Genomic DNA, 56,090 nt, shown 5'->3' on the forward strand with positions numbered 1-56,090 from the left:
GGGGAGGTGTGTTGTGCTTTTAAAAAATATTCAAATTTAATAATTTATGTATTATCATTAAGACACACGTTCCTATTTTTCTTTAAAACAAGTTAGTGAAAATGCCAGTATCCCCTCCCCCCCCACACTGTGCTGTGACCTGTGGCTGTAGCTGTGAGGTCAAGTTGCCACTTGAGGCCCTGGGGGCCAGTCCAGGTCTTTAGGGGCTCACCTCTCTTCTGGCCTCACCCTCTGCCCCTACCCCCAACAAACGGCCCATATAGGACACAGCTGGACACTCCTGGCCCAGCCTCTAGCCTCTCACGATTCAGCGTCCCCTCAGTATGGTGAGAACCAAGGGGAGAACCTTCCACGGGCCCTGCACAAAACACAAGGGGAGGGTGTGCTGTGGGGAGGCTCAGCCCAGAGCTCCAGGTGAGAACTAAAGGCAGAGTGGCCCCCATTGTGCCCAAGGAGAGCCCTGAGGGCCTTCCTGCAGCTTCCAGCCCCCTCTTGGCCATAGCCTCCCCTGCACTTACCAGAAATGCTGCCTGCCAGAGCCTTGGTGGGAATGAGAGGTGCTCTTCTAGGCAGTTTGCACAAAGCCCCCCAAGGTGAGGCAGCCCCACACACAGTTCAGTTCCCTCAGCTGAGTACATGAAGGCAGCGGTGACTGGGGTCGCCACCAGTCCTTGGCTACAGAAGTGCCAGGAAGAGCCTGTGCTAGCCCCAGGCCCTGACTGCATTGGGATCATGCTCAGGCAGCCCCTTCTCTGAAGCTCCAGGCCCTGGGCACCCTTCACCCCCGTGTTGCCCCAGAACCCCACTCACCGGTTCTGCCCACGTGATCTGAACCGGGGCCTGCCCTGGAGGCCACTGCGGGGGAAGGGTGCACCCCTGGTGCCTGGGTGTACCCGCAGGCCCCCACGGTCCGTGGAGCTGATCCCTGGAAAGTTGGTCCTTTTGGGCAGCACCTGGAACCAAAAGGCTGTTCTGGCATCCTGCCCCATGCAATAGCACTCAGCCCTCAGGGCGAAACCTGGGGCAGCAGCTGCCATCAGGAAGCCCTCTTGAGTTTTTCTGTTCTGGCTCACAGGCAGAAGTGCATAGGCCCTGCAGCCCACCAGGGTCTGTGCTGTCTAGACCATGGGTCCCAACCTTCTCAAGATCCCCATTTAGGCCTTAACTGTCCTTCTACCTTCACCTAGATGCAGCCATGGCCATATGACATGCCTGGTCTGTGCCAACATTCACTTGAGAGGGATTCCCCCCATGCCATACCCAGACAAAACCCAGCTCCAGGTCCAGTGCTCCCTGCCACGGCCCTGCCTGGCCCAGCGAGGTGGGGACGCAGGGAGTGAAGGAGTTGGCTGGGGCAGCTCTGTGTCTTCGGGTTGGTGGCCTAATCTCTCTGCTCCTGTGTGCCTGGGCTCCCAGGGACTGAGCATTTGATGGAAGGCCCACTAGTGTAGCAACTCTGGACGCACCTTGATTACCCGGCCTCGGAAGACACTGTCATCCAGCTCCACAGCAGCCTGGGCAGAGCTCTTGGTGGCAAACTCTATGTAGGCGTAGCTGGGAGAGGGGGAGTACAAGGATGTGGGTGAGGGTGCAGCTCAGGGCCTGGGCCAGAATGCCCCACTCCAGCTCCACACTGACCCCTTGGGGTGTCCAGAGAACTTGTCGCACAGGATGGTGACTCGGTGGATCTCCCCACAGCAGTTGAAGTGGGCCTCCAGCTCCTCAGCTGTGCCCCCGTAGTCCACCTGGACAAGGCATGGCACTCAGGGTTTTCTTGGCGAGGGGAGAGTGGAAGAAACCCCAAGACTGGACTCCTGGCCAGGGATGGCCTCAAGGCCAAGGGCATAGTAGGGTGAGTAAGCCGAGGTCGGTGTGCACTCTTACCCCTCTCCCCCAGGGCTCATGTGGCCTGTCAAAGCGTGTGAGGTTTTTTAAGGGCAATTTGTTGCCAACTACTTGCCTGCTGGGAGAGGAGCTCATGTCAAATAGTTGGAAGGTCGGGTGGACTACAGGCCTGGGTTTCCTTGAGGGGACAGTCTGCCTGCCCCCCATCCCAGTGCCAGGGCCCTGCTTGCTCCTCCCTTAAGCATATCTGGCCCTGGAGGTGTCTGAGTTTGCAACCCAGATGCACCTCCCTTCCTTGGACCCTCATGTGAGCCAGGAGGGTGGTCAGTTCCATCCACAGAGAGGGATACCCCTGTGGCCACCAGGCTGGGCACCTGCCCTACTGGGCCCCACCTCACTGCCTCCACTCACGTTCCCCACGTAAATGGATCTGTGGTCAGCCTCCATTTTCTCTTCGGGGTTCCCAGGGAAGGGGCAGCCTGTGGAGGTGCAGCCTTAAGACCAGCAGGTCCCCCGTCTGCAGCCCATTCCTCCACCTCTCAGGTAGCTTGTACCCAGGAGGCCGCCCGGCCCAAGCCTCATGGAAACGCACGCTCTTCCCAGCCAGTCTTTTGCAGAGGAGGGGGGCTCAGAGCTGCCACCCAGGCTGTGTCCAGGGAGGGGTTGTCTGGGCCCCCCAGCTCCTACCTGGTATCTTGGGTCTCAGCATTTGCCCGGCCCTCGTGCCCTCCTCTTCTTGGGCCCTGACTGGCACTCCAGGTAGCTCTGGCTGCTCAGCCTGCTCCATGGCACACAGCTTCAGCCTGATGGCCTCCAGTTCCTGCCAAGGCGGCCCCTGAGCCTGGGCAGACACCTGTAGACTCTCCTCAGGGCAGGAGACCCCCTTCTCTAGATAGGGAGACACTATCCCACAGAGCAAGGGCCCTTCCCTGGGCCAGAGAAGCCACCTGACTCTCCCAACTGCAGGAGTGAGCCTCAGGGCCACTTCTTCCAGGAAGGTAGACTGCAGCCCTCTCCCCTCAGTCAGCTGAAGCTGCCAAATGCGGGGTCTCCGGAGACCACCAGGCTTCTGCTGGGCCCTCTGCGTACCCTACCTGTTCAGGCACTGGGAGTTCGGCCAGGTGTTGCCACTTCACCAGGGACAGCAGGAAGCCTGTGTCCTCATCCTGGTCATCCTCTGCTTCTTCCTCTCTCTTCTCCTTCCCAGCCCCTGGCCCTAGACAGGTCTTTTTGGTGGTCCTCCAGGCCCCCCAGCCCTGGGCCTCAGGGTCTGAGGAGACCGTCTGGAGCCAGGCCTCGGTGGGGGGTGGGAAGAGAGCCCGGCTCAGGAAGGGCCACATGGGCCTGGTGCTGCCCTTCTCTGCCTCACCTGGCCCCTCCCTGGCCCTCCTACGGTTTTAAGCCCCCTCCCCTGGCCAGCTGCTTCCACTAGAGCCTTAAAAAGGCCTTGATAAGGGCTAACCCCTACCCAGTGCAGCCCTGGCCTTCCTCGTGGGCTGTGGGGAGGCAACTCCCATTCTCGGTGGAGGGAGTCACTGGGTGGGGGGGGGAGGCTTCCTGGCATTGGCTCACGAGGGTCTTAGCCCACCCCGTGCCCCTCACCTCGCAACAGCAGGTGCATTTAATCCACAAAGGCCTGATGAGGTATCTGTGTATGCAGAGGCGGGAAGGCAGGCTTTTGGGCATGGGTTCCTGTGGCTGAACTCTGTAGATAGCACCGTGAGACCTGGGGCTTGAGGAAACCCCCCGCCCCCTGTTGCCTGAGTCCTATATCTCCCCTTGTTCCACCCTCCGTCGTCTTCTTCAGTCCCACTGTCCCCTGACTATTCTGCCAGGGTCTCTCTTGCCTTCACCATTGTCCTGAGTGGTGCAACAGGGACCTTCTGGCCTATCTGCCCACCCAGGCCCAAGGCCAGTCTTCTCTGTGACCCCACCTGCAAAGTGAGTACCCGAGGCCCTTACTAGACATTGGCACTTACTAAGTGCCAATCAGTTTGGGAATCTGGGCAGGGAGGAGGAGGAGGAGAGACCTTGTCATGGTCCAGGCTGGAACAGGTGGCCATCCCGCCCACCTTGGGCTAGTGGTGTGGGGAGAACAGAAATGGGGGATCTGGGGGCTGCCATAGCCCTGGGAGGCTGCTGGATCCCTGCATCAGCCCAGTGCCAGCCCTCACTTGATGTACTGAGGAGGAAAGGCCCTCTGGGCAGAATCATACCATCTGGGAGGGATGGGGCTAACCAGGGCTCTTCCTCTCCTTGCTCCCCTCAGCCCACATGTGCCCAGGAGCGCATACTGGGGCACTGTCTCCACTGCACTCTGGGCTGCTGCTTCCAGGAAGCTGCCCAGACTGCCTCTCCTCCCTGGAATGGCTGTTGCACTGGGGTGTCTCTGATTGTCTTGTATCACTGCCCTGGCAAACCAGAGTGCTTAGGGCAGTGTCCATGTCTGTACCAAGGATGGGCTGGTCCAGGGCTGGCTGGTCAAGGTAGGCCAGGCCCTGACCTGTCTGTGGCCTGCTGAGAGTCCTGCCTGGATCCTTCCCTCCACCCCCACATGGGTGTTGGACCCCAGAAAACTGCGGTGGCCAAGGGCCACTGGGCTCTAGCCCGGTCTTGGCCAGCCGCTCTGAGCTCAGACCCTTGCAATGGAAAAACCTCATCATGCCTGAGCTGTCCTGAGGTGGTGACACAGGCCCTGCTGGGGCTCCTGCCAGCCGCCTAGAATGAGGACAGGCTCACCCTACGCCAGCTTTTCCAGTGATGCTTTCCAAAATACAGTGTGTTCCAACCGGCCTTGCGTATTAATAATGGCCCCCTCCTGCGGCCACCAGTGCCCACTCCCAGCATCTGATGCTGAGCCTGTGGGTGAAAACACGCCCTGCCATGCCCCACCTGCAGAGGGACAGGGCATCCCCCAGCCCCATCCACCTAAGGCCTATGTGTTCCCCTCAGGTCCTTCATGTCCCACTCAGGTTCTGTGTGACCCCCTTCCACATGCCCCTCAGAGCTTCCTCACTGTGGGTTTGTCATGAGACTTGGCTACACCACTGACCCTGGACATGCTCTGGCAGTGAGACAGGCCTGGGCAGCCATCAGGGTCACTTCTTAGGCCTGAAGTTGTCTTTACCATCCTTGAGGCCCAGCCCTCAAAGGCCACCCAGCTGCCCAAACTGTAGGAGCCAGTGTGTGGCCCTACCCACGGCACTCCCCTGCCAAGTCTTCTGGCCAGCCCTCTGTGTCACCCCTAGCCCCATGTGACGTGTTTATCCCCCTTGAGGAGGCAGCTGTGAGGAGGGCCTGCCTTTGCTGCCCAGCATTGATCCAGGCCCACCGTGCACCTGCCCAATGGACATGTGACATGAGGCTTAGCAGGTTTCTTGGGACCCAAGGAGAGGCAGAGCCACAAGATAGCAAATGTCTGCTTTATTACACAGATGCGGAGGTAACTGACCATAGCCGTCTTTCAGCATCCTCAGGTCAAGCATACAGTACATCAGAGGTTGGGCAGCCGGTGGACCAACACACCACACCCACACAGAACGGGGACAGTGGAGAGTAGGCTCCTTACAAGGAAAGCCCCACGGCAGGAAAATGACCCAACAATCAGTTCAGCTCCTTTGGAGCAATTAACAAAAACGAAAAAGAGGAGGAAATGGAAGATAAACCCTTTCTCACGAGGCTGTGCATGGCTGTGCCAGGGCCCAGTTCCCCCTCGTCTGACCCCCTCGGCCATCACAGTCACAGCAGGAGAGCAGGTCCCTTGTCCAGGTGGGCAGAAAGGGATGTGGCTGCCTTCAGTGCTCATAGACAGGCGTGCCCCTGAGTGCTGAATCCCTGTCACACAGGGTCTTTGGGGCTGGGCATGGCTTAGCTGGACTGAGATAGGTGCAACAGAGGGTGACAGATGGGGGTTTCCTGGAACTCTGGGGAGCAGTGCAGGGCTGTGACCAGCATTAGACGCCCGGGCCTCATCTGTGAAGCTTTTGTAGGAGCAAATGTTTCCCAGGGGGTGCAGCCTCCTCCAACCCCCTCTCAGATCTGAAGGGCTCAGCTCTGTGCCATTTGGGACCCTGGGAACCAAGAGGGCAGTGGTATGCCCCAAGCACTCCCCAGGAGGAGCAGGGCCCTGGAGGGCTGGTGTCTTACCCTTCTTTCCTGGGGACACCTCCTCCAGGAATGACCCCTGGAGACAAGGAGGCTGAGCGGGGTGGCTGGCCCTGCATGCTGTGGCCATGAGCGCTTACCCTGGTAATCCTGGCCTCAGAACCCGAGCAGGTGTGTGGGCCACCACCCAGAACGCGGTCCTGGCCTCTGGCCCCACTCCCTCCTGCCAGGCCCAGACTGGCTGGAGCTGTTACTAGGCTGTTGGTCCAGTCTGCCCACAGTACCCTCAGTAGCAGGTTGTCCATTCCGGGAAGTGTTCAGAGCAGCCCTGCACCAGGGTGGGCACCGCAGGGGCTACTGTGCCCTTGCGGGCCCCTCCAGCACACAGTCACAGCTAGATGGGATCCAAAGTGTCCTTGCCATTGGTGCATGGAGGCAGCTGGCAACGCTGCCCTGGGTCCAGCAGATGGAAAGGTGGAGGGGGTGAAGGATGGCTGTGTGGGCAGATGGGAGGACACAGATGGGCATGTGTGGGGTGGCATGGCAGTTGGGAGAGAGGCATGAGTGGACAGGTAGGAGAGAGGCAGGTGGTGGCTGATGAATTGGTGAGTCAGTCAGTCACAGCAGGCACACGGCCAGTATGGGGCTGGGACAGATGGTGGGGCCTGCCAAACACTGGGCTTTAGTGTCTGCTGAAGGATCTGTTTGGAAAAACTGGCAAACGGAAGAATCTAGGGCCCATCCTGATCCCTGTACTCTGGGGCCTGAGTGCCCCCCACCCCACAACTCTCCTATCTACCCCCTGCCATTGTACCTCTTGGGGCCCCTGCCACTTGTGCCCACCTGGCCAGACCCTCCCGGCCCTGCTAGGCCTTGGAGACTAGAGGGCAGGAGGGCTGCTGTTTTGCCTGGGGCAGTCCTGGTGGGCAGTGGGGCCAGGGACTGGGGTGTGTCCAGCCTGTGTTGGCATATGGTAAGGAGGCTCTGGCCACTGCCTGCGTTCAGGTCAAAAGCCTGGCCTGGAGAGAGCCCCCAGGTGGGCGGTGGAAAGAATGTCTGTCAGGTGCTGTGGGAATGGAAGGATGGCCGCCTGAGTCCAGGGCAGGCAGGAAGGGCTAGGGTTGCACCAGGGAGCTCTTTCCACAGAGAGCGGCCCAGGCCCAGCATCTGTCCTGCAGTCTCACACTTGCCCGGGCTCCACCTGTCCACTTTGCCCCTCTTTTCTCTTAGCTTTGGCCTCAGAGTAGGAGATAAAGCTGTGGTTTTGGTTTGGAGCTTGGGGAGGAGGTGCCGTGGGCAGCGGGATCCTGCAGAACTTGTGAGGATGGCAGAGCAGGTGGGCCCCAAGCAGGAGGCTGAGACAGGGGTGACGCTCACCTCAAGTGTGGACCCCACTCAGACCCTGTCCAGGTCTCCTCTTTGCCCAGCATGAGAAAGGCAGATGCCCCAAATAGCAGGTCAATGCCACAGACACGTGTGTCCATGTCTACTAGTTAGGCAGGTCCTGATGCAGAAATGCTGCCGGTCCCCCTGCCCCACCCCCAAAGCTAAGCATTCTGTTTGGTTTTGCTGTGAGGTCTTTGGCCAAATGGGGCCTGAGCGTTGTGACTGAAAGGCTGACTCCCAAAGTGTGGAAGGGGCCCAGTGCCCCACTGCCTTCTCCAGACCCACCCTGGGTGAGAGGGGGCTGCCTTGCTTCCATGACCTGGCTCCTTCCTACCCGCCACGACACAGCACACTCCAGGACACCAGCTTCAGTTTCCCCACAGCAAATCTCCACTCCCTCTCATGCCAGCCTGATTCTGTGACGTCGTCAGCTGCCGGGCTCTGGGTCCTGTTGTTGGTCTTCATGGTGGTTGGGGGCAGGCGCCTTGGGCAGACGGCACTTAATAGTTGGCTTGGTGGTCATCTGCTTTTGTCACCTTGTGGTCCAGCTCCAGAAGCTTGTCTGGCCAGATACTGCCAGCTCGCAAACAGGCCACTGTCCTCGCCCCCCAGAGGGAACAGGTGAGAGCTGAGGGAGAAGGGAAGGCCTTTCCCCTGCAAAGCAAGTGTAAGTCTCCCCGATCTGCCCCTCAAACAAGTATCTCAACCCTGGCATCAAGGATTTGAGTTACCAGGGAGGCTGCCTGGGGATCCCCTCACTCAGGGCCAGGTGCTCTCCAGAGACCACTGGTCACCAGCACAGCCTGGCTGGGCTACACAAACTCTGAGAGCCTGACTTCTCTGTGGGGCCAGTCACTTGGGGTGGCCTGTGGTCACCATCCTGTGCCCAAGAAGGGCACAGGGGTCTTGTAGGAACAAGTCAGAGCACCTTGGAAGGGACAAGGTGAGAGGAGAACGCCGACCTCTGGGGCAGGCAGTCTGCGGGTCAGGTATGTCCACACCTCTGTGGTCCAGGCTCAGCGCTGCAGAAATAGGCGGCCTCCCGTGCCTCTTGAGAGCCACAGTCCCAAAATGGTCCTTGCTTCTCTGGAACCCACAAAGGCAAACCTCAGGGAACTTGGCCACTGCATCCAGGGGCAGCTGGGGTGCCGGGATGGGAGCTCCTGCGAGGATCAGGGATCCACCTTGGCTTCGGTCAACAGACTTGGTTCCTGGTGAGGGGCGACCTGATTGGATCCTTCCTTGTGATGCTTAATGAAGTTTTACAACTGTGAAAAAAATAACCACCAAACCAACTACCGCTCCCCACAGGACCACAGTTCAAATCTCTTTGAAAATCTATCTCCTAAACTTTACATACTTCCGCGGCTTCTCTCTTTTTTAATTTGGCAAACATCTCCTTTATTATCATCACCGTGAAAATCATTATTTGGACCTCTGTGCAGACTATATACATTCACATTAACACGCACCACTGGCTCCCTGCCTCTGCAGGGCCTCCGGGCCAGTTCAGTAGCTGGTCAGTCATATTGCACACGTGCCCTTGAGCTTCCACATGCACAGAAGCACCAGCCTGCGGCTGCGTCTGTCTGCTCATCCATCTGTTCAGTACAAGTGTGAACTTCCTTATCCCTCTATTTCCTCCTCAAAGTGTTAAGGGAGTTGGGTGGAAGGATGGAGGGTAGGCAGGGCTGGGGCACGGTGGGGAGAACATGGGAGGGAAGGTGTTGCCAGAAACTCTGGGAGTGGAGGTGACTTCTGGGAGGGCACCTGACAAACGGCAAGGACTGTGCATGCCCACTGGCCTTCGCCATCTGGAGACGGCTATTTGTACTTTTGTTTTTCTCCAAAAGTTCGGAGTGGCTGCAGTGAGACATGGGAGTTGGGTGGTGAGGGTGAGGCCGGGCAGGAGCTGGAGAAAGAGGTAGAGGAGGAAAAGGAGAAGCTGAGTTTTCAGATGCAGTCACCAGCTCCTCCTGCCTTGGGAAGCACTGAAGAATCAGCCCGAAAGATTGTCACAGTTTTGTCTCGGAATTGTGCTCTCTCTGGGAGGAAAATGTTAGCACTTTTTTTTTTTTTCCACAAGTGGACAAATGACACATGAAAAATCACAGAGGGCATGAGGACATACGGGAGTGTCTTCCCTATACACATGTGGACACGCAGGCACACGGCGTGATGCGGCCAACTTGCCAAAAGGAAACAAAAGTTGCTTCTCGTTGGGTATAGACCTTCTGGACTCCAATATCCCGACACCCCACAGGCAAAATCAGAACAAAAATAAAAGGACATCCAGATAACCCAACAGCTGAGTACAACAGGGGAAGAAAGACTTTGGCAGTGACAAAAAAATTTGGATCTTGATTTCTTATGTCTGCTTTTTGGATCTTCCTTGGAACAGAGGTGTGTCCGGTATCCTTGGCTGGCTAGCTAGCAAGGTAGTTTACAGGTATGCTTCCTTTGCTTTTCTTAGGAAAACATTTTTGGATTTTTACTTAAAGCCAAAGAGTTTAACATTAAAGGAAAAAGAAAATCTGAAACCCAAAATGCTTCTCAAGTTGGAAACTGAAATCTCTTTCTGTCTTCGCTGCACCAGCCAAACACCCCTGGGGGGGGTCTGAGTGAAGCAGCGGTGTTCGGGTCTCCGGCGATAAAATAACAGTTTTCTTTTTCCCTTTTTAATTGGGAAGGGGGAAAACCCCCACAGTTGTCTTTGTCCATTTATCTGAGTAGTTCTTTTGCCAACAAAACAAAGCCCCCCAAAATTCTTTGTTGAAAATATAAGCCATCAGTTAAGATTTTTTTCCCTTAAAGAGAAAATCTGTGAAAGTCATAAAGGTAGAAAAATGAGAGAGAAGAGGAGAAAGAGAGAGGGGGGCAGAGCCAACGTGCCTGTGGCATCCACTCTGCTGTCTAAAGCTCAGTTGGAGGTTTCCGAGGGTGCTCTTGAAGAGGGAGGTTGTCAGGAGGTTGTCACGTGAATCGTCAGGTAGCTGAGAAATTGCATTGAATGCAGTTTTTGTTGGTTTTGTGTTTTCTTTTGGAGAGAGGCAGTAGCAGCAGCGACTCCAGTCAGCTGGCTCCCCAGGGCTGGCTGGGGTATAGCGTCCAGCAGGCTGGGGGCTGGGAGGGGTCAGCGGGGCACGGTGTCCAGTGGGCCGGGGGAGCCAGGGCGGGAGGGCCCTGCAGAGCCAGCCTCGCTGGGGCTGGTAGCACCCACAGGCAGGGAGGGGCCCAAGCTACTGGTGGCATCAGGCTGACTGGGCACAGGGTCGACCACCACAGCTGCAGGGCCCTGCAGGCTCTGGCCGCACACGTGGTGGTGCTTCTCCCAGTCCTTGTGCTGGCAAAAGGACCCACAGTAGCGCGCCGCGTTGCAGCCGCTGCAGGTCTCGCTGGCCTTGCGCCCACAGTTCCAGCAGCTCTGGAGGGGGCAGGTGGGGTGGTCAGAGGTAAGCCAGAGCTGGACAAATCCCCAAAATATACCCCAGACAAAACCACTCAGAGCCAGCCACGCTGTCCCCCGACGAGAGGAGAAAACCCCAAGTGCCATAGGTCCCTCACTACGGACACTACCACTCACTGGGCCATTTCTGAGGGACAGCCGTCATGCCCACTTCTCAGGGCTCCAGCCCACCCAGGTGAGTGTGTTCTGTGCTGGCTGGACCTCAGCCCCTTCTTTTCCTGGAAGCCTTCTCGAGCTCACCAGGGCTGCAAGTTCGGAAGGGGGCAGGCCTGGCAGAGCTGAGCCTGTTAAGAAGCCACCCTCCCCTCTGCCAGGCTTTGGCCCTAGCAGTAGAATAAGAGTTTGCCGAGGTCACCCACATGAGCAGAAGGTGGTCAGGGACACCCGTGCAGAGCCCAAGGCACCCAGATGGCTGGGGCCAAGTGTAATAGCCTATTCCCTCTGGGGCCCAGATGGGGCTCCAAGTCAGCAGCCTGGCTGTGGGATGGAGAAACCCAAACCTAGCCCAGGAGTAAGAGACCAACTCCCTGGTTTGACCCTGTAGCCTCCTGCTTGGCCAGGGCTTTGGCTGCTACAGCCAGTCTTGCCTCCGTGCTGGTCCCTCCTCAGGGCCTGCTCCCTGTCACCCGGGGTGACCCCAGGCTGTGCTGGACACTGGGCAGGAGTGACCAGGTAGCCCTACCTCACTGGAATCCTCCTGCTGGTTGATGACCGTCAGGGCATCCTCCGAGGCCTGCCGCCTGGCCTCGGCCAGGGCCCGCTCCATCTTGGCCCGCTCTGTAGAGATGAGCTCGTGGGCTTTGCGCTCCGCGTCCGACACAGCTCTCTGTAGCTCAGACACGGCCTGGCGCTTCACCTCATTTACTGCCTCCTCTGCAAGGGACATGGTGGGGCTGGTGGTCACACGGGATGGCCCAGACAGGTATAGGGGCCTCCTTGATCTCCATCTGGGGCAGAGGCTGCGTGCAGCTATGTGCACATCCAGGCACACACCAGGGCCTCAGCCTGTGCAGGCAGCTGCATGAGTGAACACGTGTCCTGGGCTCATGTGTGTGGATACAGACAGGAGAGGGAACCACATGCAGCAACATTCCCAGAGGGGTGCCCTATACCAAAGCAACGCTCAAACTCTAGCCCACACTGGTACCATGGAGGGCAAGTATTAGGGGAAGGAGGGAAGCAGGGAAGACCAGGCACCCTGTGTCCTGGGAACCTACATTCCTAACATGTTTGGGGGAGGCTACGGTCAGTCCTGGATCCAACTCTGAGAACCACAGCCCCCAGCTTTGCCTTTGCCCCTGGCCTCTCCCAGAAGTAGCCAGGAAGCCCCTGACTGGGCTCTGTGCTGTCACCCCAGGGCCCACCCTGTCATCTCCACTGCACTCTGCCTGTCCACCAAGCTCCTGACACTGTCCAGTGGCTCTGACCTGGGCCAAGGCGGAGTGGAAGTCCTGCCCCAGCCATAGGAGAGGCTTCATCCCCACTGGCCAACAGACTCTGAGGTCTCCTGGGCACCTGCACCCCCCCACCCAGCCCTGCCGAGAGCCAGGAGGCAGGACTGAGGTGAGGCCAAGGGCCCACCTGGCATCTAAATCTGACTGAACTGTGCCTTCTGACACTGTGAACACCTCAGCCCCACGGGCCCCTTCTGAGCTATCCCCCTGGAGCCTCAGGCCTGCCTTGGTTTGCCTATTTGTGTCCTTGCAGTATGGTATATGAACTGGCTCTGGTCAGCATGGGATTAGACAGGGTCCTGAACTCAAGGGGCTGAGATAGCCCCTGAGCCTTCCTATCCAGGTGTTTGGATGCTGGGAGTGTGGGGAGCTGCTGGCAGGGCTGGTTGAAGCCTCATGACCTGGCAGCAGCTGATATGCTGGCCCAATGTCACTGCCCTGACTCCTGGTAGAAGCCAGCAGAGGTCCATGTAGGTCCTGCCACAGGGCCAGATGGAGGGAAGGGGGTAGGCCAGGCCTGCAGTGAGGGCCTCCACCCTTCTATGCAGGCTAGGGGTCCAAGCCTGTCCCCACTCCCAGCCCTATCTGTTTACAGCCCCTGCAGTGAGGTCTCTTCTCTTCCTCAGTTGAATCCACCTGCAGATCAAAAGCTACTGGGTGGTGCCTCCTCTCTCTCCAGCCCACCCCATGCAGTGCTGTCTCCCTCACTTGCCACAGGTCCCACTTGGCTCAGCTCCTCCTGCCAAGCCTGGTCCCCCTGGTTCAAGCCAATGTCCCTTCAGCCTTCCCCCAGCACCAGAGCTCAACACTCTGCCCTGAAGGGCGCGTGGACTCCGGCCCACGTCCACACGCATTTGAGTGTCTGTGCCTTTCTGTGCACACCAGTGGGAACCCGCCGTACTCTGTAGAGCAGGCACACCACCTCACGCATTTCTTGTTAGATGCTGAGTCACAGTCATCCAGCCTGAATAGTAAATGCTGCCTTTACCCCTCTGGCAGCCCTCATTGGCAGGATGACTGATGCCCTGTTAGCTCTGCCACATGCTAAGAGCCCAGCCAAGCCCCCCACCAGGTGTGGTCCTGGATCCCCCAGCTCTACTTCCTGGGCCCATCCCCACTCACCAGCCTTCCTCCAGATATCCTCAGGCATGTAGCCAGGGAGGGTCCTTGGCATGAACTCCCTGGGGACATCTGAAATATAGGAGCTGGTGTCATGTGCAGGGCAGGGCCATCTGGCTGCTTTCTATGCTGGGGGCTCCTTGCACCCTGGCTGGGCCCTGAACATAGGGCATGAGTGTGCTTGCATGGATGAGGGGTCACCAGGTGCCCTAGTAGGGATCCTTCACCTGTCTCCAAGGCAGGGCTGGAGAGTACTCAGTGAGGTGACACACTGGGGCTGCAGACCTTGGACTCCACTGAGAGCAGAGCATATCCTGGGCCCCTTCTGTTTTCTCATCCTCAAGGGGGATGAACAGAGACCCTTGGTGGGGGGGGGCCCTTAGCTCTAAGCCTCTGGCCAACCAGCCCCCTGAGCTCCAGGCCAAGTGGTGTCTTTGTGAAAACTGGAAAAGGTGCCTCATTTTCAAGCTTTGATTTGGGTTTTATGGAGGTATCAGCCTCATCCCTGCCCAGGCCCTCGCCCCTCCTCGGTGCACACCTAGCTGAGACCCCTCAGGGCCGGTGGAGCTGCCAAGGGGCCGAACGGCAGCAGACCCAGGGCCCTTCTTCACGTCCTCGGTGTCGCTGCAGCGCCGGGCCCAGTGGTTGAGCTCCTCGCGGTCAGCCTCCTGGCACCGGCGCAGCACGGTGAGTGACCTGCGCGTCTTCTCTACCATGTCCATGATGCAGTTCAGGAGCTGTGGGCAGGCAAGTGGCCTTCAGCCCCATGGGGGCAAGTATGCTGCAGGCGGCCCTGTGCTGCCAGCTCAGCTGGAGCCCGACTCCCAGGGCCTCAACCAGCTCAGTATCCATGAGGTCAAGGGCTGTACACCATTCCCCTGCCCAGAAAGACAGCAGAGCAGGACCAGCCTGGGCCCCCAGCATTCGTGGGCATGAGAGTCCCATGGGAACCAAACTTGGGCATGGGCTGGAGATTGGGCTGTCCCAAGGACCCCATTTGCCGCCTTGCTATCCTCTCCAAAGGCAGCTGGAGGAGGAAGGATGCTGATGCTGATGTGGGAAGGGAGCCCAACCCTTGCTTAGTGCCCCTCCTGGGGAGCTGCAGGGCCAGCTTCTAGGGGCACATCAGGATGAGCCCACTCATCCCCAAACCAAGCACTCAGGTGTCCTGCTGCAAGGAGACCCCAGAACCGCTTTGCCTCAAACCTCTTGCAAGACTCAGCTATACTCTGGGAAGAGCTGTTGATAGCAGGTGCCCAGGTCAAGGGCTGCCCTGGTAAAGAGCCCCATGCAGCCCTCCTGCCCCCAGCAGCCCGAGGCCCCATGGTGGGGCAGAACCCCCGGGAGAAGCTGCAGCATCCTTGGCTCCTGCGGGGATACTCACGTTGTTGAGGTGGTTCCACTCTTCGGCCCACTCACGCTCTGTGAGCCTGTGGTCAATCACTTCCTCCTGCCGAGACCCAGGCACTGCTGCAGAAGGAGTAGTAAGTTTAGGCTTTGCTCACACCCCGGGAGGCTCCTCATTGTCTCCCCTCCCACCCCAGGCTCTGCCCTGGTCTCCCAGGCTCCTCTTACACTCAAGCCCCCATCTGCACTCTCAGGCCCCACCCACACCCCAGGCTCCTACACATCCCTCAAAGCCCAGATCACAGGGCCCCTCCTCCTCAGAAGCCCAGAGTCCTCAGAATTCCCGAGTCCTGTTTGTCCCTGGTTGTTCTGTAATTGTAGGTGCTTCCTTGTTTACTCTGGTTCTTCTTCTTCTTCTTCTTTTTTTTTTTTTGAGACAGAGCCTGAAGCTGTCCCCCTGGGTAGAGTGCCATGGCATTACAGCTCACAGCAACCTCCAACTCCTGGGCTCAAGCGAGTCTCTTGCCTCAGCCTCCCAAGTAGCTGGGACCACAGGCGCCCGCCACAACACCCGGCTATTTTTTGGTTGCAGCCGTCATTGTTGTTTGGCGGGTCCAGGCTGGGGATCTGAACCCGCCACCTTAGGTGTACGTGGCTGGCACCTTAGCCGGTTGAGCTATAGGCGCCGAGCCCGTTTACTCTTGTTCTCTCAGTAGGCTGTGTCCACTCCACAGGGGAGGGTGAGGTGTCCCTTTTGCCTCTGTGTCCTCAGGGTGAGCTCTGGACTGCCAAGAGGCGGTGCCCAGGCTCATCTGCTGCTGCTGGAGTGGCCAGTCCACAAGTAGCTTCTGGCCATGCCACCAGCTCCCAAGTGGGCTCAGACAGGGACAGAGTAGAGATAGACAAGCATTCCCCAGGGGACCCTGGGCCCTCATCTCACTGCTCTGTGCCTCAGTTTCCCTGCCCTGCTTACCTCTCAGGGGTGTGAAAAGACTTCCAGGGTCATAGGCACAAGAGGCATGTAGGGGAAGAGTCTGGGCTGATTTAGGGAACTTGGAGGAACCTGTGAGTGACAGGCTGGCACCGGCGCTTTACCTCCTCTGTGCCTTAGCCCCGAGGGAACTTCTCTTCCTGTTCCCACTTTACAGATTAGGAGCACGAGGCTGGTTAGGGTCAGTCACCATGCTGGGAGTGAAGGAGGCAGGTGTGGGCCCAGGTTGGCTTGAGATGGGGCTGTGTCCTCAGCCCAGGCCGGTTACACTGGCCCAACCACCCTAGACTTGGCCTCAGGACACCTCCAGGCTGAGTCCTTTCATAAGAAACTGCAGCCTGATCTCGTGGTGGGCTTGCTGAGAGTCCGGCCGGGGAGGGTGCCCTCCTAACACACAGCTGCTCTCTGCCGATCACGAGACTGGCAGCCGATGGACTCAGACTAGGCAGATGCCTCACTGGCCTGTTGGCTGCCGTGCACCGCACTCCACGTCTGCCCAGACAGTGCCTGACCATGCTGCAGGACAGCGCTTGGGCCTTGCCCTGGGTCTGAGGACTGCTCGATTTGAGAGTTCTCAGCTCAAAGTCTGTTGATTTTACTTTTCTAAGGTTTTCCCTTTAATAGGCTCAGGAATTGAAATGAGGGGGGGGCTGGTAATTGGAAACTGAGCTGTGGGACATGTCCAGCCACATGCCCACCGCCTGTGGTGTCCTGTCCTGTGGCTTTTTGAAACATCAACTGTTCCCAGCACCCACCCGGCCATGGTACCCTGTGCTGGTGACCTGGCACCAGCTTCCCGGGGCTGAGGTCTCTGTGTTTAGTCCTCTTCAGGCCCTAAGGCTCTCCTAGTCCCCAAATCCAAAATGGCTCCCTCAAATTGTAGAAGGGGAGGGTAGATGGCGGCCACAGCTCACTGCCCACTGCCCTGCCCTGCTGCCTACAGAACTGTGCCTGCACCAAGGCCTCAACCAAAATAGTAGCTGAGGTCTGCCAACAGCTGGCGTTTATTTTTGCATTAGCAGGAGCGGGTGGGAATTATCACCTGCCTGACCCCACTGCAGCTAGCCAGACACCATCACCAGCTGCCTGGGCCCTGGAAGCTTCCACAGGGTGGGGGTGGAGAGACAGGCTTGTTCAGGGCAAGGCCTCTGCTGACCCTGCCGTCTGGCCCCCATCAGTGGCCTCTGGGCTCTGCCTCCCAGTCCACATACATGGGGGGCTCTGGGGTGGAGGCTGGGCCTGACTACCTCCTGCTCCCCAGCACAGAGGAGGGTCAGAAGGTCAGGCAAATGTGGCTAAGGGGCTCTGGGCACATCACTTGTGCTCTCTGGGCCTCAGTGTCCGCATCTGAGATATAGGTGCACTGTCCTACTCTTACTGATCGCAGCGGGGCCTCATGGGGCACTAACTGCCCCAGTCTTCACACAAACCTAAGGAGAAGGAACCGTGCTCAGTGACATAGCAGAGGAGGAAACTGAGGCACAGAGGGCCATGTGACGACCTGAGGTGCAATACAGAGATTCACCAAGCTCAGATGGGAATCCAGCGGTCAGCTCCAGGCCCAGGGCCACCAATCTAGGTGGAAAGGTAGTGCCAGGACCCCAGAACAGGCTTCTTTGTAGCCACAGCATAGTCACCCTGGGGAAGGAGCCCCCTGGCCCCAAGGTGTACCAGGTGGGATGTCAGGCTGCCCTTAGAGGCTCTGGGACATGGCCTAGCCAGGCAGGGATCCCTCGCCCATCCCTTTAGCTTCCTTTGGGACAGATAAGATCAGATGGCAGTACCAGGACATCTCCCCAGTTCAGATGCACACAGCTACTGGTGGTGCACCCACCAAACACACTGGGGGACACACCCACTCCTGCTAACACATACGTGTCCAGGTGCCCGCCCCACGCTCTGCTCACCAAGGTGCCGATGGCGCTCCCGCAGCTCCCGGAGGTCAGGGGGGCGGTAGGGGTCACGGAAGTGGTGGGCCACAGCCATGTCCTCGAGACGGTAGTGCGGGGGTGGGGTGGGGTGGGGCACCCCATTGCTGGGGCTGAAGCGCGGGGCAGGGCTCAGAGTGCATGGCCGCTTGCTGAGGTGCTCGGGGAGCAGCAGGTCACGGTCCGACCCATTCTCTTTGGTCCTACCCCAAAGAGCAGGTGGAGGGGGCAGTGGGTATGTGACCACAAGCCAAGACAGAGGTCCAGGCATAGGTGAGGGAGACAGGCATGGGCAGAGAGAAGGAGAAGCATAAGGGGACAGACGCAGAGAGTCAGACCAGCTTCCTGGGTACCCACCCTGCTCCCCTTCCTGCTTCTGAGGCCCAATGGTTATGAGGCCTGACCCTCTGTGGCAGGACCAGGCAGAGGGAGATGTGCATCCACCCCTCGGACAGCAGCAGGACAAGTGTGTCTGTGGCCATGAGAGAGGGACCTGCCTGGAGACCTGGACTCCTGGGCACTTAGGGCCTATGTCTCACACAGAAGAGTTTCTGCCAGACAGACACCTCCTGGCTCTTCCCTGCCCTCTTGGGACTCCAGGGCAATGAGTCTGCAGCCCACAAGGAGGCTGCTTGTACATGGTCTGAGCAGCAGCCCTGCAGGCTGGCCTGATCCACAGCACCCCAGTGTGCCTGCCAATACGGGGGACGGTCTCCACTCGTTTCCTCAGGCCCTGGGAAGGCTGGTCTAGCTGAAGGGAGGCCCCAGAGCAGGGAGGGGACTGTCCAGGGTGCCTATGGATACCTGTCAGGCGTCCTCCTCTTGCCATTCTCATTCACTTCCAGCAGGAGGTCTGAAGAGTCAGTGGGGGAGGCAGCATTGGCGTCCAGCAGGAGCTGCTCATGTTGGGCCAGGTACTGGGCAGGGGTCTGCTTGGCCAGACGGGCACAGTGCAGGAGCTCCCGCTGCAGCAGGGGCAGGTTTGCCTGCGGGGAGGGCAAGGAGGCTGGGCAGTGTGCAGGGTCCACTGCCCCTCTCAGGCCCCCGAGTGATTATATGCCAGTGACACCACCTCCACCACCCCACTTGGGCCCTGAGTGACTCTGTGCTGGTGACACCACCTCCACCACCCTGCTTGGGCCCTGAGTGACTGCATGGCCAACACCATCTCCACCAGTGAGTGACTGTGCCGGTGACACCACCTCCACCACCCTGCTTGGGCCCTGAGTGACTGCATGGCCAATACCATCTCCACCAGTGAGTGACTGTGCCGGTGACACCATCTCCACTGCCCTGCTTGGGCCCTGAGTGACTACATGGCCAACACCATCTCCACCAGTGAGTGACTGTACCGGTGACACCATATCCATTGCCCCACTCGGGTCCCGAATTACTCTGCACGTCTGACACTATCTCCACCACCAAGTGACTCTGTGCTGGTGAAACTGCCTCCACACTGAGTAACTATGCTGATGACCATCTCTCTGGGCCTCCAGCCCTTTGACTCTGACCTTCCTCATAGCCGAGGGCATGTAGCAATCTGAGTTGCAGTGAACTCAAATTCTGGTCTCCCAGGCTGGAGCTTCTGCACGTCCCCAGGTCCCCCAGTGGTGCTATCTAGAGTAGGTGAGGGGAATGGTGGTGGGAAGGTGCCAACTAGTCTTCCCCCCACACCCAGCCAATGTAGGCACGATACTGTCCAGAGCACAGAGGAGGACACTGAGGCTCAGAGAGGGGTAGCAAGCAGCTGCAGACACACAGCCAACTGCACAAATGAGCTGGGTGTGGAACCTGAGTGTGGCCACTTGTAGGGCCCTCTGCTCTGGACACTGACGTGCACTGATGGGAACCCAGGGTTGGCTCTACCCTATCCACTTGCTGCTCAGTGAAGCTGGCGGTTAGCATGTAAATGTCAGTGCACTCTGTGGCCTGTGCCATGCTGAGCACATGGCAAGTTACCACCAGCAGTGACATTGTGACTTGGCCCTGTGTTTATGGGTCTGGGCACCACAGCATGGGGCTCAGTGACTGCATGTGCGGACACCACCCTGACACCTGTGCTTAGCCCCTGTGTCCACCTGCCTCCCACCTGGTTTGGAGCCTCCTGGCATGCACCGCTGAGCTCCTCACGCATCTTCCACAAAGTCTTCCCAGAGCCACTGAGGGGTGAGCAGGCTGGGCCCCAAGCACACACTGGACGCAGACCGGGGAGAGCCAGCATTTCCCAAGTATTTGTAAATAAATACAACCCCCAACATTCTCATGCATTTCAAAGCTGCCGTGGCAGTCTTCTCCCACCAATCCTCCCCAGCCGCCATGCACGCAACCACGTGGGCATATCAACAGCCTGTGTTCCCATCAAGTAGTGAGGTTGCAGCCTGTTTCCTATCTGGACAGCTGGACAGGGGCCAACCACCATCTGTCAAACATGTTAGGGGCGTGAGCTAGGAAGCAAGGTCCCAGGAGATTGGAGGAGCCAAACATTCTCCCCACTCCCCAGGGCCTCCCCTTGACCAGGCAGGCACTGATGGTCATTGTCAGGGCACTAAAAACATCTGGATTCCTGGTCAGTTCAGGCCAGCTGGGAGCTGGGGTTGTGGGGGGAGGGCTGACAAGTGGGGTGGCTTCTCCTAGCCTCTGGAAAGCCCCACCATTCTGCCATGCCTGGGGTAGGCTTTAGAGGCTGCAGGGATCAGACTAGGCAGCCCCAGCCATATGGCCTGGACGTACAGGGGCCCTGACTGCCGGGGGGTGGGGGTAGGGCTCACTCAGTCCAGAGAGTGGGAGGGGATGGGGCTACCCCACTTTGAGCAGCCCCCTCTGTCCTCAGGAGCCCAGGGTGCCCTAGGAGGTGTCGCCCCTAAAATGCTAGAGCCCAGCTCTATTGCCTGACCTGCCCTCTTCACAGATGAGACCTCAGGCTAAGGGAAAATTCATATTTGCAAAAACAAAGATGGCATTAGCTGAGCCATGGGGGTCTCTGGCCCTCCTGCCACTCTGCTAGGCACCTGGTCATGGGCTCTGTGGATGCTGCATGGCCGTGGCCAGCTCATTGGCCTTTCTGGTTCTGCTTTGTCTGCAGATCAGAGCTGTGGAAGCCCTGTGGGCTCAGGGAGTTCTGTGTGGGTTGACCCAGCCGGCGGGGGCCTCACCCTACTTGAGGGGGCCCCAAGTCAGGGCAGGGCTTGAGTCAAGCAGGTCCCCAGCTGCACTCTCAGCCATGGTTCATGCCTTTTCCAGGACAACATGGGTGAGAGCTGCTACAAAGATGCTCCCCAGTGGATATGGTGGGCAGTGAATGTTCAGGAAGGCACCATAGAAGGAATCCTGAGGCCACTCCCACCAGGTCCCTGTGTCCAGCCTCGTCAGACTAGCTGCTTCTGTGGCAGCTGTGGCCCTGTCTGGTAAGGGATGCTCTGTTCCCAGGACCGTGGGGCAGGGCTCTGACTCACACTTGGTCAACAAGCCCTGGAGGTAGGACTGGCTGCAGTGCTGTTCATTTTTACTTTTTACTTCTGAGTCCTCCTGGCTTTGCTCTGAAACTCCTGCCAGGAAGAGGCAGAGACCTCTTGTCCCTGTCCACCCTGCTAGCCCTGTAGCCGAGCTGGGCTCTAAGGCAACCCTCCTCAAGCTGATTTTTTAGCCCTGTGAGAGCTCTGTGCACAGAGGGGAGACTGAGGCAGAGAGGGCCCTCCACAAAGCAGTGCTGGGCAGTGGTTGTCCTGCCTGGTGCCCGTGGTGGGTGGTAACATGGTGGGATGTGGTTTGGAAGTCACTGGGGACCTGCTGGGCATCACAGCAGGGGGTAAAGGCCTGGTGGGGCAGGTATGGAGGGCATCCTGATGTCTCCTAGGTAAACAAGAGCCACTGATGCCACCAAGGCACCTCCTGCAAACATCCGATCTGACAGAAAGGCCGGTCCTCCAGCTCCAAAGGTGGGTGCTGGAAGTGGTGGAGTCAGCAGGGAGCTGAAAGAAGGAAGTGCAAGGGGCCAGGGAAGGCCAGGAGGGTGGCTGCCTGCCTCCTCACCAGCCCTGCCTCTTCTGTGGCAGCTCAGAAGTGGGGTGTGACGTGGGTGCCCTGGGTGGTGGGTGTCCGGCCAAGGTCGTGGGCTCCAGTGAGGGACAGATGCAGGTATGAGCCCAGCCCCATCTGACCCTCAGTGGGGCCCTCAGTCTCCCTACCTGCTAATCAGGAACAATGGTAGTGCCTTGGCTGCCCCCTTCACTGGAGTGCAAAGCAACTTTCTGAAGTGTTCCTGCTCTGAGGAACATTTAAAGCCCTGGCTGTCGATGACGCGTGACATACCCCACGTGTGCCCGTTCTTCTCCTGCCTCATGCAGACTTCCCGAGACCTGAGACTCATCCCCATTTTGCAGATGCAGAAAACAAAGCACAGAGGAACTCATGAGGCCCTGGCCAGTGGCTGCCCAGTGGCAGTGTTAGGCTCCCATCTGAAGAGTGTTTGGTTTGGTCTGTCCTCAAGGTCCCCTGAAGGCATGTGCAGGGAGCCTGGCCACCTGCCAGCTGGCCTTGGCTACAGGAGGTGGGTGGTGCCCAGCGTGGGCCCACGGGTGCAGACAGACCAGCTCATCCCAGTTACCCCATGAGCCCCGACCTTGGGAGGTACTCAGCAGAAAGAGGGTCATGTGGCCAAACACACATGCAAGCATCTCACCCTCATCCCTCAGAGATGTGCCACTGCCATGGGGGAATAGAGGACACAGTGACCACCATGCTGGCTTGACACCCCATGGGCTATGCTGTTCCATGTGCACCGGACTCACCAGCATCTTTTAAAGTGCAGATTCCACATTGGTGGGTTCATGCTGGACCGAGAGCCTGCACTGCCCTGGGTGCCACTGCTACTGCCCAACACCACTGTGGTTGGGGAAGCCTTGCCCAGGGCTGGTTGCCGGGCTGGACCTTGCCACTCTCCTCCTCTGACATGCTATATACCATCCATGAAGCCACCTAGCCGCCTGCCTGATGCTTGCATGCCTCTGCCTCACTGCAGCCTCTCCGCCTCCATTCCAGCTTCATTGGCTGCTCAGACACAGAGGCACTGCCTGCCACTGGGCCTTTGCACATGCTGCTCCTGCCACCTAGAGGGCGCTGTGCTGCTGTCCGGTTCCCTCCCTCTTCCTCTTCGGCCCTCACCAACATGCCCACTACTCAAGGGGCTTTCAGAATGTTTCTCCTGGCAGCAAGGCCCTCCTCTCCAGGTTGTGCTATGGTTGCTGACCGACTGCCTTCTCTCTGCCCCAGCCTGTTCCTGGTGGCATCTCTGAGCTTCAAGGAGTACCTGGCACGTGGTCGGGGCACGTGGCCAGTGATAACGGCTGCATCTGGTAGCTGACCGGTCTGTTCTGGCAGCCAGTGTGTGGCTTTCACCAGAAGGAACCAGCTGTGACTCTGACTGGTCAGTGCCGCTCCCTTGGGTCTGCCAAGAGCAATGCCTGGAGTCTGCTGCAGGTTCTGCTATTACCTTCAGGAAGGGGACGACGAACGGGCGCAGTGGGAAGTTGGTAGCCTCCTGCAGCTTGCAGTGAAACTCCTCGATTGTCAGCGTCGAGTTCTGCAGGAAGAAACCCCCCTTGTGTCAGCATGCCCTATGGAAGGGGCTCTGTGTTAGGCAGACCGGGGGCCTGAGAGCCCAGCATGGCACGGAGGGCAGCTTGAGAGTGAGTCCCCCCTAGTCACTGGGATCAGCCCTCTCAGCCCACGGCATTAACAGAAGGACCCCGCTGCCCCTGCAGACTTACCACCAGGCCCAGCACCAGCGTGCGCACGCGCTCCCCAATTTCGGGGGAGATGTCGCTGCCGAACTGCTGCAGCGTGGTGAGGAAACGCTTCAGCTTACAGAGCTGCCGCGCCCCACAGGCCGGGGGCAGGTGCTGCGTGGACAGGGAGGCCGTGGAAGAGGTGGCTGGGCCATTGCTGAAGCCGTTGGGTGTGGACGGGGCACTGCTGATGGCTGTTGGCGAGTGGCTGCTACCGTTCATCACTGTGGAAGGGAAGGTGGGGTGAGGGCAAGGACAGGACACATGGGGACGTGGCAGCCGTGACCAACATGTCAACAGCGATGGTGGCAGTGACAAGACACAACAATGTTGTTCAGGATGACTGCGCTATGATGTGACAGTGCCAAAATGACGTCAGTGATGACAGTGACGGAGACAGTGACCAGAACAGCCACAATGAACAGCAGTGATGAGACGGGGCAACGGCAATGACGAGGATGATGGTGGGGGGTGGCCCTGGGCCCTCACCCAGTGCCTGAACACGCCGACCATCTGTCCTTGCCACCATGCTATCAGGGGGCATAACCAGCCCTTTACAAATATGGACACTGCACCCAGGAGGGAAATCACACACTGGTAGTGGCTATGGAGTGACCTTTATTTTGGTGGCCTTCTGGCTTGGAACTACCTCTTGGGCCTTTCTCTGGGCCTGGAGGTCAGGCCATGACACCCAGCAGGGGCACCGGGGCCCCCATCACTAGTCCCCAGACCCTCAGCCCCACCAGGCTGCCTCGGACTTCTCTACTTGTTGGGGACTGCTGTCTCACTTTCCCTTTTCTGGGAGTGGGGTATCTTGGGAAGTAAATTGTTCATCTCCCTCAAAAGGCTGGTGACTCTCACCTCTGCCATGGCGGCCGCAAGCAAGCTGCTCACCTGGTGCCCCCAGCCTTGAGCAGTGGCCGAGGGGCTCAGAGTGGGGTAGTGGGGCTGGGACACCCAAGGACACACAGACAAGTGTGCACACAGGCCCCGGCTGGTGTGAGCTGAGGACGCACAGGTGACCCAAGGGACAGCTGATGATCGTGTCACAGGGTCCACCCTGTCAGTCACAGAGATGTGCCTGCCCAGCCCCACCCTCGGGGTCAGCATCTCAGGTCCCTGGCCCACAACTGAGGCTGCTGGAGAAAGTCTTGGGCAGGTCCTCAGCCCTCAGCCTTGGGTGACAAGAGGCCAAGTCTGTACCTATGGCTAAGGCAGCTGTCCCATGTCCTGGCTGCCTATACCCTAAGCCCCAGACTCAGGAACCTGAACTGCAGCTCCCTGTATCTGTAGATAGGTCAGAGGTCACAGGGATCCCAGGACCCTGATCCTAGGCGGCAAAGGCAGGTGACTGGATGTTTGTGGGAGGCCTGTGGCCACTCACACCTCAGTCCTGGCCAGCCGCTTATGCACCCCTCCCGTGTACAGACACGCTCCCTGCATGTTGCTCCTGGAACGAGATCGACACTTCCCTGACTCCCCGTTCCTCTCTCCACCCACGCACGCCTCTTTAGCTCACTCTGCCGTGGCCTGGGCTCTGTCCTGGGGGTCTGCAGGGGCCAGGCTCCCCATCCGTGCTGTTGCCCAGGGCACTCAGAGCCACCTGCTCCCTCTGAGGCTACACCTATCTCCTCACATGTGCAGTTGAGAGAGCCCATTGGGGCCTATGCTGGGGACACTCAGTGAGGTGGCTCCCTCTGCCTGCTCTGCGAGGGGTCTGGGTGCCCAGACCAGGCACTACCCACACATCCTGACTGGGTCCTGGGAGGTGCCTGCTGTTAACTGGCCCCCATAGCTGTGGCTCTCCCTGGGTCCAGTCACTCTTGTCCCTCTTGTAGGCCTGGGAGACCCTCCTTGTGGGTGGGCTCCTGAACTGGCCCCCACCCCCACTGGGCACCCTCCTGCTCCACCCCTGGAGCTACTGCCCCCAACTTCCTCTGGAGCTGTTACAACTCCAGAGATCCAGCACTCACTGGCTAATGCTCCTCCCCATCCAGGGACTGGGCTGGCATGCCCTGCACACAGGGCAGATTGAGCTGTCACCATGTCCCTCTGTGGGGTGGGTGGGGGTCTAGCAGGGTGGCCTGGCCAAGAGATGACCTCCTGTCCACATCAAGCACCCACTGGTGGGGTCTCGGGCCCCGGGTGAGGCGGGACCTGAGCTCAGGGTGTCCGCAGTGGCAAGAATGAAGCAAATATGCCACTTGGGGCCCCCTTGGAGCAGAGCCCTTGGGTAGCCTCCCCCTTGTACCCCAGCCATGGAGTCACCTGCTGCAGGGCGGAGGCTGGAAAGAGGGCAGCTGCATGGTCAGTGTGCACAGCAGCCCTCAGATGCACCAGACACAGCCCTGCCCATGAGGGTCCTGCCACTAAGCCCAGAGGTGCCCTGTGGATTGGGTTCGGGCCTGGCCTCAGTTTCCTTGTTTGCAGGTGGCCCTAACCCACCCTGAGTTCCACAGAGGGCTGCAGGGGCACAGATGGTGTAACTGGTCCTGTTTCTCTGTGCATGTCCCTGGCGTGTCTCCCTTAGCATCTGAGGGGCCCCCAGTGGACATGGTGACTCTGCTTGGCTGTGAGTGCCTCCCACAGAGCAGAACCCAGAACCCACCTGCTGAAGGTGGGGTACACACGAAATATGGGCATACGACCAGCCTCTGGCTCTCCAAGGGATAGACTAGGGACAGACCCCAGGGTTCCCGAGGCTCCTGACCCTTCTTGGCATGGCCGCCCTAGCCACAGATGCATGTGTGAGTGGAGATCTGTTAGCCACCCTGGTCTGGACCGTCCCAGAAGTTCCCTGGGGGCTTGGGACAAACACACTAGCACCGTCAGCCCAACATGGGTGCCATGCTCCTGAGCTCCCCTCAGGCTGAGGTGCAGGGTGGCCCCTGGTCTCTCACCCTCTAGGCTCTGCCCAGGGGACCCGCTATGGCTCTAATTTTCCCTCTTCCTGGCGAGCTCTGGCCAACCCCACAGTGGACACTGACACATATATCTGCTGGAGACTGAAGAGAACCACTTGTCACCCAGCCAGGCCAGGAGGTAGACTGTTGTCATGGGAGACCTCCCAATAGAGGGGGGCTCGCCCCTTGAGGCTAAGCTGGATGGTAACAAGGGGTTTGGATCTGCTAGCAAATTCTAAGACATGCCACTGTCCATGCTGCCTGGTCCCCCACTGCCAGCCCCTGGCTGGCCTGGGCCCGGCCTCCCTGAGGTTCGCTTACCAGCCTTGCCCCAGGCGCCTGGGTCCTCCCGGTGGCCTGTCAACCTCGCCTGCCTGTCTGTACTCCCTCCCGGGCTGCTGGGCAGCCTCAGCAGCTTGCTAAGGAGACGCCGAAAATAACCCCAGCACAAGTGCTTTCATTCCGTGACAGGTGTGTTACTAAGTTAGACTGCACACGTGTCCCAGGCTGAGGTTTGGGGGCACACGCTAGCACCCCTGCGGCTCCTGGCCTCAGGGCCTTGGCAGGGGTCGGGCAGGGATAGGGACCCCCTGCCAAGGGGGCTCCGGGTAGCTCCCTGGACCTGGGACCCAGACCCTTCCCATCCACAGGCCCCCCCAAGAACAGCCACATTCAGAACCATGCACCAGGCACCACAGCACAGCCTCGCACAGCTCATGTAATGGCAGCAGGAAGGGAGCTCCACACTGCACAGCAGGGCATAACTGTCCCATAGTCCACGGTCAGTGCCTAGGGGCTGTGCTGTGGCCACACCTGGGCTGTGCCACCAACTGGCTTGTCCTTGGTGGGCTGGAGCATGGCATGACTGCCCCAGAGCTTCCCTTCGCTGAACAGATGCTGCAGGCCAAGTGCTCTGATGGAAACATCCACTCGTGACTAGTGTCTGCTGGCGCCCCTGTGAGTACCAGGCCTCTTGGTGTTCCCTCTCGGCTGCCTGCCTCACCTCAGCACTAAGTGCTGTGAACACTCCCATTTTACAGGTGGGGAAACTGAGGCACAGGTGGTCAGACTGCCCAAGGTCTCCCCACCAGAGAGGGGAGAAGCTGGGACGCTGTGCCGGCTGGGGTCATCACACCTTCTCAAACTCACTTGCTCTGCTGTGCTGTGGGGAGAGAGCCGCCTGGAGAGGCTATGTACCCGCTGAGGTCCCACACATGGGTCTATGGGCTCAGGGCCCTGCTTTTGGGCTCTCCTGGACCTGCCCCTCTCGGCCCCCTTCTTGTGAAAGAGGTGGGACTTGCGGCAGACGGTGGTGAAGGCCTCCTTGGAGGCTGTGGCTCCTGTAATTTTACTTACAAAGACAGACCATTGACCACTTTAAGCAGCCATGAAGACGGCCGGGGGGCAGCAGCGTCGCAGGCCTGTCCTCTCCATCTGTGAGCAAAATGAGAACACGTCAGGAGGGCGCGGCTCTGTCCTGCAGGGCGTCAGCCGCCCTTCCCTTGGTGCCTTGGCAGTGGCGTTGGGGATGGGACTCGGTCACCACTTTGGACCATTCACTCCCCTGTCTGGGCCTCAGTTTCCTTTTCTGTAAAATATCAAGCTTGGACTGAGTGTTCTGGCAGGACAAGAATCTTAGCATCACTATCACCTCCATAAACAGGTTAGTTTTTTTCTTTCCTTTTCTTCTTAATGGAGACAGGATCTCTGTCACCCAGGCTGAAGTGCAGTGGTGCGATCACAGCTCACTGCAGCCTCGACATCCTGATCCTCATGCTTTGGCCTCCCAAGTAGCTGGGGCTATAGGCGTGTGCCACACACCTATCTAAATTTTTTGAATTTTTTGTAAAGATGAGGTCTTGCTCTTGCTCAGGCTGCTGCTCTCGAACTCCTGAACTCAATCAATCTACCTGCCTTGGCCTCCCACTGTGTTGAGATCACAGATGTGGCCACTGTGCCCAGCCAGCATGGGTTGGTATTTATTTATTAATTTATTTTTTGAGATAGTCTCAAGCTATTGTCCTGGGTAGTGTGCTGTGGCATCACAGCTCACAGCAATTTCAAACTCTTGGGCTTAAGCAATTCTCTTGCCTCAGCCTCCCAAGTAGCTAGGACTACAGGCACCCGCCACAATGCCCGGCTATTTTTTTTGTGTTGCTGTTGCAGTTGTCATTGTTGTTTTAGCTGGCCTGGGCCAGGTTTGAACCCACCAGCCTGGATGTATATGGCCGGTGCCTAACCCACTAAGCTACCGGCGCCCATTGGTTGGTTTTTAAAGGCCTCTTCTCAGGAGGTTCCTGGTGACCCACTTGGCACTATCTTTAAGGGACCTGGGGCCCAAACTGACTGTTTTAAAAGTGACTTGAGATTTAGGGCTTGGAGTTTCTAAAGTGAAGCCCAAGATGGAGTAGGCTTGGAGGAGAGAGAATCAAACAGGAAGAAAGATTTGATTTGTCTGAACTTAAGTTAGTGGCAGAAGCCACAGGGACACAGGTTGTAGCTCTGTAGGTACAGATAGTGAGGCCTCTGTCACAGGGGTAATCAAGGGTGGGATGGCGCCCTCTGAGGGTCCTCCTAGTTCTATCAGAGCCTGGTCTGGGTCCCTGCTCCTTCTGTTCCTTCCTAGAACTCTGCCTTCACCTCTCTGCCGAGCTACACCTGGTTTCAACTCCAAGCTGAATCTGTGCCCAGGCATCACCATGCACAGGAACCGCCACCCTCCAGTTGTGGTTCAAGGTCAGTCTCTTTGTCAGTTGGCTTGGAAGACAATCTCCAGGGAAACTCTGGAGGCTCTCAGCAGGAATCTGCCATGAGTGGCAGGGCCTTCTTGAGGGCAGCCACAGGCAGATGCAAGGCTGCGGTTAACCACCTGGCTTTCCGGGGATCACGTGGATTAGGGAACAAATCTGAGGCCACCTGGGGGGGGGTGACTGGAGTCTCAGGCAGATGCTCCTGCCAAATCGAAGGAACCACAGTGTCAGTTTAGAAAAGAAAAACCTTTGATTGTCTCTTTTATTTATTTATTTTTTGTAGAGACAGAGTTTCACTTAATCGCCCTCAGAGGAGTACTGTGGCATCACACAGCTCACAGCAACCTCCAACTCCTGGGCTTAGGCGATTCTCTTGCCTCAGCCTCCCAAGTAGCTGGGACTACAGGCGCCTTATACAACGCCCAGCTATTTTTTTGCTGTAGTTTGGCTGAGGCTGGGTTTGAACCCACCATGGGGCTGGCGCCTACCCACTGAGCCACAGGCGCTGCCTGATTGTCTCTTTTATAAGCTTTGTGAGCTCTAAATAGAGCTCTGTCCTCCAGCCCAGAAATTGACCCCCAAGGTAGAGTGAGGGCCAAGGGGGCAGGAAGGACCCTGAGCCACGCTGCACATCTGTACTCCAGACTCATGAAAACAAACCCAGACTCTTGGGAACAGGGGGTTGCTGAGGGAAAAAGCAGGGGATTGGAGAGACATTCCCACGAGGCAGAGGCCAGGCCTGGGACCACAGAGACTGGGAAATGCTCTATCTGTCCCTGAGGCTGGCTGTGCTTGGCAGCAGTTGTCCCCCAGCTGTCCTGGGAGCTGCAGCCCTAATGGCCAACACCCTTCTCCCTTAGGCTGAGATGTCCACTACATCCTTCTCTCTCCTATGCAGGCTGGACGTGGACAGACTCTGCCCAGTGGACAGAGACTGCCTGTGGTTTAGCCCAAGGACAGGATTATCCTGGAAAAGAGAGAAGGGTGACCCCAGCCCAGCCACATTGCCGGGTATGTGAGAAAAGCTTAGCTAACGTCTGTGCTAGAGGACCCCCAGCCAGTGTAGGCAGACACAGGACCAGCAAAACCACCAGTGCAGAGTCCTGGCTGTAGGAGGCAGGGCTGGGCCATTCTTGTCTCTCTACACAGTGGGGTCCTGGTTCAGACGGGCTCCTGCAAAGAGCTGGAAACTTTTGACCAAGTGGAAGGTGCAGGCAGGGTGCTAGGCCATTAGGCTCCCACATCCCTGCCTCCGGGCGGCGCACATGGGAGCAGTTTGTTGCACTCCATTTACCAACCAAGTCAGGACTGGCTCAATCCCCTCCCAACATGGAGGCTGGACCAATAGCCAATGCCCTTCTCCAGGAGGAAGGTGGGTCACACCCAAAGCTGTCAGCTGCCATGCCCTGGGGGCAGAACAAAGGTGGCAGCCAGGCCCAGCTCACCCTCCAGGCAGAGCTCAGGGTAGGGGGGCTGAGAAAGCAGCTCTGGGGCCACCAGGATAAAGAATTTCAGGCTTCTCACCCAGAAAGGGGCGTCAACACCTGGGTTTCTGGCTTCAGAATATGAGGGGCACGTGGATTATCTCCATTACCACCAAGAACACTGTCCCCCACACCAGCCCAAACCTAGAGGCTCCCTCTTCCCAACCACTCAGGACCCCAATATCACTAGGTCCCAAACTTCTTTCTTAAAACAAAAGGGGCTTTGATGGTGGCTGCACATGAGAACCAGTTGTAAGCCACTCTAGAGTCCCTGAGCCCACCCTGAGGTGCTGTATGCACTGAGCATGCTGACCACTACCTGTCCAGGCCCTGCCGCACGTCCCCCCTACCTCCAAGGCACAGCCACCTTGCCAGAGCCGACAGCTCAGTGTCCAGCTGGTCCTCACAGCCCTGCTTAGGTCTGGCTGCAACACTTGGGCATCTAAGGTTCTGGGAGGGACCTGCACTCAGGCGACCTGCCGTGTGACCTGGGGAAGTCCCCATCTCTGTCTGAGCCATGGCAAGAAGTAATGTGTCACACAGCCAATTTCCATCCCAGCCTCACACTGTGCTGGCCACGGGGTGGGAGCCTCTGCTGACCTTCTGCACTATTATGAGGCAGGTGCCAGCCCCTGAGAGGGACCCAGGCCTGGAGAGGTCAGAGATAGGCCAGAGCAGGGGGCTGGGACCTGCCTCCCACCATAGCTCAGGCTCTCAGCCATGCCAGGTCTTCCCTCCCAATGCCTCAATGGCAGCTGGCAGGAGTTCAGAGTGTCATAGAGTGGTGCTCACCTCTGCCCTGGGGTGGGGGTACTCACGTGTGTGTGGTGTGAAGGACGGGGGTCGTGTGGCCCCTTGGGATGTGGCAGGTGGTGGTGGCGGCATACTGGGGGGCGTGGCCCGTGGCTGTGTCTTCACTTCTACAGGGGAGTCGGGCATCGCTGCAGCCTTCTTCTTCCTGTCTGCTAGAGGGTACAGAGGGTGATGAGCCCAGGGAAGGCAGAGGATCCCAGCCCGGCCCCCCAGCAGCTGGTTTGGGGCCTGAGTGCTTCAGGCCCAGGTGGGCTGCACAGGTGTCTGCAAGGGGCAGGACCAGACCTGAGGACAGGCTTGGGTCAGCCTGTGTCAGGTGGGAGCTAGAACAGGACCAAGTCCCTCAGGTTGTGACCCCCACCAAGGGAGATCCCAGGCTTAAGCTCCCTGTGGTCCAGGAGACAGCCCCAGACAGTGGGGCCATGCTCACCTCTGCCAGCACCCTGGGGGTGCTCCCAGATAGGGCCACCCCCACCCAATTCCAATACGTTCTCAGGGCTGCTGGTTAGAGAGGCAACTCCACGACCCCAGGGAGGGCATCCACCCAGGTTGGGGGGCCCTGCATGCCACACACCACCCTTCCCCTCCCAGCCTGGGACTTGAGGGTTTTGGGACATTCCTGCTTTTGCCCCTTGGCCTATGTTCCATGGTCAGCACCACCTGGACACCAGAGTGGTCAGTGAGCCCAGGGTGGCTGACTTCACTGAGGTGTGAGGGGTTCTGCTGAGCGTAGGGGGCAGAGTAGGGGGAGACTCTGAGCCTCCCCACAGGGCGGCTGAAAGGCACATCAGGCTGCAGCACTGGAGGGCTCAAAGTATTGTCAGGGCATGCTCTGTGGGGTGGGCATAGCCAAGGGTCCTGGTCTTCTTGAGGGCAGGCCAGCAAGACCTAGGACCTAGATGCTCAGGAGGAGCAAGGTGGCACTACCCAGCCATCATGAGGAGAGGTCGGGGTCCAGCCTGCTTACGCCCTCTGCATCCTCCTCCTCCTCACAGATACAGGGAGGCCAGTCTGGACCAGTGTCTGGGCACTCAATTCCCGCTAGCTGTCACTATTGTGACCATTGTCAGCAGGCCCCGAGACCCTGTGTTGCCTGGGCTGCAGCCTCTCCAGGTGGTGATCAGTGAATAGCTTTTCCCTCACCACACACCAAGCGCCTGCAGACCTGCCGGAGCTCCTCCCCACCTGCCCACTGCATGGGCAGGAGAACCTTGGAGATGCTGCTGACGCCCCAACACTCCAGAACCACGCCACACAGGCGCTCTGACCACCCCTTGTGCCCAGGCCCCTGTGGGTGGGGTGAAGAAACCCCTCCCAGTCCAGTCAGTCAGCAGCAGCCACCCAGGCCGCAGCACCTGTCCCTCAGGGGCAGCCGCTGACAGCCCTTCTGCCAGGCACCCCGCCCTGCCCCTCCACGCGCCTGTCAGAGGCTGATGGCCCAGCACACGTGCGACCACAGCTGTGGGAGCCTGTCAACACCGTGCTAGTGGCCAGTCCGCTGTGACAACTGAAGGGGGCAGACGTGCCCAGCCATCCTCTGGGGCAGGCCCGTCCTGACCAGCCCTTGATTTGACCAGGCCACCCTTGGGCAAGCAATTGGATCAGGCACGTGTGGGAGGGGCAGGAGGGACGAGGACAAGGGCTTTGGAAGCCTGGCTGGCATTGGGGACACAGGCTTGGGGCCCTGGGGACACTGCCTGTTTGGACTTTCCCTTCCATGGAGGCCGCCTCCTCTAAGCCACGAAAATCAAGCAACAGAGGAGTGAAAGGGGAGCTCAGCGGGTGAGCAGGGTGTGGGTGAGGCAGGGGGCCAGTGCTAGACAGGCATGTCTCCTGTGGGCTTGTCCAGTAGTTGCCATGGTGGGGAGACTGCCTGGGAGGCCAGCCAAGGCCAAGGAGCCCTGTCCCATGGAATTGCCATGGCCATCAGTTGGCAAACGCCCAGTGGGCACCACCTGCATGATGGCAAAGTTCTGAACACTAAAGGGACACTAAAGTCAAAACTGGCAGCACTCTGCTGGTGCTGGGTGGCAGAGGGACTTAATGTTACTTCCTTGGGCAGAGAGAAAGCGAGGCAGGTCTGAGGCTGTCCACTTACTGAGGACAGCAAGAGAGCGCTCACTGCCCAGAGGCTGTGACTCCATCCTCACAGAAGCCATCCACCCATTTCCAGGGAGGGCAGACACAGAGAGGGAGGGAATCTGCCTCGGGTCACACGGCAAGCAGGTGGGCATGGAGACCCCCAGCGACTTGCCTGGTGGGCAGGTGGGAGGTCAGAGAAGATGAGGAGGGAGTCTGCACAGCTGGCTCAGTGAAGGGGGGGGGCCAGGACCCCCTGCCAAGACAGCAGAAAATGACCGGGGCCCTCAGAGAAGGGGCTACACAGGCCTTGGCTGCTTGGTCAGCAGGGCAGGGTCAGCAGGGAGCTGCCAAAGGTCCTCCTGCAACTGAGTGGGTCTCCAGAAGGGGTGGCCCTTCTGCAGCTCCCCCCACATACCCCACCAGAGCTCAACTCTCCCACTTGCTCTGCCCCTGTGCTGTCCCTGCCTTCCTGCCAACACCGCAAGGGCATCCAGCTCAGGCCAGAGCTCCCTCTCCTCCTTCCCCTTTGGGGGTCTCAACTCAAACCTCACTTCCCCCATGTGTGACGTTCTGAACATCATCACTCTGCGATTACTTTCCTTCTTGGCTGAGCTATTTGCAGGTCTTTGTACTGGACTGGGAGATCCAGAGGGTGGGACTCAGATCTGGGATGGGTTGGCCAACAGCAGCTGCCTCCTGTCACACCCTGCAGCTTCTCTGATCCTGCTCCTTCACCCAAGGCAGGTGCACAAACTGCCCACCTGGTGGGGTGGGGGTGGATCGAAAGAGAGGCAGAGCAGGGTGCTCAGGGGGAGCCGGGCACCTCCACAATCTCCCGATGATGGTAGTGGCTTATTGGTGGCACCTCATTACTCTGATTCAGCGGTGGCACCCTGGCGCCCTGACTCTGGCGCACAGGAGGTGAGGATGCTCTTCCCAACACCATGGGCTTTTCTTCCAGAGCTCAGAACACCATGAACAAGATGTGGCCCCAGCGTGTCCCTCAGCCCTGTGTCGGCAGCCTAGGACAGGCCACAGGTCTTGCAGCCCTGATGTGCCAGACTGCCCCAGTTTCTCTTTAGCCTGTGAGGTCCAGCTTTGCAAGTGCAGAGAAGCCAGGGCCCACCTTCACATGTGCAAAGTAAAGCATAGATTTGGAGAAGGGACACCCAGTATCCAATCACTTATGCAAGGAGGTCTTTGGGTATCTGCTGGCCCTGGCCACAGCCCTCAGAGGCCCCAAGCAGTGTCTCCCAGCTACTCCCTGGCTCAGACTGCAGTGACCATAGGAGGAATTGTCCTTCACACAAAGGGCTGGGTCAGCCCTCAAGTGCCCTTCCAACACCCTGACCAGATACTGCCCTTCTCCATCTTATGGGTGGAGAAACCAAGGCACCGGCTGCTTAGGCATGGCAGACACACATGGATCTGGGGAGCAAGGATCAGCTATCAGCTCCCTCCTTCTCTCTGGCCATGAGGGCACCTATGGCCATGAGCCCCAAGGGATAGGCACTTGGCTCTGGCCCTCCCTCCATCCCTGCGTCTCCAGCAGCACCGACTGGGCATTTCTACTGGCTGCTCCACCTGGGGCTCGGCAGGTGGCACCCTGATATCAGGCCTCAGGCACGGGTTTCTACTATCCTGATGCCGTCAGAGGCTGTGAGCACGGCTGCTCCAGCCCTACCCCACCTCACCCACTGCCCTTCCAGAAAGTTCCCAGACTGTGGTGGCTGCTCCCCAGGGCCCATGGGAGACCCTGTGTCTTTCCCAGACTGCGTATCCTTCCCAGCTGAATGTCACTAATCCGATGACAGAGGAAACAGCTTTCTAAGCCGGGCAGAGCTGGTGGGAAAGAACACAGAATGTGCCGGAACGAACCACTCCATCCATCACTGTCCCTGTCTGCCTGTGGTTCCCAGCCCACCCTGGCCGGCTGGGAACTGGCTGCATCCCAGTGCTCCCAGCCCAGGGGTTCTAGAAGCCTCCATGGGAGGAGGGCCTGTTGGTGGTGGTGTGGGGGGCATTTGCAAGTCCGTGTCACCTCTGAAGCTTGTTAAGATTCTCTACAGTCTGAATCCTGCTGTGACCTCAGATGACCCTCACAAAAGCCCCAGGACATGTGAAGATGGGCAGGGGACCCAGGGGACACAGTGGATGACCTGTGACATAGGACCTGCCTCAGCACTCCTACCACAGGGCCTCTGCACATGAATGTGGGGATAAAGCCCTACTGTGTGCCAGGCCCTAACCTGACCATTTTGCACAGATCACCTCATTTTGTACCCTCAGAGGTCTACAATATCAGCAGATGAGGAAACTGAGGCAGAGGGCACTTGGCCTCAAACCTGGCACTGGAGTCTATTCTATGGGTCCTGGGATTTGACCACTGGGGACAATGGTCAGGGCATGGCTACAGTGGGGTAGGCTACCCCATTACAGACACAGTCTCACCCTGATCCCCCTGGAGCTGACCCACAGGCTCCAAGTCTCTCCTTGTACCAGCCTGGCTGATCCCTCATGTCCCTACGATGACAGTGAACCTGGTCTCAGAAGCAGCCAGTCCCTGAGCAAAGGCCTCTCCCAGCTGGGAAGCAGGGCCCTGGGGATGATGGGCACAGGCCCTGGACACAATGACCTGGGTGGGCAGCCTCATTTCCCATCTGTAAGCTGAGGGCAAGGAGCATGAAAGGCACACAGGACAGCCACCCACAGCCCTGAGGAGGGCAGGGGCAAGAGCAGTGAGCATAGAAGGTACTCATGGCTGCACTGCATCTGCCCCGTGGGGACGGCACAGACACCTGCTGCCCTGACTGTGCCCACTGCAGCCTCATGTGCCCTCATTGCCCCTGAGAGGTGAGCTCATCTGAGGTCATTGGCCACAGTCACGTAGCAGGTGGGAAAGCATGGCCAGAACAGGGCCAGTGTTTGAATTCCAGCCTCTACCTTTGGCCAGCCAGTGATCCAGTACTAGGGGACTTAGGCCAAGGTGACCCCATCTGCTTGGCTTTTTGAGGAGCTGCAGGGTTAAGCTGGCCTCAGGGCATATTCCCTAAGACCTAGGAAGCACCCCAGCCTTCAGCCAGTGCCTGAGAGGTGGTGGGCCCTCCCTGAGTAGCTGGCCCTCCTCAGCCTCTACTGTACCTCAGAGCCTTTGCACGGCTGGCTCCCCTGTTAGCAATGCAATGGCAGCTCCCCCAGGTCAGCACCTTTGTCCCTCAAGACCTCCCTCCACAGCCCAGGCCATACCTCCTGCTCAGCTGTGTGCTATGTCCACTTACTCTCCTCTTGTTGACTTTTATCTTCCCTGACCAGCTCCTGGAGGGCAGGGCATTTGTGTGGCTCACAGCCTCCGACAGTGGCTGGTACACAGTAGGTGCTCAGGAGAGGCCTCCTGAGTTTGAATGGGAGTGCCCAGGAAGACATGTCCATCCACTGGCTGAGGTCCCGGACCACAGTGCTCTTTTGCCCCCAGGCATCCGGGGAAGGAGCCTGGAGGTATCTGGGGTGGAGCTGGGCTCTGCTGGGCACAGCCCACCCTGAGTTGGGCCAGTAGGGGCATCTCCATGCTGGCCCCAGGGAGATGTTATGTGACCCCACTTACAGATGAGAAGCTGGGGCCCTGAGAGATCCACCTAGCCACATGGTGAGTGAGATGGCTCTAGCCCTGCTGGCCTTAGCAGGGACCTCCAGGACCCTGAGCCTTCCCTGGCTTCCTAGCTCTGTCCTCATCAGGCCCACACTCCACTGTGTGGCCTTGGGGACTCCATGAGAGCCCCCCTCGTTTCCTCATACCCCCTCCTCAAGAATTCATCCACATAGCCCTCAGCACCCACCAATGCCAGTTCCTGCCCACCAACTACACCATGGCATGGCCCAAGGGACTGCCAGGCAGTGATGTAGCCTATGGAAAGGTGAAGACATTGGGCAGCTCATCAGAGGCGGCACGCTGATGCCCTGCCCCCACTCTGCCACTCCAGCCGGCCACTCCAGCGTCTCCCCGCCGGCATCTCCATCCCTTCACTAGTTCACTCACTCAGAGACCTCTTCCTGCACCAGCTCTCAACCCCATCAGACTTGAAACCCATCTCAGGTGGAAGAAACCCTGACAGCCCTGAGGGGCAGAGTAAGGTGAGGACACATGTGAGGGGTGTCTAGGCCTCCAGGTCTGGCCCCTTCAGATCCTGGCCCAAGAACTTGCTCTTGCCCTCACGGGCCTCTGGCTTTGGGGTAGCTCCTCTCCTGAACCCGGAGGCCCAGGGGTCTCAGGCAAGGTGAGCAATCTCCTTGGCCAAGAACCAGCCTCCTGGGGGGCCTGCCAGCTGCTCTAGGCCTGACAGTGGTGATATGAGCAAAAGCAGACAGGGGTAGCTCTAGGAAGCTGCCACTCTGAGGAGGCCGACAAGTGTCAGACAGAAGCTCCCTGGCTGAGGGGATGGCTGAGACAAACCCAGGACACGGGGTCCCCCACGGGCAGGTGACCAGAAGCTGAACCCCCACCTAAGACTGTCCCCCAGGCCAGTGGCTTTGGCACCTTTGACCCCTTGGGGTTGCGGGGCAGTGGGGACCTGGGGGGCATGCAGCCCTAATCAGTCCCAGGCTCCAGCTAAGCTGCTTCCCACATCTGGCTCCCATCAAGGCCTCCACTGCCCCATGAATAACTAACAGCACAAAAATACAACGATTAGTATTTTCTCCCATTGGCCCAGGCAGGTCTCCACCCCCGCGGGGACTTGGAGCCAAGTCCAGATTCCTCCTGCCAGCCCTCACCATCATCAGCAGCCTGGTCAGGGCAGCCGCCCCACTGGCCCGCTAACTCACTGCCCTGCCCTTCCCCCTGCCTGGCTTGGGGCCACCTGGGACAGGACTCAGATATCCCAGGATGTGGGGCCACAGGTAGTACAGGTACTGGCCCTGAGGTTGCCATGGCAACAGAGCTGGCAGGAGTTAAGGAATCTCATCCCGCTCTGCGATGACCACCAAGTGACCTCAGGTGCCTGGAGTGTCAGGTGGTCCAGGAGTAAAATGGGCACTTCTTGGGGTGGGGGTGACTCAGTGTACCACAAGCATTTTGCAAACTCAAATCCTGATGTGGTCCCCCTTCCGCCTCCAGGAGAGGCGAGGAGAGGAAAGGGAGACTCAACCTTGTCTCTTGGCTAGAACAAAATCGACTTTTCCTTTTTCTACTCTGGGCCTTGGTTTTCTCACCTGTAAAATGGGAATGAGTACAGAATCCACAACACAGTCTCAGAAGGATAAAGCGTACGAGCCCCAGACAGCATCTAGCATGGTACACACACTCCGGGAGTGTCACCCTCTGGGCACAGCAGGCGGGGGAGGCCCTGCTTCAAAGCCTGAGGGGGACGGTCTGTTTTCACACATGGTGCATCCTGTGACACTGGCTGCTTTTGGGGGGGGGGACAGCTGCTGAGACCATTCTCTCAACTTACTCCCCTGACAAAAGCCATGAGGTGTAAGAGATCCACTTTACAGATGGGAAACTGAGGCACAGAGCTGTGATGGCACCTGCCCCAGTTACCCGCAGGCCCATCTGTCCAGCCCCAAGACCAGCGTGCCAGGCAGGTAACAGGCAGAGCTTGTCCCTTGTGTCAATGTGCTCAGAGCACAGCCCAGAGGGCCACAGTGGGATCTGTCAGCAGTGAGCAGACCCCAGAGTGTCCCCTCAGAGCCGTGCAGGGTACGTAGAGCCTTCACTGCAGTGCTGTACGTCATTACTGGCTAACCCGAACCTCACATGGCCCAGAACCCGCACAGGTACAGGGACTAGGGGCTTCTTAGTTGCTTCATCATGAGGTCCAGACAGGAAACCACTGAAATGCTCACCAAGAGTCCAAGAAGTAAATGAGTTCTGTGTAGGGCACAACATGGCAGGATGAAGAACATGGGACCCAGTGCAGCCTGGACCTCACAGACACACCGGCGGGAGGGCCAGACCCCAACACACACTGTGAGATTCTACTGGCATGAAGTTCAGTCAGGCGGCACCGTTCTGTGACATCAGAAGTCAGGATGGTGGACAGGGAGTGAGCACAGGGGCACAAGGGTCTGGGGGACGGGTCAGGTGACATCGCTGACCGGGCCAGTGTCACAATCTGCAAGTGTCAGGCTGCACCCTCTGCTCTCCACTGCACTTCTTGCACATGTTCACGCGCAGATGTCATGTCACAGACCACCACCCACCACTATGGAAAAGTGACCCAGGAGTGAGAATCAAATGCGGTGGCAAAGCATGCAATTCTGTCTTGGAAATGTGTGTAGGAAGATGGCCGGAAACACAATGTGATGGTGGTCCCCGGGCAGCCAGCTGTCAGGGGTGTCGTGTTCTTGCTGCATTTTTAGAGAGGGGTTGGGTGAGTCAGGGGCCCAGGCTCTGGTTTGGCCACGGGGCCCACACCCAGCAGCCCTGCAATGCCCCCAGTGTGTCCTCCACAGCCTCTGGGGCCCAGCAGAGTGTGGCCAGGCTGGGGGAGGCTGGGAGCTCAGCGTGGCTGGAATTAAAACCTTGCACACTCTCCAAAGGGCCGCAAATGGGATCCAGATGTCTAGGCTTGCTTGCCCCATGGCTCACACACAAAGGAAGCGCATTCCTTCCCCAGCTGCTGGGGCTACACTGCCAACACCACCACCCCCTCCAGCCTTAAGGGTGGCAGCTGCCATCAGGGTCCCTGGCTGCCTCGCTGGGTGCCACGCTGGGAAGGGGCAGAGGGAGGAAGGGTGCACTGTGCCCCACATCAGACCCGGCACTCTGAGAGTTGGGTTGCAGCTGCACACATAAGCCCCCCCCCCAGGGGTCCCCTGTAGCCTGGCAAAGTAGGAACAGGCTGTGACAGTGCAGGTGGTGGTGTGGCCAGCTGGTGGGGGGGGCCCTGGGCAGTCTTGTGGCTGCTCACCTCTGTCAGATCCTCACCCTGCTCCGACAATGCCCTCCACCCATCTGTTCGGGGACGTCTGTGTACCAAGCAGCACAAGGACAGGCTCTGACTAGATCGCTGGTACCTAAGTCCATTCCTTGTGCTCACAGGCTGTGGGTACTTCTCACAGGCCTTGTGAACGGCTGACATGCAGCGTGGTGCGGGGGCCCTGGGGACTCCAGCTGCACCTGGGTGGCTCTGGGCAGCACCCTCACTTCTCTGTGTCTCAATTTCCTCCTCCATCTGTGGGGTCTTGGGGGCTGAAGGGCAGGCCAGGGATGACTCCTGCAGGGAGGGCACCCAGTGGAGCTGGGACAGAAGAGCTCAGGGGAGCAGGCAGCCAGCAGGGGACCAGCGAGCAGAGTGAATGGAAGTGAGTACATGCACACACGTGTGTACTGGGGCAGGTGTCTGCATGTGCATTTTCTCTAGTGAGGGGTGTTTGACCTCAGGAAGTCTGTACTTCCCCACTACTGAGCAGATGAGCTCACGTGCTCACACCTCACACACACACATCTCAGGTCTGCACACTCGTCTCTGGAAGGAGATACATCACTGCCTTGGGGAGAACAGAGCAGGTAGGGCAGGGCGGATGGTTTCCCCTTCCCTTGGCCAGAGCCACCCCTCCTGTACTTAAACCATGTCCTTGATTTAGTTTTAGAAATGCCTCTTGCGCATAGCACTGGCTTCTCCTACTCTGGGGGCCAAATGGCAGTGACAATGGACAGTTACAAGATGTCATGTCAGTTAACAGCTGCATCATTACAGAGTCTTAAACAAAAGGGAATAAACTGAGAAACTCACAAGCTACCTGCTGGCTGAAGGAGGGAGAACCTTCTGAGAAGGCAGACGGTGGCCGCTGGGGAGGGAACAGCACAGCTCCTCCTGCCTCCTTCCTGGGGTGGGGCAGCCAGGCCCAGCACTCCTGATGTGAATTAACCAATTCCCAAAGTGTTTTCCTTGTTTAAAAAACGTGCAAATTGGCTGCCTATCACCTTGCACTCTCCAGAGGAACGCTGCCAAAATTTAAAGCAATAATGTTGCTCATGTGACGCTAAGTAACAATTGAGGACTGGTGGTCCCGTTTATTGTGCAGGAGTGTTAAATTGACAATGTTTTTCCTGACGCACCGGCCGGCCCTCAGCATAAGAATGACCCAGGATGTGCCCACATACGTACGCAGGTGGAGCAGCACCCAGGACGTGAGTTTGGAGTCTGGCTCTGGGTGACGTCTGAGACCTGCGTCCTCGGAGGAGGTGGGGACACCACTGCACCTGGCTGTGGGGCATGGAGGGACCCCAGGTGATGACCAATGAACAAACCCACAAATACTAGCCGCTATGACAGGACCTCAGAAGTAACCTCTCCTGGAGAAAGCCAGGTGTGTTGGAGACTCCGCTGGCCTTGCTCCTGGGTCTCCCTCATCAGCTGCACCTCCCACCCTGTGAGCTGCACTGGCCAGGGTGCGTGGGAACTGACCTGTTAGCCCCAGGCAGCCCCACCTTGGGTTGCCTACAGGGAACCTGTTGTGGATCGGGGAGGTGGCCTAAGGTTCTCTCACTCTGCCCAGATGCAAACACAGCCCCAAACTCCTGTCCTCCCTCTCAGTTCTTTATCTTGAGGGTGCTGACCCGGGCCCGTCTGATTCTGCATACCAGGGGCAAAAGGAAGGAGAACGTCCAACTGCAGGTGGGCCCAGGTGCTCCCACCCTGGGCCAGCCTGGGGCTGCTCCTGAGGGGCTTCTCAACTCAGTCCCTGTCCCCAGTGCTGTGCAGGTCCTCCCCAGTCCATGTGGCTGGCGGTGCAGGGTGTGCACTGCACACTGCTGGCCCCCAGGGCCCTCATCCTTGATGAACCTGAACTGCAGGTCACAACAGCACAGCCTGGACGCCCCTGCAGGTGGTGCTGAAGCATCTAGAGCCACAGCAGCTGTGCGGGAGCCTGTTTCCATCAGGCTTCACAGGAGAGAAGTCGGGGAGAGCTGGTGGCCCAGGACCCAGCCTCACCATTACCCAGCAAAATCCCTCTCCTCAAGCCCTCTAAAGGACCTGGGAGATACAGGCTGCACTGTCCCTCAGCCCAGAGTAACCTGTTCACAATTCTTGTGTCTCCTTCTAGTCAACTGTGGGGTCACAGTCCTGCACACACTGATTCTCAGGAAAGGACAAAAATGGACACTTTCAAGCCAAGGGACTCTGCAGTTAGTTTTCCCCACTTCACATGGCAGACACCTTTGTCAGGGCAGGGGCCACACTCACATCTCAGACCCCACTGTCTCCAGGGCCCCAGTTTCTCCACCTGCACCACAAGGAGATACTGAGACTCCATGAGAATTAATTAGAAGGTACGCGTGAAGCCGGGGCAGCAGCCGGTGGCAGTGGACACCAAGTCAGCAGGGTGACCCGTGGTCCCCCGCACACTCTGTGGGTGTCGGCTCATCTATCTGCTTGCTCTCCAGGGCTGGGGCTGTGAGGACAAGGGCTGCTACCCCTGCCCATAAGGGACATGGTAAGAAGCTCCCTCCCAGAGCTGAGCCACACAACTTTCCAGTGATGGAATGTTTGAGGTCCGTGCTGTGCACACCGACCCAAGAGCCCCACGTAGCTACTGAGTGCCTGGAAGCTGCTCTACCAAGGAAGAACTGAATGTTAAATTTTATTTCTTTTTGATTCAATTTCAAGTGCCACGTGTGCTGTGTGGTGGGCAACCCCACAGTGCGATGCCATCTACCCAGGTGTCCTCAGCCCCTTCCCAGTCCTCTGTGGAGCCAGAAACGCCCCACCTGGCCCTGGGGGGTGACACTGAATGGGCAGTCCCAGAGTCAGCTGGGGTGTCACTGTGAAAAGCCCAGGGTGGCACCACACGCCATTCCTCTGAGTCTAAGGAGAGGCTCGGCAGGAGACAAACTCCAGACAGATGTTTCCTCCTGGCACCGGCCCCCTGCTCCTCCCCTCCCCGCCAGAGGCCTGCCCGGCTGGGCTCACAGGAGGCAGGAGGCCGTGTGCTGGGGAGACCCAGTGATCTCAACTCTTCTTTTTAGGAAGGAGAAAAATATAAAAAACAAACAAACAAACAAAAAAAACCTGTGTTTTACAAGCCCGCCTTTGCCATTGTTTATGTAAACAGGTAAATTGTTTCCTGCCTCAATTAAAAACATCTGCCACATAAATGAATACCAATTAACTCATCCTGTTTTTAATTACTCTGTTAATTACACGCAGGCAGCAGAGAGGATGGCACAGGAGTGGGGAAGACGCAGTGATCCCCCCTCAGGGGCCTGAGGCACATCCCAGTCTGACTGGTTGAGGGGATAGAAGCCCTAGACCCAGTGGGGGTCTCCTCCAGAGTCTCTGTGGGTGGGGCCCCACCCCAGCCCCTCCCACCTGCCCCCTCTGTCCTCAGGTCCAAGGCCCCTGGGGAGGAAGGAGGGGGCCCATTTTGGCCCATACTTTGCTGGGGGAGGGTGAGGCCAAAAGGGGTGGGGGCTCAGAGTCACCCTGAGCAGGACCCCTGGAGGTCTTCACAGTAGTTCATCTCCTGAGCCCTCCAGGACATGTCCATTTGAGGTGGCTTCCTGGGGAGCACCTGACACAGCCCACACCCACCCTCTGGTCTCTCTCCTTGGCCTCTGCAGCTACTCAACAGTCCACCAAAGGAACAGGAGAGGTGGGAGCCTCACCACAGTCTCTGAGGGCTTCTCTTCCCTACTGCACAGATGGCAAAGCGGAGTCTCCCCCTGCAGCACTGTCAGGGCCAGAGGAGGCTGTGGACCCAGGATGCTGATTCCGAGGCTGCTGACACCACTGAGCCAGGCCCCAGGGTGTTGCATCAAGCCAGGCTGTCCCGGGGAGCTGAGCCCCAGCCTGGCTCACTCATGGGGTGTTGGAGGGCTCTACCCCCAAGTCTATCCTTCTTGGGGAATATCAAGGTTCTTTTCTACCCAAAAGGGAATGACACATCTCCCTGGAAAGCCTCCCCTACCCCGATCTGTGCAGCTATCCAAACTGCCCCCTTTCTCCTCCAGAGCTTCTGTAGGAGCCAGGAGCATCAGAGTGGCCAGGCCTTTGCAGCCTGTCAAGCTGAGCAGTAAACAGGCCTCCCCTCCATGCCAAAGCCGACTGCAAAGTGGGGCTGGAGCTTCCTGAGAAAGGAGGGGAAAGTGTCTACCCCCGCCATATCCCAGAACACGGGCCACACTGCCTCCCAAATCAGTCTGACCTTCCTGCCCCTCTTGCCCCCTGGTGCCCTGCTTAGGGCTGCCTCACCCAAAGCATTCCCCAGACAGACTGCCAGAGACTGCTTGAGGGGGCTGCAGCAGGCACCAAGCCAAGCGATCCTCAAGAGATCTGAGCCCGGCCCTACCCCTGAAGCTGCCAAGACAGGAAGGAGCAGGGTTGAGTCCAGTAGAGTGGGGGCCACGCTGAATGGGGGGCGCTAGGCAGGCCTGTTGAAGGGGGATGGAGATGTACAGGCTGGTGTGGACTATGAAGCTGGTGGGGAGGTGGAGGGCCAGGTCCAGTGCTCTGCATGGGGCCTAGGGACAGCTATCAGGGCAAACAGTATCACCGTAGGGTGGCCCCAAGACCAGGGACAAGGCTTCTCAGAGGTAGGGCCCCCAGGCAGGGAATGGGTCTGTCTTGTCTGATGCCCACATTCACCCCACCCACTCTCACCCACCTCCTGGCAGATCCAGCACAGCAGGGGCAGCTTGGCACCTAGTTAGTGCCCAGTGGGGAACTACCAGCTGAAGGAGTGAGGACACCCAAGACCGTCATGCTCACCTAGCCTTCAGACCTCAGCCTTGGCCTCACAGGCTCTTTCTCCCCCACAGCCTCTGAGTTTCCCATATAGCACACCAGGACCAGGCCGTGGGGCAGGCAGTCAAAACCCAGGGCAGTCCTGGGAGCTACCAGTCACCAGGGTGGGGATGGTCCACCCAAGGTCTTCACTCTGCCCAGCTCCAGGCATGGATGCCCAGAGAGGCAGGAGCCTTGGCCTGGATTCCTCCCCACAACTGGGACCCGGAAAGATTGGCCTGGTCCACAGTGGACATGGGGTCTGTCTCTAGCCTTGCCCGGCCCCTCCTCTCCCAGCTCCTGGCCTTGGGAAGGAGCCAGGCGGGCAGATGGGCGGCTGCAGCCCAGCCGGGGTGGCAGCTGCTCCGGAGGAGACCCGGGAGGATCTGGGCTCTGCCACCCTCCCCAGAGAGAACCTTCTGGATGTTTTGACTCATTCCACCAAATGGTCTCACAAAGCCTCAGGGATCTGGGGGTGGGGCCCTGCTGAGTCAAAGCAGCCCTTAGGGAATTTTCCTGGGGCAGGAATGCACCTTTCCTCCCACCCCCCCAGCCAGGTGGGGAGACGCTAGCAGGCCCAGTTCTCCTTATTGGGCAGGCAGCTCCTATGTGGGCAGGAGGCAAATTCTCATTTTACGTGGAACTGACACCTCGAGCAAAAGATTCTCACTCCCGGTTCCAGGCCAGAGGACATCTGGGGATGCCTCTGCACACAAACCCAGGGGCTCCAGGGCTGCTGCTGTTCCTGGAGTCCCACCTTTCCCCCAGGAGGGTCCTCTCAGGCTGAGAAGTGGGGTCCCTGACAGAGGCTATGGGTGGCACTCTGGAATCATGGCATGCCTGGGCTGTGCGATTTTTTGAGAGGCTGAGGCAAATAAAGACACTGCTCTCCCACCTCCAAAGGGGCCTCTGCCCCACCTGTCATCTCTCTTCTGCCCAGCAGAGGTCAGCTCCATGGAACACTGGGTGAGCACTGGGAATTCTATTTCCCCACCTGTGCAGGGGGGTAGCCCCGCCACTGTGGGATTAGCGAGCATTTGGGGGCAGCCACCCAGGCCTGAAGCATCAGATGAGGACTCAAGGCTCCTGGAGGTACAGCTCAGGGAAGTCCTGGCTCCAAAAAAAGGCAACAAATTCCTCTGCCAACCTCTAGCGTAAGAGGTCACTTCAATCTACCACCAAACATACACCCTGGGAACACCTGGAAGGGCCCAGCTTCGGGTGGGCACAGGGACATCTGTCCTAGTTCAAGCTCTGCAATGTCAGTGCTGCCCTTGGCCTCCTGGTTCAGTTTTTGAGGGAGCAGTCCCCTCTTCTCTCTCTGGCAGGGAGGGGGGCAGTCACTGGGCCAAGTCTTAGGGACTGTGATACAGTAGACCAAGACAGACCTGTGGTCAGGTGCTTTATTTTGGAAGGATGTGGTGAGTGAAGACCCCACCTGTGTGGCTGCAGGGAGGCCAGTGAGTCGGCATCTACTGAGGGATGAGCTGGCCCTGCCCTGAGCTTACCAGGGTGAGGGCTGAGGCTCAGTTTGCTCATCTGTAAGATGGGCTGACAGGTGCTTGCAGATGGGCTTGGGTAGGAATCAGATCAGCCTGACAGCTGTGGTGCCCAGACACCTGCAGCAGCCCTTCTGCCCAAGGCTGTGCTTCAACAACCACTGTATGTCCCTACTGGGCAGTGGCTCATCCCCCACAGGCCATGGCTCAAGGTCACCTTGTCAGAGAAGCAAACCTGGGCCTAACAGCAACCTCCATGGACAGGGTGGGGACACCAACCTCACCGCCTCGTGGGTCTGCTCTCTGTCCCTCCCAAGGGTAGTGTTTGTCTGCAGGGTTCTGAGGTAGCCTAAGAAGCCATACACCAACTGACTGTATGCCCCAGGGAGGGGCCCGTGTGGAGGTCAGGTGTCCACAGGGGCTGCTGTCTGCCAGCCCCAGGTGCAGCTCCGAGCAAGCGCACCACGGCACGACCCCCACCTGGCCAGACCCCAGGGCTGAGGGCAGCTCAGCTCCTCCCACAGCCAGACACAAGCCCCCCTTGAAGGCTACATGGGGGTGGGGCACAGCCCCTAGTCCCATCACCCAGAAGGTAAGGAAGTACAAGAGGGAGGGCTGAGTCTCTACAGTGTAGGGGGCACTTTAAGAGCTGAATTTGGAGGGAAATAGAAAATATTTTGATGCATCCTCACTGGGGTGTTTGAATTCTGCCCTGTGTCTATACAGGCTATGGAAGGGGTTGGTGTGGGGGAGGGGGCCCATCTGTCTCCTCCAGGGGCCTCCACACATGGTCTCCCTGCCCTGCGTGGGGTCAGAGCAGGTGCCAGCCTGGCCTGGGAGCCCTGTCTGCCTCTCCGGGAGAGGTGGGGCTGGGGGTAGCTGGAGCCAGAGAACACGGAAGTAGATGCTAAGTGGGGCCATACCCCCACCATACACCCTACTAACCCCAAGAGGGGGCCTGTCCTCAAAGACAGGTCAGCCCAACTCCACCTTCTCCCTGCAGGAGGGTGTCATCCCCTGGTCCCTTCCCACTGGGGCTACACAGCCCACAGTGCAGTGTTGCTACCTGGCTCCAAAGTCAGCTCAGGAAAGGCCAGGGCAGCCCCACTAAGGGCAGAGCAGAGAGCTTTGTGGACAGGCAATGCACACCAGGCCCCAGTGCTCATCAGTGAGTCCCAGGGCACCCCCACGCTGAGCCTTTTGAGCCCCAGCTGCCAAGGCCATCTGGTGGACATGGTGGGGGAGGGACACACTAGCCTGCCAGGGCCTGTCCCAACTCCTGATACAAGGATCTGCCTGCGTAGCAAAAAGGGGGCCCGTGCCACTGCGTTTAGGTGGTCTGCCCCAACTTCTCCAGCAGCACACTTGTTCCCAGAGAACCAATCCTGGGAGTATGAGGTTTTGGGTGCTCCCTCCCTGCCTTTGGGCTGTCTACTGCCTGGCCTGGGCCCTCAGCAACATCTGCTTAGGGAGCGAGCAGTGCCAGTGAGAGGACAGACTGTCTGGGTTGACCCCGCGCTACTTCAGCACAGGTGACTCAGGGCCGAACTCAAGGGCTGCAGGCACTGATGACACCGTAAGACTAGATACACAGCAGCTTGTGGGCTGTGGCCACAGTGACAGACTCTGCACACCGCAGGTGTCCCTGCCCATCTGTGACCCTGGTGCCATCACCTGTGAGATGGTGGTGGTGGGACCACCCCACAGGTGGGACAGTCCTGCCCCATGGAACTGACCTTGGAGGGCAAGAGGCAGAAGCATGGGGTGGGGGCATGTGGGGAGGGTAGGTAGAAAGGTGAGCAAGGCCTGAAGCAGAGGCTGGTGGGAGCTGTCTGGGGGTGGGAGCATCCCAGCAGAGCCGCCCAGCCGTGCAAAGACCCTGCAGTGGCAGCAGACCTGGGACATCTTTGGTAACAGCAAGGAAGGGACTGGAGACCACCTGGGGATACTGGCTCTGTTTCTGGAAGGCTGCGTCTGCTTCCATTCAGGGTCCCAAGGCTGCTGTGTGTGGAACGCTTCAAGCAGGGGAAAGAGCAGAGAGATCAGGTTGGAATCTGGCTCCTGCCAGGAGGGTCAGAAGGCAGGTGCTGGGGAGGCCCAGTAACTGTTTGTGGAACCAAATACGCAGCAGCTTGCGGGCGGGTGGGTGGCGGCTGTGCAAACAGACTCTGCAGCATGGCAGGGTGTCCTACTCCACCAGTGACCTTGGGCAGCTGCATTCCCCACCCTGGGCCGTGGCACCAACACCTGTGAACAGGAGCCCAAGGACCAGGCTCCGTAGCAGCTGCTAACGCATCCTGGAAACCCAGTGGGCAGAATATGGCTGTCCCACCCCCAAGAGACATAGACACTCACACCCAAGCAAGGCTGCCCAGGGATGTCCACAGCAGCACAACCAAAAGTGGGAGAGGTGGGTACAGAGAGGGTGGCCCTCACGCAGCGGGACCCATGCAGCCACAGGAAGGCCAAGCTCTGATACATGCCATAAGATGGACAGACCTTGAGCCCGTGATCCTGAGGGACAGACGCCACAGAGAGGCCACACGGCCTGTGGCCCATTTGCACAAACTGCGCACAACAGGCACATCCACAGAGGCAGCTGGTGGCTGCCAGGGCAGTGGAGGGGTGAAGGAGCCAGTCCATGGGCACAGGGTTTCTTTCTGGGGACACTGGTGGCTTCCTCACATTGTGATATGCTAAATGCCCCTGGCATGGGCATGCAAACTCAGAAAGAGTAAAAACAACACATTTTATGTTACATGTATAAATACGACGTGTTTTCCCACAATTAAAAAAGAACCCAGTGGGGTTTGTTGGTGGCCTGTTCAACCTTCCTCCCACAGGCCCATTCGTGTTGCCAGCAACTGGAACTGGGGCCACACTGCCTTCCCCAGCTGCCCCAGCATCTCTGAAGTAAGGGCCTTGCCCCCTCTCGGCTTCCTGCTCTTGTCCACAGGGGCCACCCTTACATGGGCAGGTGGGGAATAGCACCCCATTACCCCAGTGCTGATTCCCCTGGGCCTTAGTGGCACCAGGACCTAGGAGGTCGAGCAGGGCCCAGATGGCTGTTGGGGGCAGGGAATTCCTTTGCACAGACACACCCAGACACTCAGAAGGGCAGGGCAGCAAGAAAGGTCTGTGGCAAAGGAGCCTCCAACTCTGATGCTCTAGGGGCCCAGGGACAAGTGCGGGTGCCCTGGGGGCAGCCTTTGCTCATCCCCAGGAATCCACCTGTCCAGGGGCAGCAGGTCCCTGTGGGTCTGGGACATTCAGCTGGGCTGAGGAGCAGTGGGCCCCAGGTCAGGCTTTATAACCCACTGTCTCAAGGTCACAGCACAGAGGGGAAGGGTGGGAGTACACCGTTGCACTGCCACAGCTATTTTTTTGAGACAGAGTTTCACTTTGTTGCCCTTGGTAGAGTGCTGTGGTATCACAGCTCACAGTAACCTCCAAATGCTGGGCTTAGGCAATTCTCCTGCCTCAGCCTCCCAAGTAGCTGAGACTACAGGCATCCACCACAACGCCCGGCTATTTTTTTGTTGCAGTTTGGCTGGGGCTGGCACCCTACCCACCGAGCCACAGGTGCCGCCCACTGTAATCATTGTGATTACATCCTCCCCGAACATCCTCTGAAGCTGGCCAGGGGGCTCCCTCCAAGTCTGTCCAGGGCAACTGCCCCTCTGGGCAGCCAGGTCAGAGGTCATACTCCTTCTTGGCTGTGCCATAGTATACACATGCACACAATGTCACACACTCCAGATGTTCCGTGTACCCCACACAAAGGCACCCAAGCAGTGGCCCCAGGGTCACTGAAAAGCCCCTTCCTTATCAGGTAATGGGAGGTGCCTGGCAGGGGAGATTCCCCTTTCCAGGAGAGAAGCCAGCTCCAACTGTAGACCCCACCACAACACTAACTGCACAAACAGCCCCAGGGCCAGGGCACTCGGGGGACAGGGTCAATAACCTTAGGCATATAGGGGTACCTTAGTGACTCAGCCCACCTGCCTGGCCCGAATCTGGGTGCTGCAGGTGCCCCTCTGGGCCCTGCCCCAGCCTGCTCAGGGGGCTTTACTGGGCCTCCAAGACTGGGAACGAAAGCCAGTGTGCTCCCCATGGCCCGGGCCCCGGCCTCTCCTTTGCAGAAGGTGCTTCCTGTGGGGCCTCTGTCCAAATAGCTCCCCTGTATGGACACCTGCCCCTTGCCTGGTGGGCCCCCTTGGGGGGCCACCCTTGTTCCCCCAGGCAGGGTCAGGACTGCACGCCTCATGGTGCCACACACTCACAGCCTAGGGCCATAGTGGTCATCTGGCAAATTCTTTGTCCCCTTTGAGAGTAATGTACACAGTGCACCTGGGAGACTTCAAAAGATAAAATGCCTCAGGCATTTAAAAATTCACTGTATGTTAAAAATGATAATTTCTGGCTAAACTGGGTTAAATAAAATGTATTATTTTGCTGGTATCTTTATCCTTTTCTCATGTGGCCACCGGAAAATGTGGAATGACACATAGGACTGGTGTGGGGCCCGTCCCCCGACAGTGCCTGACATTTCCTGGGAGAAGCTGCCGCTTGGATGCAGAGGTGCAGGTGAGAAGCCACTCTGCCCCGCTAGACCGTCCAATCACCCGGCCAGCGCAGAAGTGGTGCTGGGCCAGAAGGGAAGAGCTCAGTGTGAAGCACAGCCCAGACACCCAAACCTGGGCTGTCGGGAAGGGGTGGGCGTTGCCACGTGGCACAAGCTGGCCCCTGCCATGCTCCCCTGTGTGGCAGACAGGGACACACATGCTCACAGGTCACCCTGGCCTGCCTGGTCCCTGCAGGGGCACCTGACAGTGCTGGGCCTCTCTCTAAAGGTCAACATAGGAAAACCCTGAGGCCCCCACAGACACCTTTGCTAACTCTGTCCACGGGCACTGCTGCAGTCCGGGGCCTGAGCCCTGCCCAGACAGGTCAGCTGGCCCTCATTCCATTTTCTCAGAGCAGGAGAGGCTAAAGGGAAGGGGCCTGTGTTTGCTGCACTCTGAGTCCAGGATGTGTTGGATGAGGCTGTGGAGTGCAGGGAGGCAGGGTGGCCAAAGGATGCGGTAGGAGCTGCAGAGCCCCCAGGACTGCTGAGAAGCCTACCAATCTCTGGGGGCCCTGGTGTGGCAGAAGCACAGGGTCAGAAGATCTTGGTTCCAGGGGCAACTCAGACTCTAATGCTGAACGGCAGGTGCTCACCAACCCTGCCTTGGCCTTCCTCTGTAAACGGGTCCTCTGGAGCAAGGCACACAGGGCCTTGCCACTTGCTGTCCCTATGAGAGGGGAGGAGGCATGCTGGGTGGGGGTCCAGACTGTGAGAGGATGAAGCATGTCTGTCTGGATCACTCCACTTTGGAAAGGAAGACACAGACACAGGGAGAGTGGGTTTTCAGCGTGGGCACTGGCGGGGAAGGGGAGAAGGGTTAGGGTGCAGAGCCACCTAATGTCCCCAGGAAAGCACGCGTGTTCCCTAGAAAGGCATGTGATAAACATGCCAGTCCCCGCTACCCCCACATTGTACTCCTAGATCTTTTCCACTTCATCACAGTCTCAAGAGGTAGGTGCCCTGGAGAATGCATTTTGAATTTGAAACCCAAGGCACAGAGAGGGTAAGTGATTTGCTGAAGGTCACACAGCTGCTGGAAGGCAATTCAAACTCAGGTGAGGCTGAGAGAGGCTGAGGGCTGCTACCCCTACCCCAATGCCTCAGAGAGCAGGTGGGGGCTGTGGCCAACCCAGCCATGGCCCTGGGGGCCCTCTCAACAGCTGCCCTGCCCACCTATCACCGCTGGGTCTTCTGCTGACAAGTTTCACTCTGTCTTACCTGGGTGCTTGGGGCTCGTGTCACCCAGTGCCCTTGAGTGAAGGAGAAGCTCTCCTGACCGTCCCCTGGGAGTGGCCAGGCACACACGCCCACCGCCCCCATCCTGGTTTCCCTGGTCCTATCCAGGGCTCCCGGGTGTGGACTTCTCTCTGCCCAAGTAAACAGAAGAGCGTGCCGGTGGCTGAGCTTCCTCTCCAACCCGCCATGTCCACCACACCCAGCCACAGGCTGCTGGGAAGCCCTGAGCACCCCAACCCCACAGGGGGCAAAACCAGCCCCCTAAGCCTGAGCATGGAGGGAAAGCCAGCCAGAAAACAGCAGCGGACCATGCTGCTGGCGCCTAGCCCAGGAGACATCGTCCTTGTTACAGCCAAATTCATGGTTGTTTTCCCTCCCAGTGACATCTGGCTCCCAGTGAGGTCCCACGAATTACAAAAAGCAGAAGTCAAGTCTTAACTTCTGTTTTATTGCCCAGGAAACATGCTGCAAATGGCCTGGGCGGGTCGGAGGGAGCCTCCTGCTCCCACCCCATCACTCGGCCAACTCACAAGTGGGAACCGGGAACCAACTGTTTATCACTTTCCTCCCCATGAGTTTCCATCTCAGGGGCCAGGCGTCTGCCTGAGTCTCTCCACTGCTGCTCCAAGGGTGGTTTCCACCCAGAAATGTTTTTCCAGACGAGCAAATCCCTCGCTTGAATCCCCTGCTTGCCTTTGCAGTCTTGGCTCCAGCGGCCTCCAGGTGCCGGGTGGGCCACCTCCCACCTCCAGCCACCTGCACAGCCACCCACTCCTCTGGAGGGAGTTCTTAGCCTCAGGAACCTCAGAAGTAAGATTGGTCCTTCCTACCCTGGCCAGGAAAGTCAGGGGGGCAATGACCCCAGGAGAGGATGTGGGGGGTGTGGTCCATGACTCAAATGTTCTTGGGGAGACTGAGCCATAAGGATAAGGCAGCAAGTGGCCATTTTCTTGAACTAACAGCATGGTGTCCACCCAGTCTGGCCCAGACCCTGGAGACCTGGTGAAGCCAAGATGGTCTTGCCTTGTCAGCTACTATCGGCTGCCTAAAGATGAGCCCTGGCTGTCTGGTGGCCTGTGCCCCTCACTGGCACCCCCACCACGGGGGCTCTGAGCAAGCCACTGCCTTTGGCCCCAAGTGAGGGCAACAAAGCATAGCACCCACCTGCCCCTGCCTCTGCAAGGTGAGCCACTCAACCTCTTTGGGCCTTAGTTCCCCATCTGAAAGCTGGACAGCAAGGCGCCCAATCTTCAGGGCTGTCCGAGGACTGAATGAGACAGAGGGCACTAAGCCAGGCACAACCTCAGGCCCTAGGCATGAACTTGAATTCCACACTCTCCCATTTACAGACTGCAGAGCTCAGGACACCTCCCTCCCTCAGCAGCCTGGGGCTGGCTGCCTGGACGGGGGGTGTCCAGGAGCAGTGAACACTGTGTCTGTCGTAACATCCAGGCTATGCCCGCAGGGATGAACTACCAAAAGCTGGGATGAGGCAGGGGTTGAGTTCTTCCTCCCTGCCCAACCCCAGGTGCACCCCTGGCCTGAGGGCTCCCTAACCCCTGTCACTGCCAAGCTGCCACCACCAGACCCTGGCACCCTCAGGAGTATTCAGACCCCCTAACAATGGTGACAGGTAGGCTGAGAGGACAGCGTGTGGACACCTCTCTGAGTCTCAGAAGTGGGGGAAGCCCCACCCCCTGATGGTGGGAGGGACAGTGAGAGTAAGTGCTATCCCGCCTGGGCCAGAGGAGCTGCTCAGAGAGGCTCTGTGCCCACTATTAGCAGGAGGGGGATGGCAGGGCAGCGCAGACACACAGCCCTCACACTGGGCACCAGGCTTGGCCAGGCCAGGTTCTAAGCACACTTGTGTATGCATACGTGCATGCAGATACAAACAGGCTCTAGTTGATCTTGTCCCTCTCCATCCAGGTAAGAGATTCAAATCAATCTAATTCAACCACCTCCTTCCACCCTGGCATCGTGGGAGGCTGAGAGGATGAATCAGAAAGCCCTGAACTCAGCAGGCTTCTGGTGGGGATGGAGGGCAGCCCAGGGCCTCGGGACAATTCCAGAAGGCGGCAGGGAAGTGATCGAACTGTGCCCTTCCCAATCACCCAAGAAAGCCACAGCCTGCAGTCTCCAGCTCCCCAGCCCAACCATCCACTGGGGCAGTCCTGTAGCTTGTCCTTTGAGGGTTAGTGACCTAGCTTGCAGGTGGGCGGCACTTCCTGATCCCTTTGTACGAAGACAAATTAATTTCTTCCAGTTGTGTGGAAATGAAAATATGTGAAACCAAATCAGAGCGATTTTCTGGAGGTGGGAACTTAATTATGTGGATAATCACAGACCAAGGGAGAACTCAGGGGGCCTCCCGGGGCCAATGGGTAGCTGATAGCATGTCCAGAGGGGTGGGGTGGGGGACTCAAGGGGACCCTCCAGCTGCTGCACAGGTCCTGCTCATGCCCCAGCTTCCCTTTCTCCCACTAGGAGATCACGCCCCCCAGTCCATGAGAAACAGACTCCGCCAGAAAATTAATCCTAGTGTGACGTTCTCTTCCCTCCCTGAATCCAGCTCTTCTGTCCTCAGCTTTCCTTCCTTCTCTCCTTTTCTTTCTCAGCATCCGAGAGTGACTGCTGCCTCACAAAACAGTCCCCAAGGTGTAGCATTTCAGTGCACGCTGTCAGGTGCTAAGACAGGACCCTCCCACCCCCCAGTGGCTGCTTGTGCAGGTTCAGTAGTTGCGGTCCAGAAGACAGGGCTGGGGGCGGCACATGACACAGTGACCCCAGAGCCATAAAGCCCCAGGACCAGGACTTCCTGCCCCCCCCTCAAGCAAGCGCTGGAGGTGCCTGTGTCCAGGCAGGTGAGGTCTGGACTCCCTCAGACCCAGCCCCTGCTCTTGGGGTCTGGGGGATACAGGAGAGCCCCAACCTTGTTTTCCAAATCCTGCAGCAACTTGCAAGGGCCGTACCAGGGCACAGAATAACTGCTCCCTTTGTCCCCAGTCGACCCCATCGTCAGGAGGAGGAAACACACACCCAGTTAGACATAATGAAGGACTTCCTGGCCACAGAGTTGAAGGAATAGGGCCTGACAATCCCCTCAAGCAAGAACATAAGATTTTATCTATTTTCAAGGGAAACATCTTTCTCCTGGAACACATCTGCAGTCAGCCCACCTCAGCCCCAATAGTAGGGAATGCAGGTCTGTCTGGCCCCAGGAGGCAGGGGTCCCCACACTCACAGGTCTGCCCAACACACCCCCAGTTCCCAGGGATGAGGGCCGGCTCCAGGCTGTGTGTTTACAGCCGCCACCAGCCTGGAGGCCTTCTGCTCTACGTAAGTGAAGTCAGCCGTCTAGGGCTGAATTTCCAGCCATCTGTCCCTCCACAGCGGCTCGCGCCTCCCTCCCTGCTGTTCCCACAGCCTGGCTCCAGGCCTACCCGGCACACAGATGGACGGTTCCCAAAGGCCGTGAGCCCCATCGCTGCCACCGGGTTGTGTGAGGCCTCGCTGTCAGGACCCCAGGGAGGGTCCTGAAGCCCCC

At 58.5% G+C, this 56,090-nt stretch overlaps 2 protein-coding genes across 3 annotated transcripts; both read right to left on the minus strand.

Annotated features, from left to right (window-relative positions):
* Nucleotides 1–318: 318 nt before the first annotated feature.
* On the minus strand, nt 319–3,185 carry PABPN1L (poly(A) binding protein nuclear 1 like, cytoplasmic). Its single transcript, XM_003800804.1, has 7 exons — nt 2,940–3,185; nt 2,533–2,665; nt 2,257–2,324; nt 1,639–1,745; nt 1,467–1,554; nt 811–953; nt 319–358 (listed from the first exon to the last, which is right to left on the minus strand). Exons 1-7 carry the CDS (start codon nt 3,183–3,185, stop codon nt 319–321), a joined length of 825 nt encoding a protein of 274 aa, XP_003800852.1.
* Nucleotides 3,186–10,424: 7,239 nt separating this feature from the next.
* CBFA2T3 (CBFA2/RUNX1 translocation partner 3) lies at nt 10,425–31,523 on the minus strand. Of its 2 annotated transcripts, XM_012812029.1 has the most exons (11): nt 31,379–31,517; nt 27,683–27,760; nt 23,406–23,647; nt 23,129–23,218; nt 18,445–18,626; nt 17,620–17,843; nt 14,759–14,844; nt 13,913–14,111; nt 13,378–13,446; nt 11,484–11,674; nt 10,425–10,759 (listed from the first exon to the last, which is right to left on the minus strand). In XM_012812029.1, exons 1-11 carry the CDS (start codon nt 31,497–31,499, stop codon nt 10,469–10,471), a joined length of 1,773 nt encoding a protein of 590 aa, XP_012667483.1. In that variant the 5' UTR covers nt 31,500–31,517; the 3' UTR covers nt 10,425–10,468. The 2 variants fall into 2 exon arrangements, with proteins under 2 accessions (XP_012667483.1, XP_003800853.1); XM_003800805.2 differs by lacking the exon at nt 27,683–27,760 and having other exon boundaries at nt 31,379–31,523.
* Between the last annotated feature and the right edge of the window lie 24,567 nt (nt 31,524–56,090).

This window comes from Otolemur garnettii, unplaced genomic scaffold, assembly GCF_000181295.1.
Source record: "Otolemur garnettii isolate 467f Iridium unplaced genomic scaffold, OtoGar3 scaffold00185, whole genome shotgun sequence".
In the NCBI taxonomy this organism is placed as follows: domain Eukaryota; kingdom Metazoa; phylum Chordata; class Mammalia; order Primates; family Galagidae; genus Otolemur; species Otolemur garnettii.

Excerpts from the sequence above, each read along its gene's own strand:
- PABPN1L (XM_003800804.1), bottom strand. The coding sequence starts at position 3,185 with ATGTGGCCCTTCCTGAGCCGGGCTCTCTTCCCACCCCCCACCGAGGCC. Across the intron at positions 2,666-2,939 it reads AACTCCCAGTGCCTGAACAG|GAACTGGAGGCCATCAGGCT; the intron begins GTAGGGTACGCA and ends CCGCCTTGGCAG. Across the intron at positions 954-1,466 it reads TCCGAGGCCGGGTAATCAAG|GTGCTGCCCAAAAGGACCAA; the intron begins GTGCGTCCAGAG and ends TTTTGGTTCCAG.
- CBFA2T3 (XM_012812029.1), bottom strand. The coding sequence starts at position 31,499 with ATGCCCGACTCCCCTGTAGAAGTGAAGACACAGCCACGGGCCACGCCC. Across the intron at positions 23,219-23,405 it reads CGCTGGTGCTGGGCCTGGTG|AACTCGACGCTGACAATCGA; the intron begins GTAAGTCTGCAG and ends TTCTTCCTGCAG. Across the intron at positions 14,845-17,619 it reads GGAGCGCCATCGGCACCTTG|CAGTGCCTGGGTCTCGGCAG; the intron begins GTGAGCAGAGCG and ends CTCCTTCTGCAG.